The sequence below is a fragment of the Schistocerca cancellata genome, chromosome 2, assembly GCF_023864275.1.
Source record: "Schistocerca cancellata isolate TAMUIC-IGC-003103 chromosome 2, iqSchCanc2.1, whole genome shotgun sequence".
Lineage (NCBI taxonomy): Eukaryota > Metazoa > Arthropoda > Insecta > Orthoptera > Acrididae > Schistocerca > Schistocerca cancellata.
Genome location: NC_064627.1, coordinates 531,444,315 through 531,516,403, shown reverse-complemented (window position 1 = coordinate 531,516,403; position 72,089 = coordinate 531,444,315). Strand labels below are relative to the sequence as shown.

Here is a 72,089-nt window from a genome sequence, read left to right as displayed (position 1 = left end):
AGACTGAGATTTGCTCACAAAATTTTTGACCTTTCTACATTGCACTAAACGAGGGAATGTTGAGTACAAACAAAAATAAAAGCAACATGAGGTGTGCTACAGGAAAACAGAATTGAAGTGCTCATAAACATTTTATCAGACGGGGTTACAACGGGCCCCTTGGCTTTCCTTTTGTCCTCATTCGCCTTCATTAACTATTACGTTATTCTAATTAAGCAAGTTACCATTATTCTTTCCACCAACGAACTGAATACTGCTGTAGGCTGTCTTAATATCTTGATGACAAATAATTATGAACACACTCAGTTCTGTAATTGATCTGCTTTTAAGACTTGTATATATTGACACTGGAAAACTAAAACTTTTCTTAAACTCATACTTCTCTGAGTTAACGAACTCCTTCATTTTCAAGAGCCGAAATTTTGGGTCTGGAACCTTATAAAAGTAACAAAAATTCAACTCTTTTTCTGAAGGTTGCACTTACCTTTAGCACCAAAGTAATAATAATTTTGCTTCAAAAATTAGATATAAAGGCATTATAATAAGAACACTTACTGTCCGACACCAAATGATAACCCTGAAAGCCGGAGTATACGGAGAAGATGGTCTCAGTTTGAATATGTCATAAACAAATTAGGTTTACACTACATTCGACTATTAGCAAACAGCCATATACCACGCTGAAAAAAAAATAATACACCGGTTCTCGTCGAGCTACCGAAATTAAGCAACTTTGGGCCTTGTCAGTACTTGGATGAGTGACCGACTGGGAACATAAGGTGCTGTTCGCTGGGCTTTATTTCCTCGGTTTTCGGTACGGTTGCCGTTTCGCTTTAAAAAAATTGCTGCTCTCTGCGGGAAGAGAAAGTTATTTACTTCCAAAGACTAACTACGAGATGTGGTGGCGTGTGATATCTAATTGGCAACATTGTCTTGTAAATATAGAGAGCGTGGTTGTAATGGTGAACAAAATAACAATTCGCTAATCTCTACAACCTTGGTGACACTGGAATTCTGATGCGCATATGTCGCTAATGATTCGTCTCTTGATTCGGTATACATGAAAAGAGAGGCTGTAAGGTGGATGTTTAGGTTGTCTGACATTAAGTTCTTCGGGAAACGAATACTTCCAACATCCTAATACTGAAAATAGCAACAACAGCAGACCTCTTCTAAGTGCTCGGTTTTCGGAATAATAAACAATGAAGATCCGAAACATCCTTCCCATTGCATTTAGCCATGTACCACGCAGTAAGGGGCGAAATGTTAGGCAGAAGATTCTCTCTAACATCACGAACAAACCTGATGACCCCAATGTCGCTACTGCGATAAACACCGGATGACAAATACTGAATGTGCCATCCTTTACGGTACGGTAGGAAATTTCTTATGTCTGAATACTGGCAACTGGCTGCTGCAAGAAAACTGACTCTCGCGTTAGATGTCGAGTGATAACTCAGAGTCAGTGTTACTTTACAGGGCCAACGCTCCTCTAAAGGGAGTAGGTCACAGTCGTGACAGTAACATATCACGGCCAGAGACAGCGACACCTGCTACAGCCACGCTAGGGTCTTTGCGAAAAAAATAAGCGAACGTGTCAGCCACAGGTGGAGAGATGTGGCCGAAATGATATGGTAAATGGAGAAATGAGGCCGTCTGTGAGACGTCGCTACGGCGCTCACAAAGGATGCCGTAGAAATGGCCACATCGGCTAGGTTTCCAAGATCGACGAAGGAGAGAAAGGGGAAGTGAAGGTCGAGAAGGAATTGCAGTGAATCCAGAAAGGGCAGCGTATCTGATCGGTGGTGAGTGACGAAGGAAAGAGATGGAGAGACAGAGAGAGGGGGGAAATGGGTGAGGAGGAGGAGGAGGAGGAGGAGGAGGAGGAGGGGGGGGGAGAAAATAGAATTGAGAGAAAAGAGTTTCAAAGCAGCCACTCACAGGTTGAGCCAGGTGGGCGGACGAGAACCTCCTGCGCTCCTAAATGGTCCACTCAGAGTCTGCCGCCGCCAATACCTCTTCCATTTACTCTGTACAGAGTTTTGTAGCGGTTCGTGCCTCTTCAACCAAAGTACTGCATCTTTCTACAAAACATACAACGTAGTGTGTCCTGATGAGCATTCGGAACAGCTCGAACATTTCAGTAGTTTATATGTAACGAATGCCTGACTGTGCGTCTCCGGGCGGATTCATATAATGCAAAGCTTTGATTTTCTAGCAGGACTTACACCTAAGATGCTCCTCAGTTACCTGCCGCACATATTTCACTCTCTCTTTTCTCTTAACGTTACTGCCATGTACGGCTACCCAATACGATTACAGTTATTCCCTCATGATCTAACGCATGTGCCGCCATCCTGTCCCTTCTTGTTGTTAATGTTTTCAGCGTTTTCATTTCCTCGTCGATTCATTTCTGATTTTATCATTGTTTTATCGTAGCTTCCTTTCTAATTTCATCAGTTCCCTTAATTTTCAACATTCTTCTGCAATACCACATTGAAAACGCTTTGATTCTCCATTTCTGCAAAATTGCAGAATGAATTAATTTGGAAAAGCATGTGGTTTAATGCCAGGAATAAGTAGCAAGGAAGGATAGGAAATTGTGTGACCTATTCTTTAATGCCACTGAGCACCCAAAACCACCCACCACCACCATCAACGTCATCGTCATCATCATCGTCATCGTCATCGTCGTCATCGTCATCGTCATCATCATCATCATCGTCATCATCGTCATCTATTTTTTTATCCCGTGATGTAATGTACTGCAGTAAAGCAACAAATTTGGATATGGTGCTGAAGGATTCTAAGCATTTGCGCTGTTTGAAAATAACACCATGTTCCTTCAACAGGCGGTAACATTATAATGCTTCAGAGAACGAACTAGCGGAAAAACTTGGCGTTGCCCAGGTATTTATTTATACCTACGCGTCCACGTCCACATCAAGCAGCGTCAGCTCTTGCGCTGAGTACTTTTTGGTTTCATATTTCCTGAACTATGTGTCGTACAGTGATGTGGTGTTGTAGACACATTCAGCGGCATATGTGGATACTGTCCGAAAAATTTATTGCGAATAGAATTAGTAACAAAGAAATAACAGATTTAGACGTTATGGACGATACAGCAGTTTTTCACGCATCTCATTGTTTATGCCGTCAAATTTTGTGGACTATGTGTGCAACAATGATATAATTTTCCACTTACATTCAGTGGTATACTTCCATACTGTCTGTACAATGCGTCACGAATACAGTTAGCAATAAAGAAGTAATAAATTATAACGTCATGCCTCATGCAGTACATTCACTATATGAACAGCAGAAAAGTGGGAAGCGTTAAATATTTTTCCTTTCATCATTTTTCAAGCCTGCCAGAGAGAAAAAGAATCTATTAATGGTTTGAAAATATGTCTAATTTTTGTTGCAAGTAGCTAAGTGCTTTCATTCTCAAACATCGAACGAGTAAACTACGGGAATTTACGCGTCGCGGGCTGTGCTTCTTTTTCAACCCCCGCTGCTTTGATAGGCAGGTGGTTCTTAAGCCACAGCGACTGTTGCCTGACAGTAACATATATGTGTACCAAGTTCGGCTGAAATCGGACAAGTGGTTTAGGAGGGTATGTGGAACATACATACATCACACATTCATACATACATTTTTATTATATTTATGGATATCGTTGACGTCATACTAGTCAAACGAGAGCGATAAAATTTATGCACGCTGAGAGGATCTTCTTTTCCTTCAAAGTAGATACCCATTTCTTCTTGCACCTATGCGGCTTTATTCTTGAGGAAGTTGTCTATTATTTCGTTACTTCAAAGTTAATCTATTGTTTCGTAACTTCAGTATGGAAATTCACTGAAGACTATAACAACCTAGATGGAACATGAAATGGTGTTGATGCGCGGTTTGAGGCGTCATGTCCCGGATTGCATGGCCCCTCCCGCCGGAGGTTCCAGTCCTCCCTCGGGCATGGGTGCGTGTGTTGTTCTTAGCATAAGTTAGTTTAAGTTACTTTAAAGTAATGTGTAAGTCTAAGGAATTCACACACATTCGAAATGGTGTTATTCATTGTAATGTAACTGGAGGCAGTAGATCCCAGCAGAAAAAAACTAATGGAGCGACAGTTGATCTCAGGCTGCTTGGAACCTACGGGGCGAAAGAGGAGTGACTGCGCACTCACTCCAGTCACCGCATCAAATATTCAACGTGCATATGCACTCTGAAAGAAGCTTAAATCATTTTAACCAACTTATCCCATAAAAGGCCTCCCTTGTTTTTGTATAGCTCTGCAAGGAAACACACACATACGCAAACCAGTGCTGAGACTGGAAAAAATTAGATCAGAAGACTTCTGATCACCCACATAGCCCAGATTACTATATTACCACTTGACCGTATATTCTGCTAAAGAGTGCAGACATTACATCTGCAGCCGTCACTCTTATCTATACTTAAGAATCACTGTAAAATGCGTGGCAGAGTGCACTTTTTATTGTGCTATAAGTTAAGGTTTCTTCTCGTTCCATCACGGATGGAGGTGAAGAACGTTTGTGGTTTCTACACTGAAAACCAGATCTTGAAGTTTTCTAAGCAGTTTCCATCAGTTAACACACTGCCTGATAAGTGAAGCACCCGGAGGACATAATCGAATGTCAGTGTAATTTCGTACATGTGCACAACATCTGCTGGTATGTCAATGTTTTGATTTACAACTCACTGTGACATGTGTAACGGGCACCAGCGTTTATTGTTTTATTCGTGTATAGTGCTGCTGGTAGGATATGTAAGGGGCGTGAACAGCGACACGGGAGATGTTGCGTCCTCGTGTGATACAGCATTACCCCCACCTGACAGAGTTTGAAAGGTTTCTGAGAATAATGGGTCTCCAGTTAGGTGGCTGGTCCAATCGTCCAATATCCAGATCGTGGGGCATTAACAGCGTTTCGATCTTGGACAGCATGGGAACGTGAAGGCAGGCACATACGTCGTCAAGGTTCTGGTGACCACGTTTGACCACCCCAAGAGAAGATAGATTCATTGTGCACCAAGCACATTGCAACTCCTTCACATGAGCTCCAGCCATCAGAGAACAAGTAGTCGACACCCTTCATCGTACTGTGTCCTCCCATATCATTGATGGGAAACTAACAGTAGCGGAACTAGGGAAGTACAGTCCCACGTACAGACGACCATTAACGGCACAACTGAAGCGGCTGCGTTTGGAGTAGTGCCGTGACCGGGAAGTATGGACTGCTGACGAATAGTGAAGCACTATATTCAGCAACCAATCGCCGTACTGCAGTAAACTGGATAACAGTCGTCGGCGAGCATGGTAGCGACCTGGGGAGAGGTCTCAGTTTCACAACGTTTTGGAGAGGCACAGCGATGTTACTCCTTTCGTCATGGTGTGGGGAGCCATCCGGTATGACTTCCGGTCGCCGCAGGTAGTGATTGAGTGAGTTCTGACGTCACAACGATATATCACGGGAAACCTGCGTTCTCTTGTGTTAGCTCTCTCCTAAGACAGGACAGTGCTGGTCCACATACACAGCACGTGCCTCTATGAACTGTCTAAGTGATGTTGAGGTACTCCCGTGGTTAGCACGGTCCCCAGATCTGTCCCCGATATATATGAAGCTCCGTCTCATTGCCAATATCCAGGATATCGAGAACCCGTTTCAACAGATGTGGGACAACTTGTTTCAGGGGAGGATGGAGCTGCTTTATGATACGCCTCCCAACCGAATCAGTGCATACATACGGGCCAAAGAGGCGCGATGCATATTGACAAGTGGACTCATATTGCCAAGATCTTTCTGAATTCTCTTGGGTCGTGAGGTTTGATTCTGTCTCCTCCTCTATTTCTGAGTGCTTCCCTTACTGTTTTAACATTTGTTACATTCCCTCGCCACTTACAAATTACGCTAACATTCTCATCACCTTTCACTGTTCACGCTCTATGTAAGCCAACCCTGTTAGTCGAGTCTGGAAATAGTATCGTACATGAGAACAGTAGTCAGGCGTGACCGTACAAGTGCTTTGCACGCAATGTCTTTCATAAAGAAACAGTAATTCCCCAATATCTAGCGAAAGAAATGACTAAAAATGTGCGTATGTGGTCGTTCCGCTTCAAGTCTCTACACGTTTTAGCTCCCAAATATTAGTATCACACGACTGACTACAGGTATGGCTCATTCGTACTATAGTTGAGATATGCAACGCTTTAATGTCCAGTGAAGTGCACAACACTGCATAAAACTACATTAAGAAGTAGGTGGAAGTTGTCGCATCAAACTGATGGTTTATCGATATCAAGTTTCATACTACTGCACTTTTAAACCGTATAGCTTGGAATTAAAATTGTAGCGAGAGGAAATTAAAGCTTTGACGTTTTCCGATGACAATGCAGTTCTGCCAAAGATAGCAGAGGACTTAGAAAGTCGTTTGAACGGAATGGATGGTGTCTCGATCGAGGCTAAAAAATGATATCAAGGAAAGTAAAATAAGGGTGCGGGAATGTAACTGAATTAAATATGGTGATGCTATGGGAATGAAATTATTAAATGAGTCACTGAATGTAATAAAGGAGTTTTCTTACTTGGGTAGCAAGATATGTGAAAATGGCCGAAGCAGAGGAGGTATAAAATTCAGACTGGAAAGAGCAAGAACAGCATTTTTGAAAATTTTGTGTCCGTGGCCGAGGGGCACCACAAACTGCCGGTGAAACCCTCAAGTGGCACAAAACTGTTTAGTATCGATTATGCAAACAGATCTCAGATTCAGTGTAGGACAAACGGAAATGTGTATCCTAGACATTGCCTGGGATGCACCTACACGACAAAGCACATGAATTACAGTAGGCGGCAGAGCAGATGGGGCGGAGAACATTTTCAGGGCAGTTGTGCATGAACTATCAAGTGAACTTCCTGGCAGATGAAAACTGCGTGCAGAGCCATACTGGGGCACGAGACCTTTGCCTTTCCCTGGCAATTGCTCTACCGACTGAGCTACCCAAGCACTGCTAACGACCCCTTAGCTTCACTTTTGCCAGTTCCTCGTCTCCTACTTCCAATCTTCACAGAAGTTCTGCTGCGAAACTTGCGGGACTAGCACTTCTGGAAAGAAGGATATTGCAGAGACATGGGTCAGCCACAGACTGGGGGATTATTCCAGAATGAAACTTTCACTCTGCAGCGAATGTGCGCAGATATGAACTGGAGAGCGATGGTCTCATTCTGGCAAAAACCGCCAGGTTGTGACTAAGCCATGTCTCCACAATATACTTTCTTCCAGGAGTGCAAGTCCTGCAAGGTTCGTTGGGTAGCTCACTCGGTAGAGCACTTGCCCGCAAAGACAGTGGTCCAGAGTTCGAGTCTCAATCCAGTATACAGTTTTAATCTACCAGTAAGTTACAGATCAGTGCGTTCTCCGCTGAATTTTCTGACAGGTAGCACGCAGCACAGTGTCCTGCCAGAAGTTCTGGCATGTTTCAGTGGAGTATAATGAAAACGAAGTTGTTCATGTTATAATTGAAGGACGTTCTTTTATTTTCTTTTTTTTTTTTAAAAAAAAAGAGGAGATCATTCTTAAAGTAGAACACCGAATACATCTGGTTTTCTCGATATATGGTACTGAGGATATGATGTGTGAACAGTACCAGTTGAGTTCAGCAAGAGTAGTATTCCTGGAATCCATGCTGATATTTCTGGAGAAGATTATTTTGTTCCAATTATAGTGTCAGGATTCTGCTACAAATTTAGATGTAGGACACTCTTTGCTGATAATACAGTTACCTCTAATGAAGTACTACCTCAGGAAAGTCCACAAATATCTGGTCTCATGTTAATAAGACTTCAAAGTGGTGCAAGGATTGGGAATCTGCTTTAAATTTTCAGAAATAAAATCGTGCCTGTCACGAAAGGCAAGAATATAGTATCCGTTGACTACACTCTCATTGAGTCACAATGTGGTCAGTGATTTCTTAAAAACATCTGGAAGTAGTAATTTGTGGAGGTATGAAAGAGAATGATCATAAAGGCTCAGTCAGTGAGGTGGTAGACTTCGGATGATAGAGGGGGTGGGCGGCTCGGTAATGATAAGGTTCTGGGGACAGTTTGAACCAGAATATTAGCACAAAGCTGTTTATTAACATATTCTTCTTCAATATCCATCACTAAATGACAAATATAAAATTTATTTGCAAACATGTTTTCACTTTTCTCATAAAATGGTCTTTACTCAATTTAAAAGTAACAGAGACATTCATGAAATAAATAAACACTGAGTGCGATTATTAGAGAATAAAAATTATGAAAAGCTTTAACTAGATGCATTAATCTCTCTTGTTTCAAAACAGTAAATGAAGTCTACGTCTCGTTCACTGGCGAAGCCGCGCGTGGTAGCCACGGGGCCTCGGGCGTCTTGTCACGGTTCGCACGTCTCCCCCATCGGAGGTTCGAGTCCTCCCTCGGACATGGGTGTGTGTGTTGTCCTCAGCGTAAGTTAGTTTACGTTAGACTAAGTGTCCGGCCGCTGTGGCCGAGTGGTTGTAGGCGCTTCAGTCCGGAACCGCGCTGCTGCTACGGTCGCAGGTTGGAAACCTGCCTCGGGCATGGATGTGTGTGATGTCCTTAGGTTAGTTAGGTTTAAGTAGTTCTAAGTCTAGGGAACTGATGACCTCAGATGTTAAGTCCCATAGTGCTTAGAGGCATTTTAGACTAAGTAATTAGTAAGCCTAGGCACCGATGACCTTAGCAATTTGGTCCCATAAGATAAAACCTTACCACAAATTTCCAAAATTTCCAATTAACGAATTACTATAACGGACAGAAAGCAACAGAATTAAAAACAGAATTTAATCGTGAACAACGTCAGTTTAAACACAAATCAGACACTAAAAGCGCGAGAGATGCACAAAAATTCTCTGCTCAATTTTTTAAAACACTTAATATTACAGCACAATACAGACAAAGACAGCTATGTTTGAATGCTGTTAACTACATTCTGCTTTGGCACTCCCGAAATCAACATAGCTTAAAAACAACAAACAACATTTTCATTAAAAGGATTCCACAGCTGAGGTAATAATAAAAAGAAGAGAAACACAATATTCAACTGTCATCATGTGACTCAGAGCCTCTATCAGTGCGTGTTACCCCTCAGAGTAAATTACACATAAACGCGAAATGTCCTCCATGTCAGATAGCAGTAAATTAAAGTTGGATGCCTATCTCCGGTGAGATCGGACAGGAAAATGTTTAACGTAAGGTTCTCACCAGAATAATTCTCCTCAGTGACCGATCTGGAATAACGATTTCATAGCCATTGGTGTCGTGTGCCAAAGTAAATGCATTCGGGCTCACTTTCTTTTTAAGGCGATTCTCGAAATTAAGAACTAGGTCTGGACTGGGAAACGCACCAGAAACAAAGGACCGAAATAGAAGCCTCCCGCGGGGACACTGTCCGCATACAGCTACCTCTAATTTAGGGAGGATTTGGAACCCAAGGTAGTGCATCTCCTTCACACAACGCTACATGCCATGAAACTTCCTGGCAGATTAAAACTGTGTGCCGGACCGAGACTCGAACTCGGGACCGGCTACATGCCATATATCAGAGGTACAGTAGACAGTGATACGTTGTGACATATCGGCGAGTTCGAGTCTCGCTCCGGCACACAGTTTTAATCTGCCAGGAAGTTTCATATCAGTACACACTCCGCTGCAGAGTGAAAATCTCATTCTGGCTACATGCCATATTTCAGAGGTACAGTCGGCAGTGATACGTTGTGACATATCGCTACAGTATCTTCAAACATCGGCATAAATGAATTGGCATCGGCTCACAAACGTTAATTTTGCTCTCATCACTGAGCGAGTTCTTCCTTCCGTTAGGCTTCTGTCGCCTGCAGAGCTCTGTGCTCTGGAACTCGCACGTTAGAAGTGGCCGTGCCAGTGGTTTATTTGTTGATTCACTTATTCGGTACTCTAGTCAGAGACAGCTGACTTGTCGAATTATCGGTGACACGGGCATAACCTGTTAATATGACCGTTTGCAGGATATTTAACCTGACATTTTCTCCTGAGCCCGATTACCTATTTAAATAACACTGGAGTTATGTGGGTGTTTCCAGTCGTTTATCAATAATTAGTTGCAGCTAGTTTTTTGTGAGACCAGCTAAAAACGTGCTTCAACTAAGAGGATCTGTAATCAACCTTATAATTTGGCAGTTATGGTAACAACTAAGTGCGTAGTCTTCTTAACTACTCAGTATTCTGCGTAAGATAATTTTATGTCAAACTGAATTAAAAGTTCTTCATTAAACAAAATAAATAGTTATCCATTCCTCTGGTATGTAAAACGAAAACGTATTCAATAACTTTGATCGTTTCAATTAAATTTAAGAAATAATAATAATCTGTAATTAAGTATTAATATTTCTCATTTGAACCTACTTTATTAAGAACTGTATTTTCTTGGAACTGTTAACAGGATAATATTTAAATTACACAACAACAAGAACAACATCTATGTGACTGTCGGTTTGCAGTTTATTGCGTTTCTTTGTCCATTGGACGTATACAAAAGAGAACACCCTTTCACGTTGGCTTATGGCCTGGAATTTCGAAGTATATTCTACCAGTTTCAGTAACTCTGAATAAAATTCTTCAATATGTTGTAACCTGAAATAATCTAGCCACTTTTCACGTGGGAAAAGCTTTTTAAACGGAAAATCTTTTTATATTTTTTCATTCACTAATTTCGCGAAAATTTGCTTTTGTTTGTGTTTTTTATAGACACAATATCTGTAGTTTCTTCTAGTTGTTCCCAGATGGGAACATCAGATAATATCATCCACTGAAAGCGCTTCAGTTTGGTATTAAATTCACATTTCCGGAATTTTAAGTTGGCTTTGGCAACTATGTACTTATTATTCATGTTCGCTCTAAATTTTTCCAGGTGATTTTCATGTGTATCTGATAATCGCCTTAAAATTCCGAGAATTTTGACTGGACAAGTGTTGTTTCAGTCCTTGAGTTACATTATCTAGAATTTGTCAACAGTGGCGTATTACTTCACTGATAGAAATATCTGAAGTTTCAATGTGTCTGGTTCAGCTGTAGTTTATAGTCGTAAAAGAGTGCAAGAATCATAAATAACGCTCAGAGAATTAGTCCTCAATGTTTTAGGTGGGTTAGGTAACAAAATAAAGTGTGCATTTAACGGTTCATACGTTTACAAAAGTCAGATGCTTACCTAGTCTTTGAATGATACATTTTACTTTACTTGGTTGTGACATTGTGTGTTAGGCTCGTTCGACGTACGAAGAAAACATAGAACACTGTCATAAGAGGCTGGGAGACGATTTCGAGGTAATGTTATTTTACGCTTACTTATTTGTTGTCTACGTGTGCCATAGTACGTAAATGTGTTGAAGAATGTAAATAAACTGTCAATAGTTTACTGACCTATGGAATTCGTTTTATATAAGCAGCACATCCTGCTGCAACAGGGAAAAGACGGGCACCAGGTGAAAAATGCTCCTCGCGGTGCACAAAAAGCGAATACGTTTCTCTTTAAAAGACTCTGACAGGAAAGTGGAAAACCATCAGCTCACTCCTCAGTCAGCTTTACTCACCAAAAATTTTGGCTTGAGAAAATATGAGTGTTCTTTTAATAGAGAACATTGTAAATCGTTTTATCTACTTTCTCTCTGTGCTTAATCCTTCATACTGAGCATCTCCCACCCACTGTCTATATTTATGTCCTCAACTGTCTCCTTTTTCTGCCAATGATTTACAACATATCCCACAGTCACCGCCTTCTCTCTCAATTACATTGTTTCCTTTTGTCTTTCTTTCTCACTGCTACTGTCTCCACCATACCTCAGCAGCTCAAAGAATTTTGGGGCTTACAAATTATTCTTTCCCCTATAACCATGCGTTTAAAATTTCGTTCCAATATTCGCCCTCCCTTATATCTAAGTGTTAAACGTTGCCGGTCTGGGAGGGTCCAGACCCCTCGAGCATATGTGTGGTCTCCACTCATCGATATTTTTTTTCATTTCCATTATCTTCATTCTTTTCCACCATCGCTGTCTCTGTGCTAATCTCTTTCAGCACAAGAATGTGCGAATGTATTCGCATATCAAAATTTTTGGTAGGGAAGATGGCTTGAGGCATCTGGTTCCCCAATTTTTTGTCAGAGTCTTTTAGAGAGCAGTATGTTTGCCTTTTATATGCTGAGACGCGAACATTTTTTAGCTGTCATACTTATTCCTCGTGCTTGTGTTATTAGCTTTGAATGTGCCTTAGTTTGGTGTTCTCTTTACATCGCTAAATAACCTAACAAAAGCTGGACAAACTGGACTTTTTATACAGCATTTGACCGGAAATGACCATAAAAAGAGTATTTGACCGGAAATGGCCATAAAAGGCTGGTACGTGTCTAGCTAAAGCCGTAAAACTGGCAACCCTAAGTGCACTGCACCTACTACCCGGTAACCACAGGCAATGGAACCCCCCCCCCTCCCGCTACCACTGCCCCCTCCCCCACCACGTCGTCTGCTCAGGCACGGGCCAAGTTATTTTGCGCACACACTGCCACTAGTTTCTTAACCATTTCGTCTGCCTCATATATCCCCTTCAGCAGATGTCCGGGATATGGTTGACCAGCAGCTTTGATGTGAGGGTCTCCAGTAATCGTCACTAACACTTATTAGACTCTCATACATTCCTCATCGATGGAGCATATCTTTGCGTTCTTGAATATCGTGCAACATTGGCTGTAGACTTTCACTGCAGAACTCGAGGACGCCACACTACACTGATTTCTTGGTCTGAGACCACGCAGTGTACCATTATTTTAAGCATTTATGTATTGCCATCTACGCACTTGTGCTCCAAAGCTCATATGAGTCACTTGCTACCTTCTTGACGTTGTAATTCTCAAATTTTACTTCACCTTTGGATTAGCATAATTGGTAATTTTACTTCTTCCAGTCACACTGCACACATAGATCTCTGTTAGTGAAGGTACAGTCACGGCTCATAAACGCTGGTACACTTGTTTTCTACCTTTCGGGAGCTACGCCAGAAAAATTACTCGTTAGATCATTTTTGTTGCTACGTTAGCTTGCTGCCTATATAGCTTGTGACCGTCAAAAGGAAACAACTGAATTTAGTTCGGTATTACGAAAAAACTGTCCGATACAAAACACAAAGCAGCGCCAGAGCGATGAAATGATGGGAGTCTGCAAAGCAGCGTCTGTGCCGTGCCGTGCCGTGCTCGGTCCTTTGTGCCGGAAAATTACTCCGTGGCGGACGCCGGTTAGCAAATAAATAACAACTCCGCAAACGGCGCTTTAGCTTTCTGGTACAGTGTATCGCGGCATGATGAACGGTGCACTTCGTGATACTGACACAGATCCATAATGCGAAGCATAACTTCGTCACCAATAAGATGGAATATACACACCTGAGTTCAATTTTCATTCGTCCCGCCTCACCACTTTACTCCTACCTCTCCCCTTTCTCCCTCTTAGACCGCAGCCTTTAGTATTCCTACCAGTTTCACAGAGTTAGAGGTACATCCACACGGTCATCGAAAGGAAGAGCATCACATGAGGGACTTAGAAATCACGAAAAATACAAAATCATAAAATAATTGTAACCACAAGATTATGGAGAAGAATGTAACGTCATATACAAAGGGCGTAACTGACAGAAGTAAATTTAAATATTGGAGTCGACTTACGTATTCCATACCATTTAGAGGCAAAAGTTGAGTACATTGGACGTCCCAGCATTCCGAGTCAGGGGTCATAATTCGTCAATAGCGACGATAGTCAAACGTTAAAAAAAAGAGGAATGAAGAAGACCGACATAGAAGGAAATCAACTCTAAAAGAAACTATAAAATCGAAAAACCAGAAAAATGGGGGCTTATGGATTAAGCGAAATTAAATACTAATTATCATGAAAAACAGAACGTAGTGAAAGGCACCAAGCAGAGGTAGTAGAGTAAAAGTGCAATTAATAAAGGAACAGTAAAAAGACGCAGAATAACATTCGTTATTTCAATTTCGTTCCGGAACGGATCTGACACATATGAGAACCGTCATGGGCGGATACCGGCAGAATACTTACCGTACACGTAACCGGTAAACAGGCAGACGCGGCTTACCCGAAAGAGACGTACGGTGCGTGAAATTGTAAATAATCTGAGTAAGAGTGCTGGGTGGCATTCTTACGTTAGACATATAACGTTAAAAAGAAAGTATTCAATCGGCATCCGCTCTTGACGGTTCTCACCGACCTTTGTCGTATCCATTCCAATAAGACTTTATAATAACAAGTCTTACTTTGCATCTTTTTACTGTTCCTTTATTCACAGTAATTTTACTCTACGGCCCCTTATTGATGCTATTAACTACCTCCTGTCTTTTATCAGTATTACCATTCAATTTCACTTTCATCAGTAAGTACTCTTTCTTGTGGTTTTACAATTTTATTGTTCCTTTTAAACTTTACTTCCTTCTATGCAGTTTCCTTCATTCCACCTCTTTCAACTTTTTACTTTCGTCATTATTTTGACGAATTATTACAACTTTACTGGGAGTGTACAAATTATTTATTTCATAAATGCAATTACGACCTTTGGGCCATTTTCAAATGGTACTGCAAAACCTAAAAGAATAAAAAAATGAAACACAGAGTGTATTTACAGAATTGAAAAAACAAGTCATGTAGACTGAAGTACATTACAAAAATTGTCAAAATAACACATCACTTACATTTGCTTAGGCACATGTCAGACTTTAAAAACCTCCTACATGTGTACATACCACCATCAAAACTAAGCCTTTCACTATGGAAATACAGTAACATCAAACGAGAGCGAATCTCTGTACATAGTACATTTATGCAAATAATGTGAATTTGAATTGTTACCAGCGTTTACTTCCTTCAAATTAACCGCTATAAATTCATGTTCTGATACACTGTCTGCATTTGAATTGAGGTCGTTGGCACGAAAATATATTCGCAAGTCATACCGTCGGTGCACGTATCGGAGCTACTACATTACAGCGATAACAATTGTAAGTTACATGTCGTAAAATCGCTTTACATCTGTAAGCAACATACAGCTTTTAATGTAATGATATAGTCGCAAGGTACAAGGGGACAGGATAGAAAAATTTATAGCATAGTAACGTAAAAATACATGTGCCATCTGTTCTAAAGGTCTGTCAGAGCCTTGGATACTCATGAGAAACATTGCACCAGCAGTATTACGTGTTACTTTGTTTGCGTATACATTTCAACTGTTAAAAATTACAAAAGGCACAAAATGCTCGTCTGTGAAACAGCCAAGAGTGCAGCTCAACAAACTGAGGCAACACATGTCGAGATGCTACCTCGTAAATGCAGTATATATCATTTTAGTAAGCTCTAATGTGTGGAATGAAATTATGTAAAAAACGTAAGCACATGTAGTAATACAATTCCAAGATGCTCAAAGTGCTTTGGAGAAAAAGTAACAAGTAATTAACTGATATTATAATGCTCTGTTAAAATAGATTAGATAGGACAAGATACACTCAAAAGATAAAATGAGACATAAAGGATAAAATAGCTTTACAAAAATGATACTTATGGGAGAGCACTTGATTCCCCTTCTATTATGTATAAAAATTGTAATGCAATAGAAAACATCGGGAGCACATACAAAACTTGTTACAAAACATTTTTGACGAGCTGATAAAATGCGTCATATAAGTTAAGATATTCTAAAAATAAAGAAAATATTATAATAAAAAATGGTAGCGCAAGTTATTCTCCCATGTTATCAAATAAAAACATCGTTAGCCCCATACATATAATAAAATTAAGGTACACATGTTTCTGTACAAAATGTTCTGGCGATATACCTGCATTAGATGGGAAAAGTTGATGCGTCCTTATGCCACATTACTTTCTATCATTTGCACATAGGATAGATTGGAAGTTACAGTATCTAAAAATCTTCCGTTTCTTAAACAAGTCTGATCATCAAGCAAGTCGTTGGTACAATTTTTAATGTAGTTATAAATTTATGTTTGCTTCACATTGCTCATAATCCTACTTTTAAGCATTGAATGCAGTATTGTACGGGCTGAATCTCTGTTGCTCACCATTTGTTCATTCTAACCGAAACGTTTGCTAAAGATAAACGTACTACTTACTCTCTGTCTGCTTACAATGGTTTTTTTTCCGTCACTGGACGCCCGCTCAGACTGTCGGCCGTGTTCTGTTCCGTAGACTCCGACCTTCCAAACTTTTGATCTATCTATGCTGGCCGGCCGGAGTGACCGAGCGGTTCTAGGCGCTACAGTCTGGAGCCGCGCAACTGCTACGGTCGAAGGTTCGAATCCTGCCTCGGGCATGGATGTGTGTGATGTCCTTAGGTTAGTTATTGCCACTGACCAACTGCACCAGGTTGAAGAGTTGTTATGCCTGATTGTCCATTTTGAGATTTGTGCTGATGCCTTGCAGGTTCCCCACTCAGTTACATTATGTTTATTATAGCCTTTGACCTGAGGTTCACTGAGTAGTGTACTTTCGGAAATACTAAAGGGGCACTCTAAGAGATCTGAGGGGTCACACAATACAGTTAAAGTTATCACCCCATGTTCTAAGTTCTAGGGGACTGATGACCTCAGAAGTTAAGTCCCATAGTGCTCAGAGCTATGTGAACCATTTTTTATCTATGCTGTGTGTAATTTTCTTACGTAATATATTGTCGGTATGAAAACTGATTCCCATGTTAGTTTTCTCGACTACCAGTGCGATTTTATCCGAGACCTCACGTAAGTATGGTACTTCGGCAAACTTAATCAATTTATAGTTGGCACTTTCTTTTTGTAGTGTAATGTCATCAGTTATGACTGCTCTCTCCGTTTTAACTTTGCCCTCAAGTATTTCAGTGGTCATTTTCGCCCGTAACCCATTCTTATTAGCTACTACTTGCAAGACAGATATTTCCTTATTTATTTACTTATCGTCTAGAGGCAGGTCGCTTAGTCTGTGTGGAACAGAATTAAAATAGGCTCGCTTATGGCACTCTGGATGGCAAGAGCCATTACTTACGATACCATCCGCAGTGGTTGGCTTGCGAAAAATTAAAAATTTGTGTTGGTTGTTGATATTTAAACTTTGGAGATCTGAAAAACTTGTACTTTCGTTACCTTCTATTTCTTTCGTAGATTTTACGGTTGAGTGCAAGTTATTAAGATGGTCGGGCGTTATATCTATATCGGTGACAGATCTCTCAAAAAGTACTAAAGTATCATCCACAGATCTTTTATAGTAGCGAATTTTCTTTGCTGTCTGTTCGAAATCGGCGATAAAACGTGACCCAAAGGCCGAAATTGATATTGTGAAATAAATAATTTATAGTCAACGACGAATATGATGTCCTTAAAAAAGTTCTTTCGAAGTTGGCAGACCATGAGAAGTTAATAACCATCTTCCCTATAAAATTTTCATACCTGTTTCCGTAAGTACTACTATTTCCGTAAGAGCGGCTGGTCCACACGTCGCGCCGCGTTCGTTTGTAGCCTCGAGTGGCGCTCCGAAGCGACGCGTGGCGGACACATCGAAGTGGAGCTCTGCTGTTTCCATTAATTTGATGTGTCAAAACGTGAGATGAGTTAGGGTTTAACGTGAAGTCCTGTCCGCGCCACGCACCACCACGCCGCCGCAGACGTCTGATTCACTCCACGCCTCTCCATGTTCACTACGCCTTATCGCACATCGTTTCAATCTCGTCATCATCTGCAGTCTAATATACCTTGTACTACTGTGCTGGTGGTCGGCTTTCTGTCTATCTTCTCTACGATAATGCCGTTCATAGCAGCTCAAGTGCATTTTTGTTCTCTTATCCGCTAATACACATATTGCTTCATTACCTACATTTACATCTACCTCACACTGTGGAAGCCACATAATGGTGAGTGACGGAGGGTACTTCTGGTACCAATAACTGACCCTGTCCTTTCCTGCTCCACTCGCGAATAGAACGCGGGAAGTGTAATTGTCCGTAATCCTCTGTATTAGCTGTAATTTCTCGAATTTCCTCGACTTCGATCATTTCGCGTGAAATATGTGGGAGGTAGTAACATGTTGTCTGAATCTCCCCCGGAAAGTGCTCTCTCGAAGTTTAAGTAGTATACCTCTCCGTGACGCACAATGCCTCTTGTAACATCTGACAATGGAGTTTTGTTGAGCATCTTTGTAGCGCTCTCGCGTCGGCAAAATGACGTAAAGCGGCGCTCTTCGTTGGATTTTCTCCATCTCTTCCATCAGTCATATCTGGTAAGGATCCCAGATTGGTGAACAGTACTCAAGAATCGGTGGAACAAGCCCCTAGTATGCCATTTCCTTCGTGGATGAGACCCGTTGCCGTAATATTCTTCTTATGAACCACAGTCTGCCATCTGCTTTTCCTGCTATATGGTTTATGTGGTCTTTCCACTTAAGGTCGCTCTGGATAGTTACTCCTAGATATTTTACGGTAGACAATGTTTCCAGAAATATGTCATAAATAGTGTAGCTGTGGAGTAGTCATCTTTTCCTGTGTTTGCGCAATATTTTACATTTATTTACGTTCATGGTCAACTGTCAGAGCCTGCGCCAACGATCAATCTTCTGCAGGCCATTCTGCAGAACGATACTGTCTTCTGACATTGCTACGTTCTTATAGACAGCCGCACCATCTGTGAACAGTCTTAAACAGTTTATGACACTTTCTACTATGTCATTTACATGTATATAGTAACTAACCATCATACTTTCTTGGGATACTGTCTGACGTACATTCACACCATTCGATTTTCTTGCCGTTAAGTGTGACGAGTTGAATTGTTTCTGCTAGGATGTCTTGAATCCAGTAGCAAATATGGTGTGATACTCGGTAAGCTCCTTTTTTTCACCAAACAGCAGAACAGCAGCTCGGGACGGTGTCAAATGTCTTCCTGAAGTCACGAACTCGGCATCAACTTGGGCGCCATTGTCTACAGTGCTATAGATTGCATGGAAGAATAGAACTAACGGACTGAGTTTCCCAAGACCTCTGTTTGCGGAATCCATGTTGATTTTTATAGGGGATATTTTCGTTCGCCAAGAACGTCACAATTCGTGAGCATAAAAAGTGTTGCACAATTCTAGAACAGATATACATCTACATCTACATCTAAATGACTACTCTGCAATTCACATTTGAGTGTTTGGCAGAGGGTTCATCGAACCACAAACATACTATCTCTCTACCATTCCACTCCCGAACACCGCGCGGGAAAAATGAACACCTAAACCTTTCTGTTCGAGCTCTGATTTCTCTTATTTTACTCTGATGATCATTCCTACCTATGTAGGTTGGGCTCAACAAAATATTTTCGCATTCGGAAGAGAAAGTTGGTGACTGAAATTTCGTAAACAGATCTCGCCGTGACGAAAAACGTCTTTGCTTTAATGACTTCCATCCCAACTCGCGTATCATATCTGCCACACTATCTCCCCTATTACGTGATAATACAAAACGAGCTGCCCTTTTTTGCACCCTTCCGATGTCCTCCGTCAATCCCACCTGGTAAGGATCCCACACCGCGCAGCAATATTCTAACAGAGGACGAACGAGTGTAGCGTAAGCTATCTCTTTAGTGGACTTGTTGCATCTTCTAAGTGTCCTGCCAATGAAACACAACCTTTGGCTCGCCTTCCCCACAATATTATCTATGTGTTCTTATTGTGGTGTCACCACCAGACACCACACTTGCTAGGTGGTAGCTTTAAATCGGCCGCGGTCCATTAGTACATGTCGGACCCGCGTGTCGCCACTGTCAGTAATTGCAGACCGAGCGCCACCACACGGCAGGTCTAGAGAGACGTACTAGGACTCGCCCCAGTTGTACGACGACTTTGCTAGCGACTACACTGACGAAGCCTTTCTCTCATTAGCCGAGAGATAGTTAGAATAGCCTTCAGCTAAGTCCATGGCTACGACCTAGCAAGGCGCCATTAACCATTTCTGGAGAGAGTCTCACTTGTATCATCAAGAATGCTGTATACAAATGATGGATTAAAGTTAAGTACTCCAGAAGCTACGTACTTTTCTTTATAGCATTCATTACGTATCCTGTTTCAGGCTTAAGCACCTGCGTGAGTTGACGCGTGCATTTCGGCCTCCTCTTGCCCCACAGTGTTGGCTCTTCTGCCAACACTACACTTATAATGATGTGCATCTGACCTCCGATCCTTCTTGAAAACGGAAATGACCTTTTTTTCCAGTCGCATAAATCGCAAAGAGGGCATTTCTGGCCAAGGGAAGTCTAATAGTATAAAACGTAGGCCTTAATTTGAGGAATAAATTTCTGAGAATGTACGTTTGGAGTACAGCATCGTATGGTAGTGAGACATGGACCATAGGAAAACGAGAGCAGAAGAGAATCGAAGCGTTTGAGGTGTGGTGCTGCAGATGAATGTTGAAAATTAGACGGGGGATATAAGGTACATATTCTTTTCATCTCCGATTCTGCCCAGAACCTCCATGTGGAAAACACTGACAAGGAGAAGTGACAGAATGATACAACATCTGTAAAGACATGAGGAAATGACTTCCATGTTACTAGAGGGAGGTGTAGAGGGCAAAAACTGTAGAGAAAGACAGATATTGGAATATATCCAGCACATAACTGAGGACGTAGGTTGCAAATGTTACTCTGAGATGAAAAAGTCGGCGCAGAAGGGGAATTCGTGGCGGGCTGCATCACACCAGTCAGAAGTCTGATGGCACAAAAAGATGTGCCCTTTGTTGTTCCATAGGTCTATCATTAACTGCCGTTAGAAGGAGAGAAATTTCTTTCGCATGATCTTTGTAGAAACTTACGGGTATCTCATCTGGGTCTGACGCCTTTCCACTACTAATCGTGTGTTGTTGCTTTCCTTTTTAGCGATCGGCTATCTCAATATCTGCCGTTTCGTAAGATGGTTGAAAATAGGTACGGTGTTACGCTCTCCCGAATCCAATATTTCGGCGTTCTCTCTGTTATCTTCCGTTTCGGTGCCACCACCGTCACTGAGTGAATGAACAGTGGATTTCGATCCGTTTGCTAACTTTAAGTAAGACCAAACCCAATTAGGATTTTTACTCCGATCAGTTAACAAAATTTTACTTACGAAGTCAGCGGCTGCCTCTCTCATTGCTCTTCTTAGGCTCATTTTCGCTTTCTTTAGCTTTTGTTTGTCAGCTACGTATTGGCTTCTCTTGAATCTGTGGTGAAGCTCTCTTTGTTAACGTAGCAGTTTTCAAAAATGTTCAAATGTGTGTGGAATCTTATGGGACTTAACTGCTACGGTCATCCGTCCCTGAGCTGACACACTACTTAACCTAAATTATCCTAAGGACAAACACACACACCCACGCCCGAGGGAGGACTCCAACCTCCGCCGGGACCAGGCGCACAATCCGTGACTGCAGCGCCTTAGACCACTCGGAGCTGTTTTCTAACAGGGCTATTAAACCCCGGTGGGTCATTCCAATCTCTTAAGATCTTGCTCGGAACATATTTTTCTGAGACAAATTGATCGTTGGTTTCGAATATTTTCTATTTCTGCCCCAAATCTTCGTTCTCAGTACTGAACATTTCATGCTGACTACTGAGGTACTCTGCTGTTTGTGCCCTGTCACTCTTGCTGACCTTCCTTCACATTCCTTGTAAAAACTGCAGTCATACCTTGTGTTACAGCCTTATGATCATTGACACCTCGCTCTACGTTAAGTGATTCGATTGTTTCATATCTGTTCGTGTTAGGAGGTCTAAGACTTTACCTTCACGAGGTGGGACCTTAATTATCTGCTCGAAGTGATTTTCGGACAACACATTCACAATAATGTCACACGAATCCTTGCCTCTGGCACCATTTTCAGTGACGTGACTCTCCCAGTCTATACCCGGCAAGTTGAAGTAACGCTCTATTACAACTGCATGTTCAGGAAAATTAGTAACGATAGTCTGCAAGTTCTCTCTGAAGCGCTCTACCGCATGTCCGAAAAAGAAGACACCATGCAGAATCCACAGTTGTTATACATTATACACTCCTGGAAATTGAAATAAGAACACCGTGAATTCATTGTCCCAGGAAGGGGAAACTTTATTGACACATTCCTGGGGTCAGATACATCACATGATCACACTGACAGAACCACAGGCACATAGACACAGGCAACAGAGCATGCACAATGTCGGCACTAGTACAGTGTATATCCACCTTTCGCAGCAATGCAGGCTGCTATTCTCCCATGGAGACGATCGTAGAGATGCTGGATGTAGTCCTGTGGAACGGCTTGCCATGCCATTTCCACGTGGCGCCTCAGTTGGACCAGCGTTCGTGCTCGACGTGCAGACCGCGTGAGACGACGCTTCATCCAGTCCCAAACATGCTCAATGGGGGACAGATAGGGTAGTTGACTTACACCTTCTAGAGCACGTTGGGTGGCACGGGATACATGCGGACGTGCATTGTCCTGTTGGAACAGCAAGTTCCCTTGCCGGTCTAGGAATGGTAGAACGATGGGTTCGATGACGGTTTGGATGTACCGTGCACTATTCAGTGTCCCCTCGACGATCACCAGTGGTGTACGGCCAGTGTAGGAGATCGCTCCCCACACCATGATGCCGGGTGTTGGCCCTGTGTGCCTCGGTCGTATGCAGTCCTGATTGTGGCGCTCACCTGCACGGCGCCAAACACGCATACGACCATCATTGGCACCAAGGCAGAAGCGACTCTCATCGCTGAAGACGACACGTCTCCATTCGTCCCTCCATTCACGCCTGTCGCGACACCACTGGAGGCGGGCTGCACGATGTTGGGGCGTGAGCGGAAGACGGCCTAACGGTGTGCGGGACCGTAGCCCAGCTTCATGGAGACGGTTGCGAATGGTCCTCGCCGATACCCCAGGAGCAACAGTGTCCCTAATTTGCTGGAAAGTAGCGGTGCGGTCCCCTACGGCACTGCGTAGGATCCTACCGTCTTGGCGTGCATCCGTGCGTCGCTGCGGTCCGGTCCCAGGTCGACGGGCACGTGCACCTTCCGCCGACCACTGGCGACAACATCGATGTACTGTGGAGACCTCACGACCCACGTGTTGAGCAATTCGGCGGTACGTCCACCCGGCCTCCCGCATGCCCACTATACGCCCTCGCTCAAAGTCCGTCAACTGCACATACGGTTCACGTCCACGCTGTCGCGGCATGCTACCAGTGTTAAAGACTGCGATGGAGCTCCGTATGCCACGGCAAACTGGCTGACACTGACGGCGGCGGTGCACAAATGCTGCGCAGCTAGCGCCATTCGACGGCCAACACCGCGGTTCCTGGTGTGTCCGCTGTGCCGTGCGTGTGATCATTGCTTGTACAGCCCTCTCGCGGTGTCCGGAGCAAGTATGGTGGGTCTGACACACCGGTGTCAATGTGTTCTTTTTTCCATTTCCAGGAGTGTATATAGATTGAAAGTGGAGAGGGGAATGAAAGAAAGCAAAGAGTGGGGGGGGGGGGGGGGCATCACTGCCGCCAGGACGTTACGCGGCAATAACGGCGATGAGTGAAAATGTGTACCGAACCGGGATTTGAACCCGGGATCTGCTGCTTATTAGTCAGGTGCGTTAACAACTGCGATATCCGGGAAACAGCGTTATCGTGACTGCGCGGACCACCTGGACACTCTTCACAGCCGATCCACACTCCATCGAGCGCCACATATCCGCAATCCCCGTCGATTTCTTCCATATTCGCTCTCTGAGATCCCGGTCCCGGGTTCAAATCCCGATTTGGTGCACATTTTCACCTGTCGCCGCTGATTCCACATAATATCCGGATGCAACTGACAGCATAGATCCCCCCATTTTCTTTTCCTTCATTCCTGTCTCCACCTTCAACTTACATATAGTCTATGAAAACATCCGATTACCATTTTTGACCGATCTTTGATGTTTAACTTTACCCAGGTTAATTCATATTCGAAATCCGTGATAACGTTGCTAGATATTATCGAATTCCTTACTGCAATAAATACACCGCCACCATTCGCGACTAACCTATTCTTAGGATAAAGATTCCATTCTGAACTTAGGATTTCGTTGCTACTCTGTTCCTAATACTACCTGGCCATCGTAACCTTCAATAAGCGATACTAATTCTGAGATCTTTCCATGTATACTCCTACTGTTTACTAACATCATATTGACCTTTTCTATATCCAATCTGCGAGGACGAGCATACTCTGAGAACAATGAGGCTGATGTAACATCAGCTTTGGTAGATAATCCGTCACTAATGCCGAGAAGAGTTTCTCTAACCTACAAAACTCCGTGTGAACAACGAACACACTCCGCTACTCTTGTAACCGCTTCTTGTGTGTAGTACACGCCTGACCTGTTAATAGGAATAGTCAGCTCAGACTGTACCCCACGTGCGATTTAGTTGTTTTCACCAAAGTCAGCCATCGCCCGAAAGGAACTGAGGATGGCATCAGAATCCAATTTCGTGCCGACATGTGCCGATATTTGCAGCCGGTTGCACCCATTTCGCTCGATAGCCGCCGGCAGGGCCTTCTCCTCTTCACGGACGAGCCCCCCCCCCCCCCCCCGCACCATCTCGACAAACATACCGCGTGCATAATGGAATTCTTTCCCAGTCTGCTGGCTATTTTCCTGAGGATCTCCATTACCAGCATGACGTTGGAGCCCCCAATGACTGGCATACCCGCCCTCTGCACTTGTCCGGAGTGCGGAGGAAAATCGGCCGCTGGCCCAACAGGGGAGACATCCCGTGGCGGCACAGAAGTATTATCAGCACCGTGTAGCACCTCGTACCTGTTCCTAAGGCGTAAGGGGCAAGCCGTGCAGCGAATTCCCTCTTTTGCATTCCGTCCAGTGACAAGCGAACCCACCAATGTCTGCCACTCAGTCTCGAGCAAAGACGAATCATTCAGACAACCACGTCACCAAATGTTTCCAACGGCGCCAAGGGTGGCGAAGGTCTCGACACCGGTGCCCTGATTCCATCACTGCCTCGATCAGAAGCCAGAAGCCTGTCGACCGTGTCCAACACATCCTCCAGCTCTTTACGAGCAAAAGCCAAATCTCCTTGTGTCCACTCGCAAGATGCACGATCCCTATCCTTACCATATTGTGTAAAAAAACTGAATAGGATCTTAAAAATATAAACAAAGCAGTGAGGTGTAACTGAGGAATGACAAACAGACCACTTCAAAAGAGAAAATTATCCGACTGTGGCGGTACTAAGGTTGGAATATAGCCAAAATATAAAAGAGTAAATGGACGCTAAAATCAGCTGTGTAGAGTTCTCACCGTAACCTGCGATCAATAGAGCGGCTGGTTCTTCCAATGTTAAATCATCCCAACATGATTTTCTTACTCTTAAAATCTTGCTCGTTCGTAGTAAATCAGAGTCTTCCTAAAAGTACTACAATGACGTTACCAGTACTGTTCCAATTCGTTGAGCAGCATAATCTAAGTACCTCCGTAAATTAAGTACCCCCACTAACTTATTAATTGTCGTTGCTAAATGACAGATTGCACAAATTTTTGTCAGAGAGCTGATGATGATGGTATGTGGGGCGCTTAACTGCACGGTCATCAGCGCACGTACAAAGTCCCAATTTTTACACAGTCCAATTTTTTTCTCAGTCAAATCTAGCCACTGTCACGAATGATGATGATGATGATGAAATGATGAGGACAATACAAACAACCAGTCCCCTGGCAGAGAAAATCCCCAACCCTGCCGGGAATCGAACCCGGGACCCCGTGATCCAGAGGCGGCAACGCTAGCCACTAGACCACGAGCTGCGGACGTCAGAGAACTGTTGCTTACTTAAGAAAGGAATATAGTGTGTTTTGTATAACTGAGTGAATGTTTGTAATGAAACCAGTGACAAAGGCTAAATATTCCATCTCAAACGGTGTCTTATTCTGCACTGAGAAATGAGAGTTGTAAAATAAATTGCTAGTTGCTCATCAGCGTCGAAACAATGAAAATTTCCTCTTTTGACAATTGATACTTTGTCATACTATAAAACAGTGCTTCTTCTAGTTCTTTAATCTTGCTAACTGGTTCTCTGTTATCAAAAATGCTATGCAGCATTTTTCTTGGTATGTGAAACGTCAGAACTTTTTGTAGCTTAATTATTTTCGCAAGTACAGTCCGAGAAATTTCAAATCATACTTACACCTACCAGTGGGCGACACTAACGATTCTGCCTTTATCTGTACTTTTAATAATGATTATAGGCGTGTGTTGTAATTTCGGTGGGCGATTTTTATTCTGAACTATGTGAGAATCAGGTGTTACTGGACGTGTACTTATTCCAGTTCTGTTAGTCACCTCCTCGTCCCCCTCCCTCAGTCCATTTCCTCCTCCCCCTCTCTGGAATGACCTCCTCATCTTCTCCTCCCCCTCTGTCAGTATTTATACTCCTCCTTTGTCCACATACTCTTCCCTTTCTGTGTGTAAAGTAACTAAGTACTCTCATGCTCAAATACTTGAATAAAATGTGGGCGCTCGCGCGTCATAGGCAACACTTCTTTTTCACCGTCACCCCCACACCTTTAGTGGTTCTTCCCCCCACAGCGATTCTTTCTAGACAGTGAGTGATAGTTTGGCTGAAATAGGTCCAGTCGTTTAGGAGGAGATGTAGAATTACATAGATATCCCGGGTGATCAAAAAGTCAATATAAATTTGAAAACTTAATAAACTACGGAATAATGTAGATAGAGAGGTAAAAATTGACACACATGCTTGGAATGACGTGGGGTTTTATTGGAACCAAAATAAAAAGTTCACAAAATGTCCGACGGACGGGGCTGGACAGCGAAACTGCTACCGTGACGGGTGAGAGGTACGCCGACATGTTACAGAATCGCATCATCCCCAGCCTGGCTGATAAACACCTGCTGGAACGTACGATGTTTATGCAGGATGGCGCTCCACCCCATATTGCTAGACGCGTGAAAGATCTCTTACGCGCGTCGTTTGGTGATGACCGTGTGCTCAGCCGCCACTTTCGTCATGCTTGGCCTCCCAGGTTCCCAGACCTCAGTCCGTGCGATTATTGGCTTTGGGGTTACCTGAAGTCGCAAGTGTATCGTGATCGACCGACATCTATAGGGATGCTGAAAGACAACATCCGACGTCAATGCCTCACCATAACTCCGGACATGCTTTACAGTGCTGTTCACAACATTATTCCTCGACTATAGCTATTGTTGCGGAATGATGGTGGACATATTGAGCATTTACTGTAAAGAACATCATCTTTGCTTTGTCTTACTTTGTTATGCTAATTATTGCTATTCTGATCGGATGAAGCGTCTCTATCGGACAGTTTTTGAACTTTTGTATTTTTTTGGTTCTAATAAAACCCCATGTCATTCCAAGCATGTGTGTCAATTTGTACCTCTCTATCTACATTATTCCGTGATTTATTCAGTTTTCAAATTTATACTGACATTTTGATCACCTGGTATAAATGGCTACATATATACGGACACACATCTTTATACTATGAACAAATATGCGAGGGCTATCCGGAACGTAAGGAACGATTGGTCTCGAAACGGAAACTGCAGTGAAAACCTGGTGAAGCTTTGCACCGATGTGTTGGACAGTGCCTCTAGTATGCCCGAAGATTGTGTGACGTCGCTCTTATCAGTTCTGAGTGCACAGTAAACGTGAAAAGATACCTAGAAAATAGTGTCTCCCGCCAAGTATCGGTGTCTACCGAGAGATTTCGCCTTATTTCATGCAACCGCACATAACGTAGCTCTCATGCAGTTCCTTCTTCATAAGTTCCTTCTTCGTAATAGTTCTCTGCCGCACGTTGGAGGGGCAGTGAGAACGCTGCTGCAGCATTTTCGATGGGAAATGTTTGATCACTCACCCGACTTGGCTTCCTCTGCTCGCTTGAATCGCTGGCTATGATGAAATTTTGCCACAGACAACGAGCTGCAGTCCAGCGTATAAATTTGTCAGAATGCACGGGAGGCTGCCTTCTATCTAGAGGGCACTGAAAAACCGGTACAACGTTATAATACATGTCTAAGTAGAAGCGGCGACTATGTAGAGAAGTAGCTGAAAGGTGTATCTAACTGTTGCAAGTAGAACAGTTTTGATTTTTACTGTGGTTTCCATTTCGCGACCGATTATTCCATACTTTCCGAACAGTCCTCGTAGATTATACGGTCGAGTTACAATAGCACTCACCACTTCCTGCTGAGCCGCTACAGAGTGGGGAAAAACAGCGTTGTAATAAAGTGGGAAATGGATAGGGGACGTCGATCCGAGCAAAATTTTCCAAACAGCCATAAATCTGATATCCTGCGCTGTGGAGTTAAAGCCATAAAACGACAGCCAATCAGCGACGAGTGTGCAGAAATCAACCTTCGTGAAGGGCCGGTACAGCCCGCGACAATCATTTGTAAACATGCCAGAAATTTTCTAGAGGTAGCACCGATCGTATCTTCGAAGATGTCCGCCTTATAGCGACGCCGAAAGTAGGTTTTCGAGTATTGGCCGATGAAAGTGATTTGACAAAAAAGTTTGTTTAAAATTTAATTTCTGTTTTCTGAATGAGATTTTCACTCTGCAGCGGAGTGTGCGCTGGTATGAAACTTCCTGTCAGATTAAAACTGTGTGCTGGACTGAGACTCGAATTCGGGACCTTTGCCTTTCGCGGGCAAGTGCTCTACCCGCGAAAGGCAAAGGTACCGAGTTCGAGTCTCAGTCCGGCACACAGTTTTAATCTGCCAGGAAGCTTTAATTTCTGTTTTCTTTTCTACAGTTGTCTTAGTTTGCACAATTATTTATTTACAGTACTTGTTAGAAAGAAATATCACTCAAGCCGCCTGTAAATCAGAAAAAATTAAAAAATGTTTCTTTACCCTTCATACGGTGGCAACGGCCTTGCCGCAGTGGATACACCGGTTCCCGTCAGATCACCGACGTTAAGCGCTGTCGGGCGTGGTCGGCACTTGGATGGGTGATCATCCAGGCCTCCGTGCGATGTTGCCATTTTTCGGGGTGCACTCAGCCTCGTGATGCCAATTGAGGAGCTACTCGACCGAATACTAGCGGCTTCGGTCACTAATACCATCATAACGACCGGGAGAGCGGTGTGCTGACACCACGCCCCTCTTATCCGCAGCCTCTTCTGAGGATGACACGGCGGTCGGATGGTCCCGGTATGCCACTCGTGGCCTGAAGACGGAGTGCTTTTACATTTCATACGAGAACGTGCTGAAATGTAATGCAGTAGACCTTTTTATTCTCTTCTCAATATCGGTTTGAGTACTACGTGTGATGCATATTACTCGATCGACTTTCCCTCTTGTTTGGCTCAAGCTGCAATCTTCTGCCGTTAGAGGGCTCCGATAAAGTGTAACATGGCGGTGTGTAACCTAACTATGTTACTGCGTGAGAAACAGCGCACTGTAATAGAGTTTGAGGAATTCGAAGAGTTTGTTCATACATAGAGCATCCTCTCCTCCAGCACGACAATGCCGGGCCACACAACCAGCACTGCGACATTCTCAACAGTCCGTCGTCTTGGTTTCACTGTCATCGTTCATCCTCATCTGTTTCCATACTTAAAGAACAGCTCTGAAGGCATCACTTGATAGTGATGAAGCGGAGCAAGCAGAGCTGGGATTGCGGATCCGTCAACAAAGTCAAACACTCTACAATGACAATATCAACAAACTGGTCTGTCATCGGGAGAAATGTGGTCGTCGCCAGGATGACTATGTTGAGAAATTATTTATAGACCGTTAAGTGGTTTTAGTTGATTTGGATTTCCGCAGCTACTCATTTCCATGTCTGTCACTTTGACGTTCGTGGGACGACTTGGAGGAGAAAGATCTTATAAAAAACAGAAATTTACTTCTTTCGACTTTGCATCTGTCATCCTCCGCTCCAGTTACCACTATGAGCCTCGGGCCTGCTTCTTGTCAGCTCCCAGTAGCCGCCACCAGCTGCTGTGTCCCACTGCTGCCCCGTCACGCCGCTCACGGGACGCGAGACAGAACAGAAGCCGCATCTCCTGAGGGAGCCGACCGCCTCCTCTGGGTGCACGCACCTCGGCATTCCTGTCGCCTTCGTGAAACTCGGCACACGCCCTGGAAGGCACCGGACATTTTATAGTGTTTCGCAGTTTGGACAGCTGCCGTGGTCAGTCTCTCTAAACTTCTCTGGGTCCATTTACCCTCCACCCCCCGCAGCCGTTCTCTCTCTCTTCTTGTCTCCATCCGTCCACCTCTTCTACAACTCTTTTTTTTTTCTGTTGCCTCCTGCTTCGCTCCTGCGGCTGAGTTGCAACTGTATAGTGGAGAATATACAACTTTACGCCTGCTCCTTTATCCCGCCCGTCCGAGCCCTCCCTTTAACCAGTCGTTGACTTGAAAACCTCTCTCCGCAACAGCACAAAATACGATTTTAATTCTATAAACTGTACTGAATTTTCTTCTTAATTTTTCGCTTGTCTTCCTTGCTAAGACCAGTAACCATACGTCTCCTGAAACCTTCCCGTCTCCTCTATATCTCTTTTGTTTTACGCAACCTTCCCTTCTACAATAACCTATGAAACCTTTCCTTAGGATTCCTATCTCTTGCTTAGTAATAACAAATGAAATCTTCCCTTTGAAATTTTTTCCCTTTCTCAAACTTCGCATACAAATTTAATTGCTCCTTATTAAAAGTGATTTTCTGATTATTTCGACAAAACATAGAATGTGTCGTCGTCGTGGTCCTCAGTCGTTATCTGCGATAACCCAGAACTTTTCCTTACCTTTTTTACTGTTACTTTATCGCCATCTGACTGCTACATCGAACTGCGACATGAATATACTTACCCTGTTTTACTATACTCTATTAGCTGCTGGTGGGCTGTCATAATAAGGGGCTGTATTTCTTACCAAAGCTGACGTTATTCTTTAATAGCAAAGCTGACGTTATTCTTTAATTAATTTGACCGAAGTTACGTAATTCATAAACTTTTCCTTGACAACAATAAAATGTTCCAAAGTTTTACGTTGATTGTTTTTGGGATGGATTGTAATGAGTAATGCAACATTGCTGGCAATAATTAATTATATTCTGAATGAAATGATTTTACAAACGTTCAAATGGGACTTACTTTTCACAATAATGTTACAACTAGCATTGCGCAAACATACCTTCAGTAGTCTTGAGTTTCTTATAAAATATAATTCAATAATATTAGTTCCTCTTATGATAATAGTTAGCTGATATCTCTGTACATCCGTTTATAATCTCTTGTAAATCATAGCTAGTGGCTGGCAGGCACACCGCTCCTCTCAACCTCTCGCTTCAGACCTGCTACCGACTCGCTTCACTTCTCGCTTACTACTGACTTCCTACGAACGCTAAAGTGCGGTCTCTCCTGCCAACAATGCTTTCTGGTGCAGACAATCCCTGTTACCATTACAAAACGTATCAATGCGCGGTCTTTCCCACTCTTTTCTCAAAATGTATCCATACGCGGTCTCTCCTGCCCTTTTTAAAATTATATCAATGTGCGGTCTCTCTTGTCAACAATACTTTGGTGCAGACATTCCCTGCTACCACAATTATTTCCAACATGACAAATATGAATTATTCCTACTTAATCCTATTAATAAAATACAAACATATTTCATAAATTGTGGTTTGACAATAGATCATAGAAATATACACGTCTTACACTCCTTTCTGTTCTCGTAACTCACTTCGCGGGTCTGGGTTAATCTGATTACCCCACACACACACAAGTGAGGCAGAAAACTCACTATCAGATTTATTGAGACAAAACTGCCGTTAGTATAGATTTCATATAGTTGCCTGCAACAATTTAGATTCTATGCCCCTCTGATATTTCTACAAGAAAGATGGTTTGCAAAAATTCTGGAACATCGAGCGAAGTGAATTAGTTGTCTTCGTATAGTTTCTATAGTTTTTTTTTAATACCTTATTTACATTCTCTCAATTGCGATGTGGGGTCACACCTACCATTTTGCCGCTGTTTAGTCTTTGATTAACATAATGGGCAATCAAAATGTTTCAATTTGAAGGCGTTGCTGCAGCGTACCTGTAAGTAGTGCGACTTCATTGCGGGTACAAAAGCACCACATGCAGGCAAGGGATTAGTCTGGCATTCGCGTCTTACCGACGTGCCTACGGTAAATGCGAAAACGTGAACTGTGGGACGTTATTACCGAATTCGTCCGAACAGAACCAACGTCCTGCTGTTCTTTTCTTGGCTGCTGAATGACAATCACCGGTACACATCAATCAGAGAATGAAGAATGTCTATCGCACAGCATATCTGTCGAAAACCACCGTTGTGGAATGGTGCACCAAGTTCCGTGCTAGTCGTGATTCGAAATAAGACGCCGGTAGATCTGGGAGGACAGCCTTATCTTCTCGTATTAAGGAGAACAACAACTCAAATGAGAGACAATCGTACACCAGCCCTTTAGTCCTGATCGCCCACAGTGCGATTATGATGCCTTCGCTTCTTTCAAAAAGGCCTTGAAGGATCGACGATTTGTATCGAACGAAGATGTGCAGCATGTAGTTATTTCTTCACGCAGCAGCCCACAGTGTTTTACCAAATGAGTATCTTCAGCCTGGTTGGATGATTGCCTTAGTGTTCAAGGCGATTTTGCCTCACTGGCATACCGATTCTGAACTGTACCACCTCCAACGGAAACTTTTAGATCGCTCCTTATAGAGTTAAAATAAATAAAAAAGACATACTGATAAATTTATTTACCACTTCCAGAGCATTGCTTTAGATTTTCCAGACTATCGTTTTCGATAGACACAATAATATTGACAGGGCTCATCACTCTGGTATTTTGAAGGCTGATTTTAATGCAGCCCAGATGAGGCAACTTCGCCAGTTTACCTCTGCTGCCTAATTATCTTTCTCAAAATCCAACTTGAGGAAGATAACCAGAGAGAAGAGTCACATGGCGGACTGGCCTCACATGGATGGCATTCGCCTGGTGAACTGGTCTCACCTAGATTCCATTCCGAACCCTTGGCTACGTTCTTCGCAAACCTACTATCCCCATACATTTAAGAAAGAAGGTTTACGACACGTAACTCCTGCCAGTAGCAACACTCGGACCCGAAACAGTGGCACAACATGCAATGCAAATCGTCTGCGGGTGTTGCAACAGGCAGGATAAAGAACGACGGAGATGAAGGGGGGGGGGGAGGGGGGGGGTCTATGAAGTTGGATCCATACTGCCCAGGGAAGATCGACATGGAAATCCTTGGAAGAGGGCTATGTTCAGGAATGTACTCGTATATCTAGAGGCTAAAGAAGAAGATGAATAAGAAGATGCACTTATAGTACTAAAAATAATCTCCTGAACTTGATGTGGTGAGGTTTTCAAAAAATGGTTCAAATGGTTCTGAGCACTATGGGATGTAACTTCTGAGGTCATCAGTCCCCTAGAACTTAGAACTACTTAAACCGAACTAACCTAATGACACCACACACATCCATGCCCGAGGCAGGATTCGAACCTGCGACCGTAGCGGTAGCGCGGTTCCGGACTGTAGCGCTCGGCCACCCCGGCCGGCTGTGAGGTTTCCAAAGCCTGTAAATATGATGGTGTTGTGGGCACTCGTCAAAATGTTTCTCTGTACGATTTGGATGCTGGCGGTATTGGAAAGGAAGTGGTATGCAAACGATGTAGAATAAGCACTGCGACGGGCTTAGAGACGGAATATGGGTGGTAGGATGCAAGTTGGATTGCAACTACGCAGGAAAAAGGCGGGTTGGAGACTACGCTGGAGAAGGATGGTCGGATGTGAAGAGAAGGCGGTTAAAATTACCTTGGGAAAATCAGTGGAATGACTGGAGATGTAAAGAAAGTAATAGAGGCTCGGCAAAAATCCACAGTTCTGGTGCATGAAGAGAACATGGGGTGTTGGGAGTCAGTTTTTCGGGAGACTGAGGGAAGAAGAAGGTATTCTAATTGTTTAGGAAGATGTTGAAAGATTTATCGGCTGGTGCAGGTAACAGTAAACGGACACTAAAAGCGACGTGGGGGGCATGATATTCATGAATTTGGAGGAAGTAGTATAATACTGGAAAGGCAAAGATCTACGCAACATTTTACTCTATGAAAACGGGACTGACGAGGGTGCTGCAGGTATGGATGCTATGGATACCATTCGAGTTCATATGTTCGACCAGTTAGTTGTTAGAGTGCGTTTAGTTTATTGTGGGATTTCTTTTGGATCGTCAGTTGACTTGAGTTCCAAGTTAGCTTTTGAGAGACTCTTACTCTAACGTATTTTAGTCTTTCACTTAGGTGAATTCGACTGTTGTGAACTGTGAGGACGGATAGTAGAGATGGTTATTTCAGTAATTATTGTCTGGGTTTACTCAGAACAGATGGAGAAGAACCATTGTTACATCAGGAGGTGGAGCTGTTGAGGTGAAGCTATTACTGGGATGAATGGCGGACAGGACGGACAAGTAGCAGAATGGTGTCGGCAGCGTACTGAACTAGGTGAACGAGAGGGGATGGTTTAGGGACATCGGCCTGCAGTTGAGTGCAAAATCCAACGGTTGTTGCTCCTAGTTCTATGAGTGAGCCGTGTGTGACTCGAGTTCCCACCATCATCTATTTTATACCCTGTTTTTAACTTACTTCCACCTCACTACGTTAATTTAAATTACTTCTGTCACTGAGTTGCTGCTTTGCCTGACCGCGAGCGGCGTTAGCAGCGCGTATCGATACATCCCCTGTCGTTGTATCTTTGCTCGACTGCTATTACTTCCAAGATCTTGTCTGTCGTGAGGCAGTTTCGGTCGGGAATTCGGATCGCGAGTTCGGGTCTGCGAGTCAGTTGGAACGCGTCTGGAGCGCAGTCCGAACCTGCCTGTTGGGTGGAACAGCAGTGAGGTCTGCGTCGACATGGCTCGCCCGACCATTGCCACCACCCATCACTTGAGTCGGGCCACGGTCTTGGTGGATCGTCGGTCGGTCGTCCTACCGGACGACGCGTTTTGGCTCACCGATCGTTCATGAGTCGGCTGTGAGTATGTGTGCGTGTGTGTGTGTGTTTGTGTGCATCGACTCCCGATTTGTCTTCGGGCGTGCTTACTTGCTGTTGTATCGTCCAGGTCTTCGTACAGGTTGTGTGTGTAGTTGGCGTTAGTTCCACTGACGATTGTTTTAAATTTTGTCGGCCTACTGGCTCTGAGAGGTCGGTCGTCTCATCGCCAACGTGTATCTGGTTCTCCGATCGCTTCTGGGCCCCTTCAATTACCATCTTGTGGATCTAGGGTCGGTTCTTTACTAGTGCAGGGAAGTCGTTTAGCCAGTGGGCGTGTTTCCTCTGCATGGTTGGGTTCGAGCCAGTATTTCGGCCGTCATGTGTCTGCAAATAAGTGGGAGACGCACCAGCAGTGCAGTCGCGACGGAGCAGCAGTCGCCGACAGACCAGCGGGGTGCCGTTCGCTTCCTGCGGACCAGGGAAGCCATCTCCACGCGGTGTTGGCTGGGTCCGCTGCCGGTCCCTGCGCATTGTCGGAGCGCGTGTGGAGCTGTCCGATCTCTATGAGCTTCGTGGTTCACCGACACAGGACGTCAAAGTTGAGTAGTGATTTCAACTACCCAAGCCACGTCCATTCATGTTGTGTGGTTCGATACATATTGTGGATAATCACGTTCCTAACTTTTGTGTTTGAGTTCTCATGTATCGATTGGTGGCAAGCAAGTCGTTTTGTCGGTCAATCCGTGGCTGTCCCTCGGTTGGGTTCCGCCGGATCAAGTGTAGTTGGGCTCACCACCTGTCTCGCCTAAGTCAACGAGGGCAGACCGACCTCCCTGGAGGCTTTTGATTGCCACCGGTGTTTAATTATCTGTTGTCAGCTACTTTAAATTTAAGGCTTATGGTTATTTTTTTATTTTCTTAAAAATTTTGTAAAATTATTTTTTAAATTTATCTTTCAATATTAAACATTGCCGCCTTCTGCCTTTAAAAGATTATGGTAATATATTCTAAAATTTTGAAATTTAATTGTGGGCCTCAGCCATTTGTATTGCACTTTGCATATGTTTGCTGTTTTATTATTATTTCATTGCTATCTTAATTGGATTTTTTGTTAAGATTTCTTGTTTGGAGGCCTTCAGCCGTGAAAGAGTTGCATTCGGTAAAGGTCCGGCTATTTGCGGCGTTGATTGTAAAGGTTATTAAGTTACAATAAATGACAATTCGAAGGAGAAACTGACCTCAACTTTTGGACCTTTCCACAATCAAATTACCTGTTCTGCCCAGCGGATTTTGCCGCCGTTTCAAAGAGATTGACATTTATTTACGCTGCTGGCCATTAAAATTACAGCGCCAGAAAATAACTAAATTTAACTTATTATGCACATACATTACAGTAAGATGAATACACGATTATATTTGTACATGATTTTGAGGAATACAGGGTGTGAAATTTAATACACAGAGCTGCCACCTCTGTCAACAACAGTGACTTCTATGCGGCTGGGCATCGATTCAGACAGAGCTTGTATAACAGATACGGGTACGCCATTCCAAGCTGCATCATCTCCATGCCAGAATTCAACATTCGTGGCTGGCGAGTGCTAACGTGTCAAAAAAATGGTTCAAATGGCTCTGAGCACTATGGGACTCAACATCTTAGGTCATAAGTCCCCCAGAACTTAGAACTACTTAAACCTAACTAACCTAAGGACATCACACACACCCATGCCCGAGGCAGGATTCGAACCTGCGACCGTAGCAGTCCCGCGGTTCCGGACTGCAGCGCCAGAACCGCTAGACCACCGCGGCCGGCGCTAACGTGTCAATCTCTCCGCAAGCGGTGATCAGATGTTTTCAATGGGCGGTAGATCTGAAGTTCGTGATGAGCAGACTGCCGAACTCCCTTTGTATCGAAGTAGGACAGAACAGCACGGGCAACGTACGGTGTTGCATTATCTTGTTGAAGGTAGTGTCATGGAGATCAGTCAGATAGGGTAAGGATACCGCCGCTAAGATGTCAGAAATATAACGGATACTGTGCAAATACGGCTATGCAAGCTGGAACAGATCGTATGGTATACCCAGTGTCACAACGTACCATCATCCCTAGTCATCACAGATCTTTTTTTGGTCTCTTGCTAAGACCTCTAAAAATAAATGTAAGTCTAGTGGTTGTGGAAATGGTTTGTTTATTCTAAAATAAGTAACGCCTAGGCATTCCTCTGTAACAAAAATAAATTCTGAAACTTATTCTAGTGCTAAATATTAAAAGAGGCAGTAACTGATTTCCATTTACAGTAATTACTAAGATCTTTAAAATCGTTAGTAAAAATTGTTATTATACAGTTGTGATTCAGCTGCTCCTGTCGCTGTTGTTTTATGGAACACTCAATGTCATAACTGGCCTTCATAAACCACGGCGAGATTTTCATACTCTCTCAGTCGGTCGCTACGCGCAAACTACTGGTCCTGCCCTGCCGGGAAGTCTTCGTAGTGGTTAGCTCACCTCAAAGTGTCCACTCAAAGATAAGTTCCCCTAGCAGACGGATAAGTGACTATAGGTTCTTTGATACAGACAAGTGCTAATCGATGCACATATGAACATACTGAGGGATAGGTGTTGACATCAGACGACTCTCAGCGATCATTGCCAAAAGTTGAATGAAGCGCTCGAAGTATTGTTGTTCAGACGAGACTTTGCAAAAATCGTAAAATATCACGCAATGAAAACCGACATGCGGAATTTCCATTTAGTCACAAACACTGCTTCCTTAGGTGCTCACTGTAAACAAACCGTTCGTCTCATTTCCGACTGTCATTTTTTTTAACAAACAGACTTAAGAGCAGTAGTGACATCACAAGTCAAGAGTAACAACTAGGGGCCGTTTGTGAAAACATAAAAGGGGACCTTCCTACGGATTCGTGTAACTTAAGTCGGCACACCCTCTCGATGTTCAAATAGTCCTCTGAAGTCCTAAAATCCATCTCCTTTATCAACTATCAGACAATATATCGTTCGCGGATGTAAACAATGTGGTCTGTTTCAGTGTATGAACAATAAGTAAAATCAGTGGGGAAATTGACCACAGGTGTGTCACGGCCGTAGTGGTGCCAAAGTAACGGCGGTTCTCCGAATGAGGTTTGGAACCGCCGGTCGTCTGACACTGCTGCTCGTTACTGGCCCCCAGAGATGGCCCGCGGTAGGAAGAAGTCTGCCCAAAGAAGTTGCGGCCTTTATGCGCGAACAAATCAGCGCCAACGAGTCGCCTCCAGGTTCGGTTGCCACGGAAATGGCCGGCATTACAGCAACGACCTCGTTTCCGGCTGGGCCGCTCCTCTCCGGCGACACAGCGTCCCTTTGTCTCCGCACACTGCGTGGCTTAGTGCGACCTCCGTTACAACAAAGCAGCAGATCGTTTCTCTTCCGTCGCCCATATCCCCTGTTATTATTCTTTTTGTGTTAACATAATTGAAAAAGTAGTTCGTTGAGATGCTCCCATTTCATCAAAATTGCTTTCCTGCAGCCTTGGAACTGGTCTTGAAATCATTAACTTGGAATGAAGGAGAAATGTCCATAAACAGATCCTATGTGAAACACGTTCTAGTGGAAGATTTTTGTTTTCCTTCCGATCCAGGAGAACTACAGCAAAGGATGGAGGAATTGTAAAGAGTATATATTACAGTAAGTCTGAGCACTATAATGTATAGTCAGCGTGCCGAAAGGAGAATGATGAAAGATTAGTAATGAAGTTCTACAGTGACGAATTTGAGTGCTTACGTTCGAAAACAAGCGAATGGATACTTAAAGAAATTACAAGGAAGTAAAAAATTGCTTATTCACTGGGGAAACTGAATGGTGCATTCAGAAGTGAATTCTCAAAGCGCCTTAAACTGGAAGTCTATAATCAATGTTTGCTGCCACGACTAACTTACGGAAGTGCAAAAAAAAATGTTCAAATGTGTGTGAAATCTTGTGGGACTTAACTACTAAGATGATCAGTCCCTAAGCTTACACACTACTTAAACTAAATTATCCTAAGGACAAACACACACCCATGCCCAAGGGAGGACTCGAACCTCCTCCGAGGCCAGTCGCACAGTCCATGACTTCAGTGCCTAAGACCGCTCGGCTAATCCCGCGTGGCACGGAAGTACAACTTGACCGTTAAATATGCAACAGGTTCAAAAATCGATGGATGACCAACCAGCAATGAAAAGATGCATGTTGGGCATAACAAGAAATAAATAAAAAATAGAAGCTGAATAAGTGATCATGACCTTAATGAAATTGAAATGGAAAACGTCTGGGCATATAGCGTGACGAAATGAAGGGACATGGACGACTGAGATTGTGTTTTTAATTTCGTGTAATAAGAAAAGGCATAGAGAACGATGTAATGGAATGCCGGTTCGTGACCTAAAGAAACAAGCTCGACAAACTTGGATGAGGAATGTTGAAGATCGTAATGCATGGAGAAGTCTGGAGGGGACCTATTTACAGAATCATCAGCAGCAACAGCAACAGGTCCTTTGCGTCTCCGTTTCCTGCGATCCGTTGGTTTCTTCTTAATGTTGCTGTGTGATGCTGCCGTCCATAGCATCACACAGGATCTGAAATCTCTTCCTTCCTCGCCTCCTCTTTCCTTCCACATAACCCCCTTTTCCCCACAAGATTGTTCTTATGAGCCCCTCCTACTTTCTTAATATATTGTCAATCCAGTTTATATTCTTTCTTGTTATTAGATTCAGAAATTGTCTTTCCTCTCCCATACTCCTATGTATCTGTTCATATTTCACTCTATCCATCCAGCTTCTTCTTTCCATCCTCTGCCATGTCCACATCTCAAAAGCCACCAGCCTTGCTGTATCTTTCTTCCTTAGTGTCCACACTTCAGCACGATACTGGAGGAACTCCACACAAAACTTTCAGTTAGTCTTTTCCTGAGATTTTTGATCATATTGTTACAGAAAGTTTTTATTTTCTTATAAAAATATCTTTAGCCATTACTATCCTTTTAATTTCTGTACTACTATTCCAGTCGGTCACTATCCTGCTTCCTAAATATTTAAACCCTTGCACATGTTCTAATATCTCTCCAGTCAAAACAATCTTTACCATTTATCTCCAGAAATTGTCATTACTTTTGTTTTCTTTGTATTGATTTTCAAATCACAAATATTTCCTTTAGTTTCAATCGTATCAAATGTATCCTGTTATTCTTTTTCATGTGTTTCCAGAAGAAAGATGTCACCTCAGAAGGTCGAACACCATTTTCTTCTTCCTCCAATTTTTAGCCCCTTGTCATCTAGTAGACCGTGGTCTATCATATTTTTTAAGTACAGATTCAAAGGAGTAGGAGAGACACAGCAGGCTTACTAACTTCTTTTATTGGAGCCTACAAGCTGGTAGTTTTTGCTGACACTTTGACTGACCCTTTTTCATTTCAATGTAATGAGTTTATAATTCTTCTGTTTTTCCAGACTATTCTCTTTTCCCTCACTGCGGTAGCAAGGTTATCCCAAGCCACATAATCAAAGGACTTTTTCAGGTCTGTAAAAAACATATACAGGTCCCTTCCCTTTTCAGTAAATCTCTGAAAAGAGTCCTGTAGCATCTTTTGCGCCTGTATTGTGTATAAAACCAAATCTTCTTCAGCCAGGTTCTCCTCCATTACCTGTCCCACTCTTTTATTAATGATTCTTGAACCAAATTTTGGCTGCATGTGGAAAGAGGCTGAATGTCCTGCGCTCGCTACATTTCTTGGTTCCTTATTTCTTTGGTGTTGGAACCATATCTATAATTTTACGGGAGCAACGGCTGTTGGAAGAAAAAATTTCAGTGCGGAAGCTCGACCAGCATCCGAACTCGTACAGAAATCTAAAATCTGCGAGTAGGGGGTTAATGGTCGGGGTTCATTGCGGCACGGCGAGCGGGAAGAAAGGAATCTGAGTCGGATGGGAAGCGTGTCTGATTGGCTAAGGTGGTCAAGGCAATCGTTTTAGAGAAGCGCAGCATCCGGGTTGGAGTTCTGGTGTGGCACAAATTTTCAGCTCTCTCCGTTGCACTGGCGCAATGGCCTATGCGCACAGAACTCACTATTTCTTTTGCTATCGTTTTCCCATCCCGTTTCCGTTCCATTCCTTACACCGAAGATAATCATATCCTTTATCAGTAAGTTCTCTACTCATTCACCATTGTCATATATATTATGACATTATTTCAGTATTTCAGCCACTCCTTCTTTGTTCAAACATTTTAATACTAGTCCTGGTATCGTACCTGCACCTGACCTGTTGATCCCTTCCCGTCCTCATCTACACTGTTCATGGATTCAAGTTCGAGAGTTATTAGTTTGCGATCTGTATCGTATAGGTCTTTTAAATAGTTTTCTCATCTCTGGAGGACATCCTGGCGATTTATGAACACTACATTTTCGTCTATACTGAGAATTTCCATAGTGGCACGTGCAGATATGCTTTGATTCGATGTTTTAGTGCTACCAACAGCAACAGAGCAATTAGTTTATTATCTTTATCATCTAGATCCTTTAAATAGTCTTCCCAGCTCTGCAGGACACCCTCGCGATGTATGTACACTATATATTCGACTTTACTGAGAATTTCCATAGTAGCACTTGCAGATCTGTTTTAATTCGAAGCCGGCCGGGATGGCCGAGCGGTCCTAGGCGCTACAGTCTGGAACCGCGTGACCGCTACGGTCGCAGGTTCGAATACTGCATCGGGCATGGATGTGTGTGATTCCTTAGATTAGTTAGGTTTAAGTAGTTCTAAGCTCTAGGTGACTGATGACCTTAGAAGTTGAGTCCCATAGTGCTCAGAGCCATCTGAACCATTTTTTAAATTCGATGTTGTGTTACCAACGGCAACTTAGCATTGGGTCATAAATGGATGACGGCGTTGTTGATGATTACGAATGAATATCTATTTGCCCAGAAAGTCAAAGTTACAATATGCAGATTTACAACTAAAAGTAAATGTTAAATGCCCGTAAAAGCAAACTACAGTCTTTGACAACTCGCACATAGGAAAGACTCAATTTTCCCCATACACTATACTCTCTTATTAATATATCGGAAGACATTTCAAAACCTATCCCATTCCGAAATTCTGCCTCTCCATATTCGATCCTTGCATAACACAAATATTTATCACGTCTTTACTGACCACGACGTAGACGACCTAATAAACCTGCGTCTCCTTCCGTTCCTGTTTCTGTCATAAAGCGACAGGAGGTGAGCAGTTGGCTGCGTTGCTGCAACTCTGTGTAAGTACCGAGTTTACAGCGCAAGCATGCGGTAGTCTTCTATGCAAGAACTGTATAAATACTAGAAGACAGAACAATCTGATGTCTTCAAAAATGTAAACCATTAAAAACAGGAAGTTTTCCGGGAAAGCAGTTTTTTGACCGTGTCCTTTTATTGCCAGCTTTGAACAGCACGCTTAATTACCAATTCCCTCTCTCGCGAGACCCTGCTGCCACTCCCGCGTCGTCGAGCACGGATTTAATGCACCCTTTGGCATACGCTGCGCGGCGCCGTACAGCCCTTTTTCTAAATAAAAAGCCCTTCCTCTGCACTTGAACTAGTCGCATTAATGTTTCCCGTTCCTCGTCATCGTAGATGCACTCTTCGCTGCCCCTCTAGTACGAGTTGAAGCAAATACTGACCCTGTTTCATTACCTAACACAGAGCCGCGGCTCCAATACAGGGTGCTACGTATCCTTTGAGTCAAAGTTATACAGATGGCAGAGACTCTTGAACTTAGTAACGCGAGATATAGAGCTAACAGTCGAGAACAGCTCTTGATCCGCGTCAGTCACGCGTTTCCTGTCAGAGAACCCCGCATGGTCTTCAGAATAGATGAATAATCTTCCTTGAAGATACTTGTAGCTATATATGCTGCTATTTTAACAGTTTTTGTCCCGCAATGAAGATGTTCCAGTACCAGTTTCCAAATGTACACGTTGAAGCTCTCGTTGTCATTTTGTATATTGGCACCGGTGCGTCTCTTAAGCAAATCTTCATTGATCAGAAATTCTTATACTTTTCGAATCTTTTCTTGAACTAATTCATCGAGCGCCTATAACTGCCTATATTTCGGTCGGCGCATGGTTCCATTTAGCACGCTCTACCTTCTAAAATAATTTGACATAAATCCTTTGCAGGCCTAATCTATATACAATTATATAAAAAATCATTTTTTTCATTAGTCTCGGCCAGAACATCCCTTTTAACCAACCATAAACTGGAAGCAGCCTTACACTCCATCGCAAACACATCGCAGACGGCAGTGGTTGGTTCTTTTTCTTTCTTTTGTGCAAGTTAACGCCACCATCGTCGATGCAAACAGGCAGTTGTTTGTTATTAAACGTAAGTAGTTTACAAATACATCTTTCATATGCACCTATTCAAGACCTTTTATCACGTGAACCGTTCAAGTCTGGAGTTTCTTCTATCAGACTGAATTTCCCCGTTTTTTGACCTACTGACTAACTTATTTTGACTCCAAGCATTTGGAGCACGTTACATGTATCGCATATTCTAGCAGACACGATGATTTTGTAATAGGACGCCATAAAACAGTGTCAGTGACTGAGAGTCACAAATCGCCGAGCGTGCTTAAGACTCTGAGCTGTCATTTGGGAGGATCCCGTCCAGCCATCTGGAATTACACTTTCCGTGGTTTCATCAGTTCAGTTATGATAAATGGTGAGATTGTTCCTTTGAGAACGTAACGACCGAGTTCCTTCCCTAGATCAGTCCAACCAGAACTGTTGTTTCGCTTCCAATGACCTCGTCGTCGAAGGGCCGTTCAGCCCTAAGCTACCTCCGTTCTAGGTTTCGAAAGCACGTAAAACAGAGGAGACCTTCACCCTGTAAACTTTGTGAATGCCATCACATAAGAAAGAAGAGAAGATAGGAACAAAGAATTTTAGTCATCTTCAAAGCATTGACCACAATAAACACTTTTTTAACGTTACGTATCATCTAGAATGTATCCAGGTATTCATGTAACTTGTTTTCCGGTGTCTCGTACGTCAACACAGGAGCTGTCGTCCATATGACTCTTCTACCCAGCCTGCACAACTCTGGACGAACTCAGCAAATGCTTGCGTAGCTGCAGCCGTTTCAGAACTGTAGAATAGAATTGCTGGGGTATCGGGAAAACTCCAATCCACTGTCTGTCGCTTGGAGTCCAGATCGAACTCGTAATACCGGGTGCATGCTTCGTACAGTTATTTGCTGAAAACAAGTATCTGAAGCATTCATTTCAATGAAATGTCCAAAATTTTCTTTGCTTGTTGTTAGCAGTTCGTCAATTAACACTTGCCATAACGTTTGTTAATAATGTAAGTATCTGCCGATGATTCTACTCGTTGTGTAAATAGTGGTAGAGGCTGTTCGCAGGTGATGCTTTCGTCTATAGGAAGTCTGCAACGACAGAAGACTGTTGATAAATGCAGGAAGACCTAAACAGGATCAATGATCCTGTACCGACTGGCAGTTGAGAATTAACGCATATAAATGTAACGCACTGCATGTAGAGGAAGAGATCAACAACTGTTCGATTACTTTGTTGTCGATTAATCAACTGAATGAATTATCACCGTAAAATACACAGGAGTAACCGTCAGGAGTGTCCTAAATTGGAATGGCCGCACACTACTAGTTGTAGGATAGGTAGCCTTGAGGCTGAGATTAATTCAAATAATCTGGAGAAAATGTAAATCATCCACGAAAGAAGCGGCTTGCAAAACATTTGTCCAACCAATTCTTGAGTATCGTTCATTATTCTGGGATTGTTATCAGGTTGGATTAATAGGAATAGAGAAGATCCAACGAATAACGGGGCGTTTTGTCAGTGAATGGATGTGTTAGTAAGCACTGGAGTGTTACGGAGATGCTCAACAAATTCCAGTGGCAGACGTACAAAGAGAGGCGTTGTGCACTATGGAAATGTTTCTTGTTGAAGTTCCGAGTACGTTAGTTAGAATAAGGACTGGGCATAGTATTACTGCTTTCCACGAACATCTCGTGAAGTGACCATCACATGAAACAGCGACTGATAGTGCTTCTTCCCAAACACTATCAGTGAATGGGAAATGGAAGATGGGAAACGAAACGATACCAGAAGCAGTCTCCATCACACAGCATGTTTTGTGGGTGCTCAACGTCAAGGTTACGAGCGCCCTTACATATATTAGTAGGAACGAATACACTTACAATGCCATAAAACAAGGAAAAGTTTTGTGTTCGTGACGGAGTGGGAACGACACGCTAATACACAGATATGTGCCTAGGTAGTCAGAACAGTGAAGTTTACTAAGTCAATGAATAATCATAACAATAAGTCTCTTGGTGCATAACTTGGTGTACAACGAACAACAGTACTTAAGGGCATAATTTGATGCACGCTTAGAATCCATCACTGCACACTCAGATGCGTAGGTGGTTACTACAAGAGGTAGGATGAAGTTCTGCAAGGCGAGAGCTTGGAGAAGGGGACGGAAGTCACGTCGGAGGAAGTAGTGAGGAGCAGGCACGCCATGATGGCTCTGTCTTGGCAGCGCCATCTGTGGCAAGGCTCACGCCAGCAGGAAGTGTGGTGACTGGAGGGAAAACAACCCCGCTTGCTTTTGTGTACGCCGGACTGTTTTCCTGCGACCGCCAGAGTCAGTCCATCGAGCGGACAAGGAAGGCAGTCCCCGCGATACGCGGCTGTCTGAAGTGTAGTCGGATCGTAGTCGCTAGCCTTACGCTACTGCACTCTATTCTGGCAAATTATCGAAATATGTGACATAAATGGTCGTTCCCTTTCATTGCATTGACATGGAAGCTTAAATGGTCACACCGCAAAGAAACCGTAAACTTTAGTATGCGACATCAATTTCAACTTCATACGTCTACCCATTTCTCAGAGAAGTGGTCTTAACAGGTGGACAAAAAGACAGACAGTCCAACAACAAAAGACAAAAAAAATTGTTTCTCATGTGAAATAATTACATATAACAGTTTTCTATTTTTTTCCCTTTACCTGTGCTGTGAGAATGTGCTTCTTGCCAAATTTCATGATTCTATCCGCGAATGGTGAATGACGGCGTTTAAATATGCTTGCCGTTGCTAACTCCGCGGAGCTGTGGTACAACATGATTGGAATGACATAAGCGTGTTGCTATTTTGCCATTGTATGCCAGCTGGTGTCACTGTGTGGCGGCGGCCATCATGATTCAGACCAGACTTTGATGATACCACATTCTAACACCTCCTCCCTCCCCCAAAAAAAAATATCACGCCATGGTGGTGCACTGTCAGGAACCACAGCAGCAATGGGAGGTGGGCGGGGGAGGGGAGAGGAGGAGGTAGGTGGGCGGGGGAGGGGGGAGGAGGAGGAGGGAGGTGTTCGGACCAGAGGCACAGCGATGAGGTCAGACCATGAGCTGAGTCCATACATGGCTTACGCACATTCGAGCATTTCCTGCGTGGGCCCCCGGAAAAACCGGAAGAAAAGCGATAGGCAGAATGCGCCTCCCACTCGTCCTTGTATGAACGAACACTGCCAGGCAATGGAAGTCAATACAAGAACCAGCCTCTGTCACCACTAATTTGTTGTGCCCGTGAATGGTGGCACAACAAATAATGGAAGGCTTGAGTAAGCAACACAGTTAATTTCTCCACAAGAGTAGAAAGAAGAAGAAATATACGTAACTTCAGTGACTGAGATAGCGTTGCCCACTAGGACAGCGACCAGCAAAGTCAGTGGATGAATCCAGCAGTTGAACAGGTGAGTTGTAGAAATCCCAAGAATGTCCAGTTCCAAGCAGAGTTGAAGTAAAGCGAAGAGTGTTCAGAGTGGTAAGACGTCAAGATATCACCAATAGCGTTGTTCAGGTAAGGATTAGTGAGTGCGGGTATTTTTTAAATGTTTTTTCACTCTTTTCATTTTCCACTCCTAGGAGTGGAACAGGCTTTTGAAGATACGTCTCATTAAGAGTCGCGGTTCCAGTCATCCAATTATCAGACAAGCTGACAGTGGGGCATACGGATGATCCCAATTGGGAATAAATAAGAAGGGATTACCATTTGCGACATACACCTTGTAACAAGGGAAACCTCCCGGAAACCTTGGTTGGAACCGGGAGACTGGAACCATATTAATTTATTTCTGGGACATTATCCTTCATTTAGGTTGTATTAGCCAAAAATCAAAATGGCGTGCATGTGTGAGACGTACGAATGTTGTGTGCGAGTGTACATGTTACGAAACAGAGTGAAGGCTTCTTCTGAATAGGCTATTCCTGTTGGTCGTTTTATGGCAGTATATTACCCGAAAGTGTTGCCTGCCGTATCTGATCTATGTTTATAAGTAGTATGGACTGCTAGGGGCAGTATTTATCCATCCTCAGTAACTGTAATCACAAGTAATCCGACAGGTATAACCTTCTGAAGAAGGGCACTAAGTGCCGAAAACGGTAAAGAAATTAAATTTCTTTTATGCAATTGGTTGCTTATTATTTGTTACGTACTTCTAGGGACATTCACCGGTGCCTTAAATGGATATTAATAGTAATAATAAATTCACATGGGCCTACTGCACGTCAGGTAGGCAACGGGCCGCTTAAAGCGATCAGCTGCTTCATTACGCCGCTCTAATCTTCGTATGAGAGCGTTTGCTAATTGTGTCTTCTGATACAGATTCGCTACGTGTTCCTGAAATTGTGAGGGTACAGATGGTTCTTTCGGTGCCTCGTGGAGGTAATATGCAGGGAAATTATGTGGTACATGGAAAATGCAACGAAGTGCTTTATTCTGGAGGCGCTGCGATTTCACTGTGTTTGTGTTGGTGGCTGTCCCCTTCATTGGGCAGACATGGTCTATGATAGTCCAATAAACGCTCTGTATATTAGAAGGCCACACTGTACCGTCAATATGGACCGTTCTTTCAACAATGGATAAGGAGCTCCGAGTGCAGCTAACGCCTTCTTCCACGTGACGTCGACCTGATGCTTCCAGGCCAACTGCCGGTCAAGAGTGACTCCTATGCATTTGGCTTCCGGTGCCAGGGAATAAGGGTGTCACATAACATGACGTTGTCCATTACCACACATCGTCGTCTCGTAACTAGTAGTGCCTGGCAGTGAACCCTCCAGTTTGAAGCACATTCCTCAATGTCGTGGCAGGCAGCCTGGGGAAGGCGATGAACCGCCACCGAACGTCGATGGCAACTTACGAGGGCATTGTCGTCATCGTAGACCTGTATTTCAATTCGAGGTGAGGTAGGTAAGTCTGCAGTTTGAATACTGTATAGGACAGGTTCCAAAATCGAGCCCTGCGGGACTATAGCGAGGACAAGGCGACTCGCGAAGGTTGCATCTCCAGCTCACACAACCAAGGTCCTACCCTCCAGATGACTATCAAGTAGGTGTGTCAAGTGACTCCACAAACCATACGTGAAAAGGTTATAAATCGGCCCTCTGTGCCACACGCTATCAAAAGCTTGTGAGAAATGGACAAGAATCATGCGGCAGATCTCCCTATTGTTGTAAGCCTGGATCACGTGCCTGACCACTCGTAAGAGATGCAGAGTAGTGGAATGCCCTTCAGGAAACCCAAATTGTTCATAGCTGATGCTGGATGTGGTGTCGCGTGCGCTTATAACGCCGTGGCGGCGTGTGAACATACTCGCCGTCAGTGAGCCTACGATGCCGCGGCACAAAGTGATTGGAGCGGCGTAGACAAGTAGCTGTTTCGCAAGGGTACGCGTGCCGGTGTTGTTATGATACGGCGGAGGCAACTACGTGCAGGAGCCGCGCCTGCGCTGTCTGGCTGAGTGGTGCTGCGCATGAGCTGGGAACAAGTGGTTCAAATGGCTCTGATCACTATGGGACTTAACATCTGGGGATCATCAGTCCCCTAGAACTTAGAACTACTTAAACCTAACTAACCTAAGGACATCATACACATACAAACCGGAGTCAGGATTCTAACCTGCGACTGAAGCGCCTAGAACCGCTCGGCCACAGAGGCCGGCGAGCAGGAAACTGCAGGCCGTGGGTTGCCTGACATATGACCTGGTGCCGCGTGGCGGTAGATGCCATAGTGCGGACATTGATGATACCATTGCATTCTGAGTCTGATATCTTTCTTCACGGTGATATACATGTTGGTATTCCAACTTAAATAAACCCACTCGCAGCTTTTGGCTGAGACTTGTATATTATCTCAGCACATCATCCTCCATTACATCCCCTACCCCCTCCTTGCCACGATCCACCCTATATTTTCCGAAAACTACATGACTACTGTACAGTTGTGATAAATAGCCAAATGTAGTTTTTCAGTTCATATTTATTTATGTTGCAACAGATTGTAGTTGATAACTGCTGTGTACATGGCAAGAGGTACGCAGCAATACTACGAGAGGCCGCCACCACGCAGTAAACCACTTGCCTGGAGCCTCCTCAGTTCTAGCAGTCATCTCCAGACGACGCCCGCATATCGGATCTACACTGTACTTCCATGCGATGTCCACCAGCGTGTCGTATTCATTCCCGAATGTTGTTCTCAGCCGCCAGAGAGAGCGCTCTCAGCAGTGGACTATTTGCACAATTTTGGTAAACATTTTTGGAAACAGTGATCAATTAATTATTATATTTTGACTATTTCGTTTCCACCCAGCACTGGTGCATATGGAGATATCAACAAAAGCCCGCGCTCCGTCGACACTCAATTCCTGCAGTTCAGCTGTTCCTGCAGCACCAGTATTTTTTTTGCGATTCTGCTACGGAGTTCCGTTCAGAAGACAACAGCTCCAACTTAGCACCGCATTTATGGAGCAGCAAGAAGACTTGGTAGAGGGGTAGTGTATTTGATAAGTAATCAAAACGTCCTCAGTCCAGGGCTCGAACCCCGCCACCGCCTAAATTCTGAATAAAAATCGTCGTCATTGGTGACCAAAGACTTCTAGCAGAAGAAGTCACCCTCATTCTTCAATAGCCTGGTCGAAAAGGGCGGGGGAGCGGACAGACGTTCAGGCACTCACTTGCCCTTGGGGTGGGAAACTGCCTCTGAAGACGGAATAATAAGCAATGATCAAGGGCGTGAGGATGCAAAAGACAATGGAAACCACTGCATCCACAGGACACGGTAACTGAAAAAAGTGTCATAATGATCTCCGTTGGCAAAAGATTTCGGAATAGTCTCCCATTCGGATATACGGAGGCAACTGCTTAGGGAAAGGTGACCAACAGGAAAAGATTGAATAACCAACGAAATAATAACGTTCCACGTGTCGGGGTGTGTACCGTCAGAAGTCTGAACGTGGTTGGGAAGCTAGAAACCTGAAAAGGGAAACGCAAAGTTTCAGTATAGATTTAGTGGGTGTCAGTGATTTCTGGTCGGATGTGTGTAGGGTAAGCTTAACAGCAGCAAGAAATGGCATAACGGAAGTACGATTCGTTACAATTAGAAAGGTAGGTCAGAGACAGTGCGTTCGTGAACAGTTCAGTGACACGGTTGTTCTCATCAGAATCGATAGCAAATCAAAATCGACAACGGTAGAACAGGTATACATGCCGACGTCGCAAGCTGAAGATGAATAGGTAGAGAAAGTATATGAGGATATTGAACGGGTTCTTCAATATCTACACGGAGATGAAAATCTAATAGTTATGGCGGACTGGAATTACGTTGTAGGAGAAGGAACTGAAGAAACGGTTACAGAAGAAAATGGGTTTGGTACTAGGAATGAGACAGCAGAAAGGCTAATTGAATTCTGCAGTGAATGTCAGCTAGTAATAGCGAATTCTCTGTTCAAGAATCATAAGAGGAGGAGGTACACTTGGAAGAGGCGGTAGATGCGAGAAGATTTCAGTTAGTTTACATCATGGTCAGGCAGAGATTCCCAAATCAGATACTGGATTGTAAGGCACACCCAGGAGCAGATGTAGATCAAATCACAATTCAGTAGTGATGAAGAGTAGGCTGAAGTTTAAGAGACTAGTCAAGAAGGATCAATACGCAGAGAAGTGGGATACGGAAGTACTAAGGAACTAAGAGTTTTGTTGAAGTTCTCTAAGGATATAGATACTGCGATAAGGAATAGCTCAGTAGGTAGTTCAGATGAAGAGAAATGGTCATCTTTAAAAGGGGGCAAACACGGAAGCTAGAAAGAAAAACATATTTATAAATATTATATCACAGGAATCAGTCGTCTTTTTTGGCAAATTCACCTGGATTTTCCAAATAAAACCTGCAAAAGAGGACGACTGACTGCTGTGCTCTATCATTTATGAATCACATTGCTGAGTGCACCCACGTTCCCAATGGAAGGTAATCTGATGAAGAAAAACATAGGTACAAAGAATGTAACTGCAAAGAAACCATGGGGAACAGAAGAAATACTTGAGCTAGTCGATGAAAGAAGGAACTACAAAAATCTTTAGATAAATCCAGGAATACAGAAATACAAGTCGCTTATGAATGAAATAAATAGGAAGTGCAGCGAATCTAAGGCGAAATGGCTGCATGAAAATCTGGGGAAATCTAAGCAGAAATGACTGTCGGAAGTATTGAGTCTGCAGATAGAAAAGTCAAAATAACCGTCGGTGAAATTAAAAGCAAGGGCTGTAACATTAAGAGTGCAATGGGAAGTCCATTGTCAGATGCAGAGGAGAGAGCGGATAAGTGGAAAGAGTACATTGAAGGCCTCTATAAGGGTGAAGACGTATCTGATGTGATAGAAGAAGAAACAGGAGTCGATATAGAAGAGATATGGATACAGTATTGGAATCGAAATTTAAAAGAGCTTTGGAAGACATAAGATCAAATAAGCAGAGGGACTAGATAGCATTAAATCAGAATTTCTACAATTATTGGGGGAAATGGCGGCAAAACGACTATTAATCTTGGTGTGTAGAATTATGAGTCTGGCAACATATCTGACTTTCGCAAAAAATCATAAACACAATTCTGAAGACTATAAGAGCTGACAAGTACAAGAATTATCACATAATCAGCTTAACAGCTCATGCTTCCAAGTTGCTGGCAAGAGTAATATACAGGAGAATGAAAATGAAAACTGAGGATGTGTTAGATGACGATTAGTTTGGCTTTAGGAAAGGTAAAGGCGCTAGAGAGGCAGTTCTGACGTTGAGGCTGATAATGGAAGCACGACCAAAGAAAAATCAAGACACATTCGTAGGATTTTTCGACCTAGAAAAAGCGTTCGATAGTGTCAAATGGTGCAAGATGTTAGACATTCTGACGAAAAATAGGGGTAAGTTACAGGGAGAGACGGGTAATATAAAAAATGTATAAGAGCTAAGAGGGAATAATAAGAGAGGACGACCAAGAATGAAGTGCTCGGATTAAAAAGGGTGTAAAACACCGATGTAGTCTTTCGCCCCTACTGTTCAGTCAGTAGCTTCCTTATGGAAGGTAACCTAATAAAAGAAAAGCTGAAGAATGGAATTAAAATTCAAAGTGAAAGGATATCAATCATTAGATTCGTTGATGACATTGCTACCCTCGGTGGGAGTGAAGAAGAATTACATCTATTGAATGGAATGAACAGTCTAATGAGTACATAATAAGGGACTGAGAAGAAATCGAAGAAAGACGAAAGTAATGAGAAGTAGCAGAAATGAGAACAGTAAGAAACTTAACATCACGGACTAGACGAAGTTAAGGAATTTTGCTAACTAAGCAGCAAAATAACCCATGATGGACGGAACAAGAAGAACATGAAAACCCGACTATCCCTGACAAGAGGGAATTACTGGCCAAGAGAAGTCTACTAGATTTTAATTTGGGGAAGAAATTTCTGAGAATGTGCCTTCGGGCATAGGATTGTATGGTAGTGAAACATGGACCGGGGGAAAACCGCAACATAAATGAATCAAAGCACTTGAGATGAGGTGCTACAGACGAATGTTGAAAATTAGGTGGACTGATGAGGCAAAGAGTGAGAAGGTTCTCCGCAGAACTGAAAAGGAAAGGAATATGTGTAAACACCGACAAGAAGAGGGAAGAGTATGATAGGACATCTGTTAAAACATCAGAAAATAACTTCCATGGTACTAGAGGGAGCAGTAGAGGGTAAAAACCGTAGGGGAAGACAGGGCTTGGAATACATCCAACAAATAACTAAGGACGTAAATTAAAAGTGCTGCTAAAAAAGGAGTCAACTAAAAGGTTCTACATAGTATTTTCATAGTGACAGGATAATAGATTTCCAAGAGACAGTCAACTTATTTAGAGTAAAATTCTGTTAGGTGTGGGCAACGGCCTTGCCGCAGTGGATACACCGGTTCCCGTGGGATCACCGAAGTTAAGCTCTGTCGGGCGTGCTCGGCACTTGGATGGGTGACCATCCAGGCCGCCATGCGCTGTTGCCATTTTTCGGGGTTCACTCAGCCTCGTGATGCCCATTGAGGAGCTACTCGACCGAATAGTAGCGGCTTCGGTCAAGAATACCATCGTACCACCGGGAGAGCGGTGTGCTGGCAACACGCCCCTCCTATCCGCATCCCCTCTGAGGATGACACGGCGGTCGGATGGTCCCGGTAGGCCACTCGTGGCCTGAAGACGGAGTGCTTATTCTATTAGGTATAGGAGACGGCCAGCGGAAGAAATTTTTTGAAGAGACAGTAGGCGCTCTCATTGTCTGCGGGCGCCGGCCAGAGTGGCCAAGCGGTTCTAGGCGCTACAGTCTGGAATTGCGCTACCGCTACGGTCGCAGGATCGAATCCTGCCTCGGGCATGGATGTGTGTGATGTCCTTAGGTTAGTTAGGTTTAAGTAGTTCTAAGTTCTAGGGGACTGATGACCTCAGAAGTTAAGTCCCATAGTGCTCAGAGCCATTTGAACCATTTGTCTGCGGGCGGAGAGTAAGGGAAACAGATCACTATCTTGAGGGGAGAAATATTTACTCCTCTGGAGCAGTGGTGACAACACACACAAGTTTTTCACTGCCTACATCTGTGCTAAACACTGATAGATTGTGAATGTTGGTAGCAGGCGACAATGGCACGAAAATTACTGACTACTCGCAAGTTGTGACGGTTTGAATAACCAGTTATCAGCTGTCCATTCACGTGTGAAGTTCTGTGCTAGTTGTTTGATAATTTCGTGCTACTGTTTCCGGGCCTCTTAACTGACTTTAATGACAAAACGTATGGCATTAAGAAGAGAAAATTAGACGCTGAATGTGGCCAGTACCATGAGAATTGGCGTGTGGCCAAAAATTGCGAAGTTACTAATAGTTGTTGTCGGCTGAGTTTGCCTACCTGAATTGCCGTACCTTGTTTTTTCTGTTCTTTCTCTTTTTAACATTAGTAATTCTTATCCATTGTGGACGTATCGGAACACTACAACAACTGAAACTGAACTCAGTTTACCAGATCCTGTTATAGCGTTTATTTTTCCATGATGATATTGCAGGACGACTGGCATACTATCTTCAGATGTTTATATTTATTTTCGTGTCGTGGACGTTGTGTTTCCTGACGTGTTGCAGAATTTTCCAACGGAACTTTTTAAAATAGCAAAAAAGTCGCAAATAAAGAAACAATGTTCGTGACTTATGTTCTGAGGCATAATTTGTTGGCTAGGGGTGTGGGGAAAGGGGTGCGTTACACATAAGCATTAACGTCACGAACGCTGTGATTTGATTATACAGGGTGTTAAAAAAAGGTACGGCCAAACTTTCAGGAAACATTCCTCACACACAAAGAAAGAAAATACGTTATGTGGACATGTGTCCGGAAACGCTTACTTTCCATGTTAGAACTCATTTTATTACTTCTCTTCAAATCACATTAATCATGGAATGGAAACACACAGCAACAGAACGTACCAGCGTGACTTCAAACACTTTGTTACAGGAAATGTTCAAAATGTCCTCCGTTAGCGAGGATACATGCATCCACCCTCCGTCGCACGGAATCCCTGATGCGCTGATGCAGCCCTGGAGAATAGCGTATTGTATCACAGCCGTCCACAATACGAGCACGAAGAGTCTCTACATTTGGTACCGGGATTGCGTAGACAAGAGCTTTCAAATGCCCCCATAAATGAAAGTCAAGAGGGTTGACGTCAGGAGAGCGTGGAGGCCATGGAACTGGTCCGCCTCTACCAATCCATCGGTCCCCGAATCTGTTGTTGAGAAGCGTACGAACACTTCGACTGAAATGTGCAGGAGCTCCATCGTGCATGAACCACATGTTGTGTAGTACTTGTAAAGGCACATGTTCTAGCAGCACAGGTAGAGTATCCCGTATGAAATCACGATAACGTGCTCCGTTGAGCGTAGGTGGACGAAACTAAAATGAGCTCTAACATGGAAATTAAGCGTTTCCGGACACATGTCCACATAACATCTTTTCTTTATTTGTGTGTGAGGAATGTTTCCTGAAAGTTTGGCCGTACCTTTTTGTAACACCCTGTATACGCTAGGAGCGCTGCTGTTGCGTCACGTGAGGAGGCGGCCCGCGAGCTAATGTAAGTGAGTGAATCAGGCCTACGGCTGACCAAAGGTTGTCCATGCCTCTGTGCTAGATCAAGTGCCACGAATCAAACTGTTACCAAAGTTAAGCACAATTTTGTAACACAACTTTTAATAAATGTCATTGGTCATTTCTTGTTGTGTTGGTACATTTCTGTTTCAGTATCACCCAGTCAGGCAAATTTTAAGTATAAATAAGGAGCGTACATACTGCCACCCTTTTACAACATAGTAGGAAATAACTCTTATACTACCATGGACGTTTTGGCTAAATTGACAGTAATATTTAGAGGCAACATCCCAATAATAAAATTACATGAGGAGCTAGTAATGAGCCAAAAAATTCTGTGAGACTGCTTTATATGAAAGAATAGCAACACAAATAAATAATTTTAACAGTTTCACAACACAAGGAAGTACCAAAAATATAAGTGCAAAGTTTTTAAAGAAATAGGTTTTGTTTAATTGTACAGTATTGTTCCTCTTCCTCATTTAGTTTAGGCCGTCTGAGGACCACGTCAATTCACGTTATCTTCGTTTCTGCTGGTCTTTCTTCTTGACCAATATTCTTTCATTCTCATACTTAGCAACCTCCTTCGCTCTTATGCGCATGATATCTTTGTTCAGAGTGTAGTTGCATGGTTTGATGATCTACCTCTTCTAACGGTTCGGACAAAATCACAGTACCGTCTGCGAAAATAGGACCATAGAACTGCTAGACAATCTATACGTAAGTCTTTTTTTTGCACCCCAGTCGTATTCCACCCACTCCTTTCATTTCTCGTCGACACTCCTTGGTCATCTCATCAAGTACACAGATAAAGAACAAAGGAGAGAGTCCGTTTCCTTTTCTCAGTCCAGTTTCAATCTTGAAGACCTCTGGAAGGCCTCCCTCGGAACTTGACCTTAGACGTTGTGTTCCTTGAAGGCTGTTTAATCAGTTCACTAGATTTTCTATCCCAACTCACCTCGTCTAAAATTTGGAACAGTTTTCGTCTATGGAATCATCAGCTTTCTTGAAGTCGAGGAATGTTTCTTATACGCGATTACGAGTTTCACATTCAAAGTTTGTTCTGACCATTGTCTCCCCTTTCTGAAACCTCCTTGGCACCCATCAATTTGTGTATTTTGTCGTTTTTACATACTGTTCAAAAATTCTTTTGAGAATACGCTATAGGTCACTGGTATATTTCTCTGTACTCCCAAGTTCTGGCTTCTCTCCCTTGTTGTATATATGGTGTGTTAATGCCGACGTTCATTCTACTGGAAACAGCTCTTCTACCCAAATTTTATATAAATATACATATTATAATATGTGTCAGTCCGGTGATAATATTCTCCTTCGCGTACTTCAAGAGTACTGCGATGATCCCGTATTCCCCAGGAACTTCATTATTCTTCAAGGTATTTATAATGCTCCCAACTTCTTCTACTGAACATTTTAACCGAGGCCCTTGGTGCATCTGCGCATAATTAGTCCCAATATAAACATGATAGTTAGTAAGATGGCTTGCTAAACTATGCGCTGTTGCATAGCACTAAAATGTACCGAATGTCCGGAATACTAGACTCACCTGGTTTCTCATTAAACTCTGTTGCAGTCATTACATCTGCAGTTAGGTTATCCTGTGATACTTACCTAACGTACATAACGGCCTGCAGAGTTTCTAGGTGATTTGCTTCCAAGACCATATAAATTGCTCTTCAGCAAGATTACACGCATGTGCGCGCCTATAACAGTGACATTAGCTGATGGAGAAATAGAAATGTGAAAATATTCCAGTCAAATAATGTAATTAAAATACACTGATATACTAAAACGGTATTAAACATTATTCTACATCTACATCTACATTTATACTCGGCAAGCCACTCAACGGTGTGTGGCGGAGGGCACTTTACGTGCCACTGTCATTACCTGCCTTTCCTGTTCCAGTCGCGTATGGTTCGCGGGAATAACGACTGTCTGAAAGCCTCCGTGCGCGCTCTAATCTCTCTAATTTTACATTAGTGATCTCCTCGGGAGGTATAAGTAGGGGGAAGCAATATATCCGACACCTCATCCAGAAACGCACCCTCTCGAAACCTGGCGAGCAAGCTACACCGCGATGCAGAGCGCCTCTCTTGCAGAGTCTGCCACTTGAGTTCGTTAAACATCTCCGTAACGCTATCACGGTTACCAAATAACCCTGTGACGAAACGCGCCGCTCTTCTTTGGATCTTCTCTATCTCCTCCGTCAACCCGACCTGGTACGGATCCCACACTGATGAGCTATACTCAAGTATAGGTCGAACGAGTGTTTTGTAAGCCACCTCCTTTGTTGATGGACTACATTTTCTAAGGACTCTCCCAATGAATCTCAACCTGGTACCCGCCTTACCAACAATTAATTTTATATGATCATTCCACTTCAAATCGTTCCGCACGCATACTCCCAGATATTTTACAGAAGTAACTGCTACCAGTGTTTGTTCCGCTATCATATAATCATACAATAAAGGATCCTTCTTTCTATGTATTCGCAATACATTACATTTGTCTATGTTAAGGGTCAGTTGCCACTCCCTGCACTAAGTGCCTATCCGCTGCAGATCTTCCTGCATTTCGCTACAATTTTCTAATGCTGCAACTTCTCTGTATACTACAGCATCATCCGCGAAAAGCCTCATGGAACTTCCGACACTATCTACTAGGTCATTTATATATATTGTGAAAAGAAATGGTCCCATAACACTCCCCTGTGGCACGCCAGAGGTTACTTTAACGTCTGTAGACATCTCTCCATTGATAACAACATGCTGTGTTCTGTTTGCTAAAAGCTCTTCAATCCAGCCACACAGCTGGTCTGATATTCCGTAGGCTCTTACTTTGTTTATCAGGCGACAGTGCGGAACTGTATCGAACGCCTTCCGGAAGTCAAGAAAAATAGCATCTACCTGGGAGCCTGTATCTAATATTTTCTGGGTCTCATGAACAAATAAAGCGAGTTGGGTCTCACACGATCGCTGTTTCCGCAATCCATGTTGATTCCTACGTAGTAGATTCTGGGTTTCCAAAAACGACATGATACTCGAGCAAAAAACATGTTCTAAGATTCTACAACAGATCGACGGCAGAGATATAGGTCTATAGTTTTGCGCATCTGCTCGACGACCCTTCTTGAAGACTGGGACTACCTGTGCTCTTTTCCAATCATTTGGAACCTTCCGTTCCTCTAGAGACTTGCGGTACGCGGCTGTTAGAAGGGGAGCAAGTTCTTTCGCGTACTCTGTGTAGAATCGAATTGGTATCCCGTCAGGTCCAGTAGACTTTCCTCTGTTGAGTGATTTCAGTTGCTTTTCTATTCCTTGGACACTTATTTCGATGTCAGCCATTTTTTTCGTTTGTGCGAGGATTTAGAGGAGGAACTGCACTGCAGTCTTCCTCTGTGAAACAGCTTTGCAAAAAGGTGTTTAGTATTTCAGCTTTACGCGTGTCATCCTCTGTTTCAATGCCTTCATCATCCCGGAGTGTCTGGATATGCTGTTTCGAGTACGTTAATAAATTGCAGCAGTGTACTCTTGTTGGCGAGGGCCTTCTGCCGCACAAGTAATTAGTTAATTAAGAATTATATCAAAGCAACCTTGCCGTTGACCACAAACAACCTCATGATGGTGTGATAGCAATTACTAAGGCATATAGTATGAATTAGTTACACAACTTCGGCTGAAATCTCAAATTGTACCGAGGTCTTGCTGTAGTGAATAATATAGTAGCATCGCAAGAGCACCTCACAAAGTTCTCTTCTGATCTGTAATTCTCAAGCTTTCAGCACTGCGGCTAGCCTTAAATGCCAGAGTTTAGGCATCTCTGCTAAGAACTTTACGAAGATGCCAATAGGAGATTCTCGAGTTGCTCCCTTTGGTCATTTGTGCACGAGCTGTAAAAGCTGAAGATGAGATGGCCTCTAACGCAGAATTAATCATTCAGATAATCAGTTCCGTTAGCCAAATAAACAAGCATAAAATACAGTGCAGCGAATTATTTTGAAAAATAATTACTATCTGAAGTAAAATCTATGGTTCTACATGAATACCACCATGGAGAAACACAGCAAAACGCCATACTCCGAATCCGCGTATAAAAGCCCGATGCTTGCTATACTGACAACCAAATGATATTATTTGACAGTATCGTTAACCTAGAACCTCTTAGCAAGAAGTAAAGCATTCTGATGCAAAACTGGATCAAAATGGGAGGTAACGAAGCCGGAGCCTTATGGGAATTAGGGAATGCTTCTCAGCCAAAGTTCACATCGAAAGATTCATTCTTTCTCGATATTCTGTTCCTTGAGCATACAGCCGGCGGTATTGAGTCTTCGCGTTGCGTTTACCGTCTAGGGACGATCACTGGTCATCCCACCTTGCTCACAGACCTTCATTCTGGTCATAGTTGCACCTTTTATGTTGTGGACCAGTGCAATAACGTTGTTGTCGAAATTAAGACATGCATTACTACACAGGGAATCAAAAGACTGATATCCTGCTTATGCAGGGTGGTCCATTGATAGTGACCGGGTCAAATATCTCGCGAAATAAGCATCAAACGAAAAAACTACAAAGAACGAAACTCGTCTAGCTTGAAGGGAGAAACCAGATGGCGCTATGGTTGGCCCGCTAGATGGCGCTGCCATAGGTCAAACGGATATCAACTGCGTTTTTTACAATAGGAACCTCCATTTTTATTACATATTCGTGTAATACGTAAAGAAATATCAATGTTTTATTTGGACCACTTTTTTTGCTTTGTGATAGATGGCGTTGTAATATTCACAAACGTATAAGCACGTGGTATCACGTAACATTCCGCCAGTGTGGACGGTGTTTGCTTCGTGGTACATTACCCGTGTTAAAATGGACCGTTTACCAACTGCGGAAAAGGTCGATATCGTATTGATTTATGGCTATTGTGATCAAAATGCCCAACGAGCGTGTGCTATGTATGCTTCTCGGTATCCTGGACATCATCCAATGGTCCTGACCGTTCGCCGAATAGTTAAGCCACACGTGAAACGTCAGCCACGACCTGCAACAAATGATGATGCGCAAGTAGGTGTTTTAGCTGCTATCGCGGCTAATACGCATATCAGTAGCAGACAAACTGCGAGAGAATCGGGAATCTCAAAAACGTCGGTGTTGAGTATGCTACATCAACATCGATTGCACCTGTACCATATTCCTATGCACCAGGAATTGCATGGCGACGACTTTGAACGTCGTGTACAGTTCTGCCACTGGGCACAAGAGAAATTACGGGACGATGACAGACTTTTTGCAAGCGTTCTATTTAGCGACGAAGCGTCATTCACCAACAGCGGTAACGTAAACCGGCATAATATGCAATATTTGGTAACCGAAAATCCACGATGGTTGCGACAAGTGGAACATGAGCGACCTTGGCGAGTTAATGTATGGTACGGCATTATGAGAGGAAGGATAATTGGCCCCCACTTTATCGATGGCAATCTAAATGGTGCAATGTATGCTGGTTTCCTTCGTAATGTTCTACCGATGTTACTACAAGATGTTTCACTGCATGACAGAATGGCGATGTAGTTCCAACATGATGGATGTCCAGCACATAGTTCGCGTGCGGTTGAAGCGGTATTGAATAGCATATCTCAAGGCAGGTGGATTGGTCGTCGAAGCACCATATCATGGTCCGCACGTTCACCGGATCTGACGTCGTCGGATTTCTCTCTGTGGGGAAAGTTGAAGGATATTTGCTATCGTGATCCATCGACAACGCATTCTCAATGCAAGTGCGAACATTACGGGAGGCGAACTACTCCCTGTTGAGAGGAATGTCGTTACACGTATTGCCAAATGCATTGAGGTTGACGGACATCATTTTGAGCACATATTTTACGTACTACACGAATATGTAATAAAAAATCGGGGTTCCTATTTTAAGAAACGCAGTTGATATCCGTTTGACCTATGGCAGCGCCACCTTGCGGGCCAACCATAGCGCCATGTGGTCTCCCCCTTCAAGCTAGACAAGTTTCGTTCTTTGTAGTTTTTTCGTTTGATGCTTATTTCGTGAGATATTTCGCCCGGTCACGATCAATGGACCACCCTGTATACACTATCTGATCAAAAATATCTAGACACCGCTCTGTAATGCGGAACTGATCGCTACATGTCAAGAAATGCGGACCCACCAGTATAGCAGCTGTTTCGAGTAGAGAAGAAATAACAGCAGAATAGGCTGGTCAGGAAAGATGAATGACTACGAACGTAAATTAGTCATGGATGTCACTTCAGTAAAAAATCCATCAGGGATGTTTCGTATAGAGCTGCCCAGTTCGACTGATGGTGACTGATTGTGAGGTAGAAACACGCAGGAGCAGTCACAGCTAAAGCTAGACCACGCAGACGGCCTGTACTGACGGACAGGGACCGTCGAGCATTACGGAAGGTGGTTGTAAAATATATCACGAAATCAGCTGAAAGAATTACTAGAGAGTTCCACAGTGCTACCAGCAGTCCATGTACCACAATGAGCGTGCGTAGGGAGCTAAAACCCATGGTGTACAATGGTCGAGCAGCTCTTCCTGAGCCACACATTTCCATAACCAACGCTAAACTCCAGACCCCAGCGTCAAACGTCATTACCTTCTCTTGTTTCGGCTCTTGGGGAAGAATGGGCGACCATTCCTCCACAGACATTCAGACACCTCACTGAACCTGTCCCCAGCAGAGTTTAAACCGTCATAGAAGCGAATGCTGCAAACAACCCACATAAATGTTCACTAATAGGTGCCACGATAATGTAGATCAAATAATGTACGTCAAAATTGATGCTACGTCTAGATCCACATCTAATCTACATACGCATACATACTCCACAAGCAAGGCGCGTGGCGGAAGGTACCCTGCACCGCTGCAACTCATTTCCTTTCCTGTGCCATTCGCATATAGAGAGAGGGAAAAGCGACTATCTATATGCCTCGGCGTGAGCCCTAATTTCTCGCATCGTATCTTCTCTTGGTGGTCAATATGCACATTATATATTGGAGGCAGTATTTCTGCAGTCTGCTTCAAATGCCGGTTCTCTAAGTTTCCATAGTTGTGTTCCTCGAAGAGAATGTCGTCTTCCCTCCACGGATTCCCATTTGAGTTGCCGAAGTTTCGTAACACTTGCGGCTGGTTCGAACCTACCAGTAACATATCTAGCAGCCCGCCTCTGAACTCTTTCCATGTCTTTCTTTAATCCGACCTGGTACGCACACCGAACACTCAAGCACAAGTATAGGTTGCAGTAGCATCCTATATGCGTTCTCTTTTACAGATGAATGACACTTTCCCAGAATTCTCCCAAAAAAACGAAGTTGGCTATTCGCCTTCGTTACCACAGTTCTCATGTGCTTGCTCTATTTCATATCGCCTTGTAACTTTACGCCAAGATATTTAAACGACGTGACTGTGTCAAGCACGGCATTACTAATTCTGTGTCCGAACATCACGGGTTTGCCGGCCGGAGTGGCCGAGCTGTTCTGGGCGCTTCAGTCTGGAACCGCTCGACCGCTACGGCCGCAGGTTCGAATCCTGCCTCGGGCATGGATGTGTGTGATGTCCTTAGGTTAGTTAAGTTTAAGTACTTTTAAGTTCTAGGGGACTGATGACTTCAGAAGTTAAGTCCCATAGTGCTCAGAGCCATTTGTACCATTACGGGTTTGTTTATTCTACTCATCCGCATGAACTTACATTTTTCTACACTTAGGGCCCGCTGCCATTCATCATACCAACGTGTCCGCAGCCGGTAGCTGAGTGGTCAGCGCGTCAGAATGTCATTCCTAATGGCCCGGGTTCGATTCCCGGCTGGGTCGGAGATTTTCTCCGGTCAGGGACTGGGTGTTGTGCTCTCCTAATCATCATCATTTCATCCCCATCGACGCGCAAGTCGCCGAAGTGGCGTCAAATCGAAAGACTTGCGCCCGGCGAACGGTCTACCCGACGGGAGGCCCTAGTCACACGACATTTCTTTTTTTATCACATCATCGACACAGACTCTGCACGATTGTATGCGGAGCGGTTTCTCTGCATCGTTCCAAGTTTGCAGCAACTGAGAGAAGATTGCGTGATACTGGAAAGCTGCTAGTAGGTACCGTATTTTCCATTGAACGTCTTCCTAAACTGAAGCGTGCCATCCAGAAATGTGTGTTTTGTTTGATTTTTAAATTTTGCTGTATGTGGTTTTGTACTGTGTGGTGTCTAGACATTATATTGTTACACATGGTAGAGCCTCTGATTACTGTATAAACTATTGCGTTTCTGCCCGGTATTAGTTATAGAAAATGACAACACCCGTCCATGTTCGATTCGAATGGTTGTCTCTGCAGGAGATGTTTCGGAATACTTTGAATAAGAACCGTTCACGAACTCTCACCAAGTGTCGCAAGTATGGGTAAACATCTCCTGCTAACGGCATATAAACAAAAGTTGCATCCATATCATCTGGAGGCAGTCCAGGCAAAGCTGCAGAGGGCATTCTACGACGAGTACAGTTTGCACACTTGTATTTCCCTCGCTGTATACTCCAACCGCATTTCCCCACTTTAGAACCACACTGTCTCACAAAATAAGTGTAGCATCCAGAACGGGGTGAGAAAACGAAACGAAACTTCAGTGGCTGAGAGGATATGTGATGTTATATCAGTGATCATAACACCGAGTCAAATTTACAAAGATCTTGACAGTATGAGCCACATTATCAGTATGACGTTGGACCCTCTCTGGACTGTATGTGTGCACTGACTGGGTTCGGAAGGTGTCATGAGGCCGTTGTATCCTCTCCTGAAGCAATCTGGCCCACAAATGTTGTAACTGGTCCTTCATGTCTTATATACTGGTACTGAAATGGAATTGACATCCGAGCTGGTCTCATACTTGTTCTATCGAGCACAGATCTGGGGATCTTTGTGGCGAAGAGAGTATCTCAACATCACGCAGACAGTCTGTGGAGATGGGTTCCATGTGTACTAAAGCATTGTTCTCTTGGAAAGTGCATCACGGTATTGTCACATGAAAGGAAGAACATGAGGAGGCATCATGTCCGCGACGTTCCGTTGTGGCGCCAGTGTTCCCTCAGTCACTAACACCAGTGACCTGAAGACATATCCGATGGCTCCCCAACCAAGACGGCAGGAGAAGCACCGCTGCGCCTCTTCAAAACATTGGATGGGACCTTCCCAGATCCCCGCCATTTTCGCCAGCGATGCTCATCCTGCATAGGATAGTGCAAAACGACGATTCATCGATGAACACAATCCGACCCTATTCATCAGCAGTCCACAACACCTCTCCAATGTAGCCGTTTGTGTTGTGTTACCGGTAGGCCACCCTTGGGATGGTAATTTCCTAGTCCGGCTACTGCTAGTCGTCGACCAATGGTGCGGGACGGCACAGAATGCTGGAGGGAGCCCATTACTTGTTTTCAGATGGCAGGCGCATATGTTAAAGTTTTAAGATGCGCCTCGTGCGTAACACGGCAATCCTCCCTTGTGATGCTCAGAAGTAGTGGACAGGAACCTTGACGACGAGCATGCCTGCCTTCGTTCCAGTGCAGTCCAACATAAGGCCATTGTCACATCCGAATGACCGATATCTGGATAATGTGCTATTCTATCAGCCGGGCAAATGGAGATGCGGAATGAGGCCCCTTTCAAACTCTGTCAGGTGCTGATATCGCTGTCTCACACGTGTAGATGTCATACCCGTATATTCCACAGTGAATGCCCAACAGCTGTTCCGGTTCACGCTTCTTATATACCATGCCAGGCCTGGTAACACTACTATATACAGATAACACTAGTGCATCCCCGTCGTCCGAACTGCAAACTCTAATAATTTACTTCAAAAATGGCTCTGAGCGCTATGGGACTTAACTTCTAAGGTCATCAGTCCCCTAGAACTTAGAACTACTTAAACCTAACTAACCTAAGGACATCACACACATCCATGCCCGAGGCAGGATTCGAACCTGCGACCGTAGCAGTCGCGCGGTTCCAGACTGTAGCGCCTTTAACCAAATAATTTACTTATCCGCCGATGATGTACACCTGTACGAAGTTACAATGATACTCGACCATGTCTTCAGGGTACTTCATTCTGTTTGTAAAGTAGTGTATATCTCGAAAAGTACACTCGCGTCTGGACCATCAGGCTTGTTAATCACGGATTTCCATGAATCTTCGATATAGACGTCGATAGCGGCTTTTCATGTGACGGCTCTTAGTTTCCGAGGCAGTCGATATTAAAGTATTATGCCTACCTTCTACACACGTAATGTTTGTCAAGTTTCGACCAAATAACGTACCGCAATGGTTAAGGTTCACGGCTATCACGCTGATGCTACAGGTTCATATCTTCCCTGTGCCCTTTTCATTTTTTTCAGCTACAACGTACAGGAAATAATTAAATAGTAAAAGTCATGCAAAATTATTCAAAAGTAGTCATCTTCGCAGCACCAGTTCCATTAATAGATCAGTCACTACAGCAAGAGTTCGTGAATTGTTTATTCGGTTCGTTACAGAATATATTATTGAATTGTCTTACTCGCTAGCGCTTGCTGGGTTAGAACAGAATGTTATTCATACAGAAGCAACAGAAATACAAATTCGTAGAGCGCAAATTACATTTAATGAAAGCTACTGCCTTGTTGACGCAGGGATTTTTCAGGAGCGTTACCGGAAACACAGTTGCTTTAGATTCAAAAATATTGTTCTTTTTTCGATAAACTTCAGTGTGGACCACGCCTATTTGATAATCCCTGTGAAATCAGTTGCACTAAACTGATGCAGATTTAAAGAATGTATTTTTATGGAATCTACTGTCGAAGCAATTTCTCTATTAGTTCTTAGCAATTCGAGGGCATCTTAATGTTTTCTCTTTAAAAATTTAACCTGTCTGCATTTAACATCACAGGACTTGCATATCTATACCGTCAGCATGGTATCCATGCTCTACGCTCGCTAGGTCGAAACACGACTGACTTCACGGGTACACGAGGTACGCAAAAAAAGTCAACTTCGATACTCTCGCAAACTAAGCTCCGTCGCATTAAAAGCCGTTAGCCACGTACTCGGGACAGGTCCCCCTCTTTGCCTTCTTATTTTGGGGGGGGGGGGAGGGGGGAGGGAGCGGGAGTGTCATCAGTCTTCTGACTGGTTTGTTGCGGTCGACACAAATTCCTCTCCTGTGCCACCCTCTTCATCTCAGAGTAGCACTGGGAACCTTCGTCCACAATTATTTGCGGGATGTATTCCAGTCTCTCTCTACCTCTGCAGTTTTTCGCTCTACAGCTCCCTCCGGTATCATGGAAGTCAGTCCCCGATGTCTTAACAGATGTCTTATCATCCTGTCCCCTCTCCTCGTCAGTGTTTTCCACATATTTCTTTCCTCTCCGTTTCTCGCAGAACCTTCTCATTCCTTACTTTATCAGGCCACCTAATTTTCAACATTCATCTGTAGCACCACATCTCAAATGCAAGATTCTCTTCTGTTCCGGTTTTCCCACAGTCCATGTTTCACTACCACACAATGGTGTACTCCAGACGTACAATGTCAGAAATTTCTTCCTCAAATTAAGGCCTATGTTTGATACTAGTAGACTTCTCTTGACCACGAATGCTCTTTTTGGAAGTGCTCGTCTGCTTTTGATGTCCTCCTTGCTTCTCCCGTCTTTGGTTATTTTGCTGCCTAGGTAGCAGAATTCCTTAACTTCATCCACTTCGTGACCATCAATCCTGACGTTAAGATTCTCGCTGTTCTTATTTCTGTTACTTCTCATTACATTTATCTTTCTTTGATTTAATCTCAATCCATACTCTTTACTCATTAGACTATTCATTCCATTCAGCAGATCGTGTAATTCTTCTTCCCTTTCACTCAGGATAGCAATGTCATCAGCGAATCGTATCATTGATAACCTTTCACCTTGAACTTTAATTCCACCCCTGACGCTTTCTTTCGTTTCTATCATTGCTTGTTCGATGTACACATTGAAGACCCTTTTCATGGCTTTTTTAATACGAGTACTTCGTTCCTGACCGTTCACTCTTATTATTCCCTCTTAGCTCTTGGACATATTGCATATTACCCGCCTTTCCTTATAGCTTACCCCATTTTCCTCAGAATTGCGAATATCTTGCACCATTTTATATTGGTGAACGCTCTTTCCAGGTCAACAAATGCCATGAACGTGTTTTGATTTTTCTTTAGTCTTACTTCCATTATCAACCGCAACGTCATAATTGCCTCTCTGGTGTCTTTACGTTTCCTAAAGCCAGACTGATCGTCATCTAACGCATCCTCAATTTTCTTTTCCATTCTTTTCTATATAATTCTTGTCGCTAAATTAGATACGTGAACTGTTAAGCTGATTATGCGATAATTCCCGCACCTGTCAGCTCTTGCAGTCTTCGGAACTGTATGGACGATATTTTTCCGAAAGTCAGATGAAATGTCGTCAGACTCATACATTCTACACACCAACATGAATAATCGTTTGGTTGCCACTTCCTTCAATGACTTTAGAAATTCGGGTGGAATGTTATCGATCCCTTCTGCCTTATTTGATCTTAAGTCCTCCAAAGATCTCATAAATTCTGATCCTAATAGTGGATCCCATACCTCCACTAAATCGACTCCTGTGTCTTCTTCTATCACATCAGACAAATCTTACGCCTCATAGAGGCCTTCAATGTACTCTTTCCACCTATCCGCTCTCTTCTCTGCATTTAACAGCGAAATTCCTGTTGCACTTTTGCTTTTAATCTCACCGAAGGTTGCTTTGACTTCCCTACATGCAGAGTCAGTCCTTCCGACAATCATTTCTTTTTCGATTTCTTCACATTTTTCATACAGCCATTTCGTCTTACCTTCCCTGCACTTTCTGTTTGTATCATTCCTCAGAGATTTGTATTTCTGTATTCTTGAGTTCCCGGAACATTACTCATGGTTTCTCCGCAGATACCTTCTTTGTACCTACGTTTTTCTTTGCAGCTTCTGAGATGGCCCTTTTTAGAGATGTCCATTCCTCTACAACTGTACTTTCTACTGAGATATTCCTTATTGCTGTATATATAGCCTTAGAGGACTTCAAGCATATCTCGTTATTCCTTAGTACTTTCGTATAACACTTGTTTGCGTATTGATTCTTAGTGACTAATCTCTTAAACGTCGGCCTACTCTTCATCACTACTACATTGTGATCTGAATCTATATCTGCTCCAGAGTACGCCTTGCAATCAAATATCTGATTTCGGAATCTCTTTGTGACCATGATGTAGTCTAACTGAAATCTTCCCGTATCCCCCGACCTTTTCCAGGTGATTTCTGAACAGAGTATTCGCTATTACTAGCTGAAATTTATAACAGAACTCAATTAGTCTTTCTGCTCTCCCATTCCTTGTCCCAAGACCATATACTCCTGCGACCTTTTCTTCTACTCCTTTCCCTACAAATGCATTCCAGTCCCCAAATACTATTAGATTTTCATCTCCCTTTACATACTGCATTACCCTTTCAGAATCCTGATATACTTTCTCTATCTCTTCCTCTTCATCTTGCGACGTCGGCATGTATACCTCAACTATCGTTGTCGGTGTTGGTTTGCCGTCGATTCTGATAAGAAAAACCCTATCACCGAACTGTTCACAGTAACACACACTTTGCCCCTACCTTCACATTCATAACGAATCCTATTCCCGTTATACCATTTTCTGCTGCTGTTTGCTAATACCCTATACTCATCTGGACAGAAATCCTCTGTCTTCTTTCCATTTGTCTTTACTGACCCCTACTATATTTAGATTGAGCCTTTGCATTTTACTTTTCAGATTTTCTAGTTTCCCTACCACGTTCAAGCTTCTGACATTCCACGCCCCGACTCGTAGAACGTTATCCTGTCGTTGGTTATTCAGTCTTTTTTCTCATGGTCACCTCCCTTTTGGCAGTCCCCTCCCGGATATCCGAATGGAGACTATTTCGGAATATTTTGCCAATGGAGAGATCATCATGACACTTTTCCAATTACAGGCCATATGTCCTGTGGACAGACGTTACGTGTCTTTATTGCATTGGTTTCCATTGCCTTCTGAATCCTCATGTCGTTGATCTTTGCTGATTCTTCCGCCTTCAGGGTCAGTTTCCCGTCCCTAGGACAAGAGCGTGCCCTGAAGCTCTGTCCGCTCATCCGCCCCCTTTGACAAGGCAGTTGGCAGAATGAGGGTGACTTCTTATGCCAGAAGTCTTCGGCCGCCAATGCTGATTATCAATCAAAATTTAAGCGGTGGCAAATATCGAACCCAGACATAGGACGTCTGATTACTGATCAAAGACGCAACCCCTACACCACTGGGTGTACGGGATACCTCCCTCAGCAACATACTAAAGAGTCATCAAAATTCGTGTTTAGTATATCTGACAGTCTCCTTGTTACAGTTTACTCAATATGCATAGTAAGTTCTCCCACACCTTACCTTCAAAACGCTAGATCATTTCGTCTGACAACAAATGCATTCTTTTATTGCGTTTATTATCTTGCTCATCATCCATCCTTCTTCGAATTCTCACATAAACTTTTGTAAGAACGGAAAAACAAAACTGAAAATCCAGTATCCCTTTGATGGCGCCGACTTTAGGAAGAGAATGCATGCCTAAATTGAACAAGGGTGTGGGCAGAAAATTGGCCGAGTTTTAGTATAAGGATCCATCCTGACATCTTCGTTAAACGACTTTAGGATAAAGACCGTAAACCTAAATCTTGAAGGCCGAGTGAGAATTCCAACTCTGCTACTCCGAAGTGCTAGGACTGTGCATTAACCATTTCCATCAGTACAATTTTCGAACTGACGCATCCATCATCTATGCGCCGCACACTTCGTAAATACACTATCGGCCATTAAAATTGCTACACCACGAATATGACGTGCTACAGACGCGAAATTTAACCGACAGGCAGAAGATGCGGTGATATGCAAATGATTAGCTTTTCAGAGCATTCACACAACGTTGGTGCCGGTGGCGACACCTACAACGTGCTGACATGAGGAAAGTTTCCAATCGATTTGTCATACACAAACAGCAGTTGACCGGCGTTGCCTGGTGAAACGTTGTTGTGATGCCTCGTGTAAGGAGAAGAAATGTGTACCATCACGTTTCCGACTTTGATAAAGGTCGGATTGTAACCTATCGCGATTGCGGTTTATCGTATGGTGACATTGCTGCTCGCGTTGGTCGAGATCCAATGACTGTTACTAGAATATGGAATTGGTGGGTTCAGGAGGGTAATAGGGAACGCCGTACTGGATCCCAACGGCGTCGTATCACTAGCAGTCGAGATGACAGGCATCTTATCCGCATGGCTGTAACGGATCGTGCAGCCACGTCTCGATCCCTGAGTCAATAGATGGGAACGTTTGCAAGACAACAACCATCTGCACGAACAGTTCGACGACGTTTGCAGTTGCATGGACTATCAGCTCGGAGACCATGGTTGCGCTTACCCTTGACGCTGCATCACAGACAGGAGCGCCTGCGATGGTGTACTCAACGACGAACCTGGAAGTAGGAATGGCAAAACGTCATTTTTTCGGATGAATCCAGGTTCTGTTTACAGCATCATGATGGTCGCATCCGTGTTTTCCGACATCGTGGTGAACGCACATTGGAAGCGTGTATTTGTCATCGCCATACTGGCGTATCACCCGGCGTGATGGTATGGGGTGCCATTGGTTACACGTCTCGGTCACCTCTTGTTCGCATTGACGGCACTTTGAACAGTGGACGTTACATTTCAGATGTGTTACGACCCGTGGCTCTACCCTAAATTCGATCCCTATGAAAATCCTACATTTCAGCAGGATAATGCACGACCGCATGTTGCAGGTCCTGTACGGGCCGTTATGGATACAGAAAATGTTCGACTGCTGCCCTGGCCAGCACATTCCCCAGAACTCTCACCAATTGAAAACGTCTGGTCAATGGTGGCCAAGCAACTGGGGGCTCGTCACAATACGCCAGTCACTACTCTTGATGAACTGTGGTATCGTGTTGAAGCTGCATGGGAAGCTGTACCTATACACGCCATCCAAGCTCTGTTTGACTCAATGCCCAGGCGTATCAAGACCGTTATTACGGCCAGAGGTGGTTGTTCTGGGTACTGGTTTCTCAGGATCTATGCACCCTAACTGCGTGAAAATGTAATTACATGTCAGTTCTAGTATAATAGATTTGTCCAATGAATGCCCGTTTATCAGCTGCATTTCTTCTTGGTGTAGCAATTTTAATTTCCAGTAGTGTATGACGGTGAAAATTAGTAGCTGAAACACTGCGTTCATTCAGGACCCATCTGACAGAACACTTCGCGCACTGCGGGCAT

At 43.5% G+C, this 72,089-nt stretch overlaps 2 pseudogenes; both read left to right on the top strand.

Annotated features, from left to right (window-relative positions):
* Window positions 1-29,017: 29,017 nt before the first annotated feature.
* Window positions 29,018-29,135, top strand: LOC126163836 (5S ribosomal RNA; annotated as a pseudogene).
* Window positions 29,136-53,438: 24,303 nt separating this feature from the next.
* LOC126163813 (5S ribosomal RNA) lies at window positions 53,439-53,556 on the top strand (annotated as a pseudogene).
* The last annotated feature ends 18,533 nt before the right edge of the window (window positions 53,557-72,089 follow it).